This window comes from Emys orbicularis, chromosome 13 (assembly GCF_028017835.1).
Source record: "Emys orbicularis isolate rEmyOrb1 chromosome 13, rEmyOrb1.hap1, whole genome shotgun sequence".
Taxonomy (NCBI): Eukaryota; Metazoa; Chordata; order Testudines; family Emydidae; genus Emys; species Emys orbicularis.
The window spans coordinates 14,517,417-14,589,505 of NC_088695.1; the positions used below are offsets into that span (position 1 = coordinate 14,517,417).

The window sequence follows — 72,089 nt, forward strand, 5'->3', positions numbered from 1 at the left end:
TTTTCTAGATCTTTAATCATTTTTGTTGCTCTTCTCTGAACTTTCTCTTATTTGTCCACATCTTTCCTGAAATGTGGCGCCCCATATTGGACACAGCCTAAATACACACTTTTTTTTTTTTTTAGTGACTGTTGCTGAGATTGTGTACCTAAATCCAGTGACAATCCAAGTCCCATTACTCTCATTTTCAGGCACTACAGAGCATTTCTTGAGTGCTGACCCAGCCCAGTGTTACTGGTAGCTTGTTACAGAGAGTGAACTTCAGGGATCTTGTCCCAAGGGGAACAAAACAGCATTTAAACCATTCTCAAGAAATCAGCTTTTCGTCTTGGAGGCAGTTCAGGAAAGGCTTTTTGCTCCACTCTCACAGATAACCCTATACACCTTGAGTGGTTTCATTGCTCTGGGTAAAGGGTCCAAGGATCACAGCCATAGACCTATTGGATGTCTTGCGATGCTGTATTCCAGATGCAGATAGACAGACTAGGTAATCTACCTACTTATTGATTTGGCTAAGAATACAGAGAAAATCACAGGTAAGAATGATCTCACCATATTTATGATACACATTTAAAAGGCAGGTGAGTTGATTCATATTCCTATTCATTTTAATTTTCAATTTCAAAGGACCAGATTCTGCTCCACTTATCTAGGGGTGGGTCTCTCTGCAGAGTCCCATTGACTTCTGCCGGGATGGAACACTCTGCTCACACTGTCAGTTACAGCACAGGAGCCGTGGCTGGCAACCCAGCTACTATATGAATCACCCAGCTCTTGCTCTCTCTCTCTCTCTCTCTCTGAACAGCACTGAGACAAATTAGATCAGTTGGTGCATGTTAGCAGTAGTGTTTGTGTTTGGGGGTGGTGAGGTTGGGGGCAGGGCATTCTCTGGAGATGGCACTTAGCTTTGGAGTTCCCTTTGCACAGAATCTGCCTGTGACATTCAGGTTCTAGTACAAGATCTCTTCGCTTGGGCATTTGTCTGATGAGCTGATAATGGGGAAAAGATTTAGTTTCTCTCTGGCAGACATTTGGGTTTAAACATCAATTTGGCATTGGACAGAACACTGGCTTCATTCCCATTTCCACTGAAATCAATGTCAAAATAGCCATTCACTTTCAAGAGGGAAGGACAGATTGTCTTATGTAAGAGCAGCCTGATATTCAGAGTCAAAAAGAGGAAGCTGCTGTCTAAAATGTATCCCCATGTGTCACCTATAAATACTGACTGGATTGTGTAGGTTTGGGTTGTCAGGAGTCTTGTTAAACCCTCGACAGAATTCCTGTATTTCAGGTGCTCAAATTCATTCATTCTCCTTGGTCTTTCCTTCACATTCTCACAGTGCCGAAGAGCGGTGTGTGCTGGAAGTCACTGACCACGATGTCTTGCTGTCCTGTCATGTTTTACCCCTAGCTCCAATAAGTGCTAGGATTGTGTTTGTTCTAGTTTTCTATAATTGCTCAGCTTCAAGGCAGCATTCTTCATACTTCACCATCCTCTCTCCTTGTTTTTTTGATTGTCTACTGGCACAGCAACATCAATTAACATGAGCCTGTTTGCTGTCTTTTTCTACAACTATGTCTGGCCTGTCTGACTGCACCATTCGGTCTGTGACAATTGCCAGATCCCCAAAATCTTACCATCTTCATTCTCTAGAGCTTGGTGTTCGTAATAGCACAGTTTGTGGCAAGTATGGATTTGTACACAGGATCTAGTGCAGGCACAACATCTCTTCCTTTTTAGAACACATTCTGCGGCTTAGGGAGCAGTTGTTGGTGAATTTTACTTCTTACATAATTGAACCCCGTAAGGATTTTTCCTATCAGTTCATTATGAAGCTCTGACTCTTTTTTTCAGGGATCCTTCTAGAAGTCATGAGTTTGTCAATCTTCTATCACCAATAGGTTTGATCTCTCTCCATCACTGTCTGTGCATTGATCTCTGTGTAAACCTTTCAAATCTTTTTTGGCAGGTTGCTTTCTCCTTTCTTTCATGCTTTCTTGGGCTTGGATGCAGCTCAGTCATTGCTCGTTATCATGACCGGATGATCTTTATTCTGGTTAACTCCTCATATATTTTGATATTATAGTCTTCATTATCAATTGCTTCCTCCACAGATAGCAGAGGTTTTCTTTTATCACATCATGGGATGTACATTCTGTCCATGACTTGATTGCTAATACTCTATGTGTCACCGGTAGCTGTCTTCTTTGGAGGTCCATTATTTTTCTTCTCCTCTCAATTCCACTTGATCACTCCAGCAATATTCTGTACTACTGGCATCCCCCCACATATTAATGGCTCAGATCACATTCTTAGACTTCAGTTTTGTCCATAGAGTAGTTCTTGTACATCTGTAATATTCTTTCCTCACTTTTTCTTTCATTTTCGTATTTTGTAGCTCTGACAGTTCCCTGATTCCAAGATATTTGTAGGGGTCATGCTGAGATATCATGGATAGTTCTATCATTAACTTGTATGTCATCAGATTGTACCAGTCTGGCCATTTTTACAGATGCTGACACACAGTTAGCCAAGCCAACACATAGCTTTATATCTTCACCAAACTTTTCCACACATCATCAATCTCTGTAGCTCCTTTTTGTGACTGTTCATGTAGTTTCAGATTGCTAATGTCTAACAAATGGTTAACTGGTTGTTGGTCTTTGCTGATATGGTAAATTGTGGTTATCTCAACAAGCATCCATGTCAGTGGCAGCATGGTTTCCACAAACAGCACTGGTGCTAAGGAATCCCCTTGAAAGATTTCTCTTTTAATTTGAACCTCATCAATGAGTCCATTCCTGGTGGAGTCGAGTGTTCCAGTTAAACATAGATTGCTGCAGAAAGGAAATGATCTGTGTATGAACCTTGGACATTTTCAGTGTCTCAGTGATCCTTGATTGTGAGACACTGTTGGATGCTCTCTTGTAGAAAAAAAGTTAGTCATTGTGTGGGTAGACTTTCTTTGTTTTCAATCTTCTGTGACCCTCCTGTTTAGCCAAAAGTGGCCTTTTGTTCCTTTCATGTCTACTGTACTGCCTTTTTGCCAGATCATCTTTCCCGGAATTATTGTTAGAAGTTTCCTTATAGTTGGTGAACATGTGGTCAGTCTATAATTCATAGGATCACTACTTCTTTCTTTCTTTCTTTCTTTCTTTCTTTCTTTGTCCCTGTCACCATTCATCTTGGAAATCCATCCTTCGAACATTGATTAAGTTGTTCAAATAAACAATCATAGAGTGTTGTAAGGCATTTCTGCGAGAATCCAGGCATCCCATCTGGTCTGGGTGATTTCCAATTTTTCATTTATCTTAGTACCTCATTTCTTTCTTTGGTTTTTCTGTGTATTCCTCTGTGCTGTGTTTTGTAAACTTTTTCTTTCATTTCTAATCTGGTTCGCTCTCTGCTTATGTTGTACAGTCTCAGACCAGATTTCCTTCCAGAAGCAGTGAAACTCTTCAACGTCATTTATTGGCTCTCTATTTTTGCCTGTTCTGGGTTTTTTTTTTTTTTCATCAATCAGATGAAAGACTCTACTAGGGTCTCTGGTGAAGTGACTGTTCTCTCAATACTAATAACTTTGTGCTGAAATCTTTCAAGTCCATGACATTAAGCGATCAGTTTCTCTTTACATTGTTCCTTCACAACTCTCACATCCTTTCATTCAGCTGATATTTCATCTCCCAGGCTGTTTGCTGCTTTTTTCTCTTCAAATTATTTTACTGATATACATCCAGTAGGCTTGTATCTCAATGAAAAAGCGTACTTTTCTGTTTTAATCTTCATTTCCATGGAGGTTCTTGAAGATAGGAAGTTTTCCAAAGGTTCATATGTTCAGATGGCTTGATGTTAAACCAATGAGCTGCTACTGTTACTGGAGCATAAATTATATAATTGTACTGGCTAATCCTTGTAGGTTTTTTCTCCAGTTTCCTGGAGCACTTCATAAGTGCTTGCATTATATCATCTGTGCGTGATTGTCTACAAATGTCAGTTGGTAGTGCTGGTGCTCAATGTCTCTTAAACTCTGCATGATCTCGATCAACAAATCCTTCATATTTTCTTTACTTTCTTCAGGTGCTCTTTCACTCATATTTGTCCTCAAATTTTCTTCCATTTCTGGCTTCTGTTTATCCTATGTCACTGCTCCCACCAAAATGTTTGTACATAGTTCTATATGACTAATCTCCTTTTCAGGCTTTCAATCTTCATTTGTGTAAATTCTCCTCTTTGGAATAAAGCTCTCAGTTGTGCAGTGAGTTTATGCTTGGTCATTTCTTTCTCTGTGTTGTTGTTTCTCTCCTTCCAGTGTTGGAGCATTTTCTTTGCTCCAGGCTCTCTCTTCTGGTTTTGCCAAAAGACAACCTTGGATCACTTCTTGGTTTATAAGATGACTCCTTTTCACTCTGTTGTCACAAATGATCTCTGGTTGTTTGGACAGTTGCATGATACATAAGGTTGTCCACCTCCACACAAAACACTCCGCTGGGGAGGAGGCTGTCATCCAGATACGGTCTTCTGAGGCCCACTTTAGAGGTAATTGATAATTATTCTGAATGCCATATTCTCCATACTGGTTTTTGTTGACAGACTATACCCTGTTGGGTGAAAACCCAAAATTTCTAGGCCTCGGCGGTTTCTTTCTCTTCTAGAATTCTAGATATTTTAATAGGGACCAGCCCAATAAGATTCTATAGATATTATATTCTGTAGTTTTTGTAGAGTATTTATAGAACTGGCCAGATCCCATGCTGGTGTGCCTCAGCCATAGCTCCATAGGCATCAATGGGCCAAATCTCCAGCTGCTGTAAATCAGCCGTAGCTCTATTGAAGTGGAATGGGACAGATGAAAGAGATATTAGGAAAGAGAGAGACAGCAAGGGTGACTCTATATCCTGGTGGTTAGGGCACTCACCTCCAGATGCAGGAGGCCAAGAATCCAGTCCTTCTGCTCCAAAGCTTTTTTATTATTTAACCACAGTGCAACAGCTTCAACAGGAGAGAATGAGGGAGCCCTATGTCCAACTGTCCCAATATCACAGCTGAGCGGTGTTTCTGTGAGTACCACTGGGGCCTGATCCTGGGATTTAGAGAACTAAAAGAGTAGTTTGGCGCCAAAGTCCTTTTCTGCATATAGCCCATTTTTGTCTATTTTAAACACACATTTTATAGGATGTAGTAGGCCTCTCTTTACATTCATCCTACTGATCAGATGAGCTCCATAGGCCATTTCAATGTACTTGTGTGTTACTTTTATTTTTTCCAGTCTGACAGGTCAGTTTTCCTGAGTAAGGATCAATGGAAAATCAAACCGAAGTGACTGAATTTATTCTCCTGGGACTTTCCAATGACCCACAGATGCAGATTTTCCTCTTCCTGGTGTTTTTAGTTGTCTACCTAATCACACTTTTGGCAAACATGGTGATCATGGTGGTGATAAGGACTGATCCTCACCTTCACACCCCAATGTATTTCTTCCTGTCTCATTTATCCTTTGTTGATATCTGCTATTCCTCAGCCACTGTCCCTAATATGTTAGTGTATTTCCTGGCAGAGCACAAAACCATTTCTGTCAATAGCTGCATTGCACAGGTGTTCTTCATTTTCCTGCTGGCTGCTCCTGAAATTTTTATTCTCTCAGCAATGGCTTTTGACCGCTACACTGCCATCTGTGATCCATTGTGTTACATGAATACAATGAACAAAGGGATCTGTGTTCAGCTGGTGAGTGGTGCATGGGCAATAGGCTTCATTGATGCCCTGCTTAACACTGTTTTTGCCCTCAAGTTGCATTTCTGTGGGCCCAATCAAATCAGCCATTTCAGCTGTGAGCTCCCTTCTTTATTACATCTGTCCTGCACTGAGACCTTCACCAATGAAGTGGTGCTTCTTACTTCTATTGCGATATTTGGATCAAGCTCCTTTCTGTTCACTCTGGTCTCCTACATTCACATCATCTCCACTATCCGGAGGATACGCTCTGCGGAGGGCAGGCGTAAAGCCTTCTCCACCTGCAGCTCCCACCTTATTGTGGTTGGTTTGTTGTACTTGACAGCTTTTTTCCAGTACACAAAACCCAGATCAGTCTCCTCTGTGGTGCTGGATGAAATGTTTTCCATCCAGTACAGCATATTTACCCCCATGTTAAACCCCATTGTCTACTGCCTGAAAAACAAGGAGGTGAAAACAGCTGTAGGGAAAATGTTGGGGAAATTCAAATTTCTCAAGTAGTGTCAATGTTATTTAAAGAAAAAAAAAGAGCATAGAACTGTGGATAACTTGTGTTTGGGAGACTCTCAGCTCAGGTATCTGAAATTTTGGGCAAAAGCCTCAGCTGGTCTAAATCAGTGTGGCTCCATTGAACTCAGCAGGCCACATCCCCATTGGGTAGAAGAGACACTGGAGCAAAGGGGACGGGATCCACGTGTGATGTTGCACCCCATAAGACTTTATGGAAATATGCTTATGAATGTATATGACATAACTGGAATATGTTTTATGCTACATATGCCATGTAACATATCTATGTGAAGGTTATGATCTACTGAATATATTCATCCTATTTGTATTCATGTGTTATTGTTGTATTTGAAGTTATGAATATTGGCTGTATACTTGTTTGGTTTTTAAATAGCCTTAGTAAGGCATTTGTTCAGCTTCTTTAGAAAGGAATTTGCAAGTTAAGTGCCCAGTCAAGAAGCACTTAACGGAAAATGGATCTTGGAAGACTCCAATCCACATAAGTCTACATGAGAACATTCAAGGTAGCATGTGAATCATGGCTGCTACTTGTAAGTTCTGAGTAATGCATGGATATGTGACTTGCCCATGTGACTCCAAAACTCCATCTTGTAGCTTGAATTCTACACAGGGGGAGGGAGGGGTATCCACCCAGAAGAGAGAGTCTATTTAAACCCTTGGGAGACCCTTCATTTTGTCTTCAGCTGGCTCAAAAGAGAGCCTCTCCACCCCCAAGGATACCTGAAAGAAACTGGAACAAAGGACAGTAACTACAAGGGCGTGAGTGATTGCTGGACCCAGACTAGAAGGAGACTAGTCTGTAAAAGGAAGCTTACTGGAACTCCTCTGAGGGTGAGGTATTATCTGTATTCAGTTTTCTTACTGCATTAGGCATAGACTTGCAGGGTTTTATTTTATTTCACTTGGAACCTCTTAAATCCTACTTTCTGTATTTAATAAAATCACTTTTTACTTATTAACCCAGAATAGGTATTTATACCGGGGGGAAACAGCTGTGCATATCTCTCTATCAGTGTTACAGAGGGTGAACAATTTATGAATTTACCCTGTATAAAGCTATATGTCTATGTTTTGTGTAAAATTGATTTATTTGGGGTTTGGACCCCATTGGGAGTTGGGCATTTGAGTGTTGAAGACAGGAACACTTCTTAAGCTGCTTTCATTTCAAGCCTGTAGCTTTGGGGGATGTGGCTCAGACCTGGTTCTGGGTTTACAGCAGGCTAGCGGGTCTGGCTCAAACCAGGCAGGGAACTGAATTCCCAAGCGCCCAGGGCAGGAGAGCAAGGGCATAAGTAGTCTTGGCACATCAGTTGACAGCCCCAAGGGGGTTTCTGTGATCCAACCCGTCACACCTGGGTCTCCATCTTGGGTGAGTGCTAGAAGCACCAGGATCTAGAGCCATTCATGCGCACGCTCTCTCTCTCTAGGCCAATATTTCTTTCAATCTGACCCACTGACTGCAATGGAGCTATGGCTAATTCATACCACTTGAGGATCTGGCCAGTTCTATGAAAAGAACATCTTTGTCTATTGCAGTCTGTAGTTCTTCTAGAGTATTTTGTTGAAAACCCTATTTAATATCTGTAGTATCTTATAGGATTCATCACTATTAATGTCTCTGACTCCACTGATAATAACTAATAATGTGTGTGATCCCCAGCTGGGCCAAGATGCACAAAGGAATTAAGTCTCTGTTAGGAGAGATTGAGACACATATCAGGAATCCCATATCACAGTGGTTAGGGCACCTACATTATCAGGCACTTGAAAACGGTCTACTGCATCCCTAACTGCTAGGTGAAAAGTTGAGGGGTTTCTTCCACCTAACATCTTCTTGTTCTCTCCCCTCTCTAACCATGGTTTCTTGCCACCTGTTGCCAGATTTGCCCATTATTTTGGGGTATGCTCATTTATTAGGGTTACTTTTCTGTGGGGGAGGCAGGAGGGGTGTTTCTGTAATTCTATCAATGTACTGCTTGTGTCACTTGTGTCTTCATATCGAGCCCTACTTCTCCCTTCTGCAAGTCCCCTCCCAATGGAGCTATCCTGCAGGACCTGGGTTCCCCAGGGCTGGGTTCCTCCACCCCAGAAACAGCTGAACACACACTTGCGCGCGCACACACACACACATTAACAGAGCAAGTCTGAGTGGACCAGATCAATCAGCACTACCAAACTGCCACCCTTATATGCCCCTGGACTCAGTAGCCTGAGTCGAGCAGCACTTCCAAGCTGCCACCCTCATCTGTCACAGGTTCAGCATGTCCCTATCCCCACTTCTACGTTACAATTGTTCTGGTAGTAAACCTCTTGATGAGCAAACCCCACAGGATTTTTGGGCGCTACAGGGATCTTTAGCTTAGGTAAGAGAAGCGTTGCTGCAGATTAAATGGGAAGCCAGAAACACAGAAGAGTAAAGTTCAGAGAGATAGTGAGGGAAGCAACCAGCTTAACCATAATAGTTATTTATTGAATAATAGTGATAACCACACAAGGAGAGCCTAAACAAACATAACTGTTACATTATAAAAGATTACAGAAGTCATATATAGAAAACTATTCCTGATCAAACAAGTCAGGGTTAAAAAGTTATACCTGAGGTAGAAAAGAAAGCAGAGAGAGAGGGAGGGAGGGATCTCAGCACTCCATGAATCTTGAACTGGTCGGGGTTTCCAGGTGATGGTGGTAGCTCAGCGTCCTGAGTCCTGGAGACAGGGAGAGCCCCCAGCACGATCAATCAGGAGAAGATGAAGTCTTAGTGGAACTGATGCAGAGTTTGGATCCATTCATCAGAACACTTACTTGAGCTTGGGTAGGTTTTTTGTTTGTTTGATTGTTTGTAGGGAAAGAACAATGGTTCAAGGGAGAACACTTGTTATTGATTTGTTTATGGGTAAACTGATGACTGAAGGGCTTTCTTTAGGCTAGACAATAGGAGCTGATCACTTTTGGCTATGGGTGATGTTCCTTCCAGGGAGCTCACAATGCAATTAGGCAGCTTCAGTATTTTGGATACCAATCAAGGATTCATTACTATAATTGGTCTGGTAACTGCTGAGCTGTGTGTGTGCAGGCATAGGTTCATTAACATCTGGAGCAGAGATCCCCCAGGATGCAATACTTCCCTGCTTTTCTGGTCCCAGAGTTCAGTGTGGTTCTTGCCTTGGAATCTCTGTTCTCCATTCTATAAGCTAATGCCAATTTAGGTGATGTTAGAGGATTCACAGTTGATAATCCCAAGGCAAAGATGGTGCCTTCCCCCAGAGGAGATAGGGACTGAACTCCTGTGACAGCTGCGGGATTTAGAACACAACCCTCTGCTTGGCCTTTCCCATTGGCTAAGGAACCATCTATCATGTTGGCTTTTTTCTAATCCCATTCTTGGTACCTATGTCTGCCCGTTCACTGTGTAAGAAGCCTTGCTGCCCAAGTCAGGCTCTGGAAACCTAGTGATTGGGGGGGAAAATCACCTAAAAGTCATCCACTGGAATGCTCAGAATTAGAACAGCTATGTCCCTTTGTGAATCTAACTCTGGGTGTAAATCCACCTAGTTCCATTGATTTAATGGTGCTATGTGGATTTACATGAACTGGGAATCTGGCCCATAGTGTCCATATTCTAAAGTGATTTTATATTCCTCAAATTTCCCTCGCCGTTGAGTTGGAAAGACCTATGTATCATCGAGTCTCTACTTAAATCCTAAACATAATAGGAAGTGGTGCTGGCACTATGCACCCTAGTGAAATTCACCCTTAGATGCAGCACCGCAGATGGTGGAAAGCAACATAACTCCACTGAAAGAAACAGGGCTACACCGATATATGTCAGCTGAGGATCTTGCCTCAGCGAATAAAGTTATGATTCAATATCCACCTTTTGTCAAAGTTGTTATTACAGAAATATCATCTCAGGTAAATGAAGAGTCAACCAGCAGGCTGGGATTTTCAAAAGAGTTTAGGCAAGTTAGGTGCCCTACTCCTGTTGTATGGGGAAAATGTAGTCCCAGTGACATGCCCAAGGTCAGTAAGAAAGTCAGTGGCGAGCAAGATTGTCATAACTATAAAGGGAAGGGTGGCAGCTCTCCTGTGTACAGTGCTATGAAATCCCTCCTGACTAGAGACTCCAAATCCTTTTACCTGTAAAGGGTTAAGAAGGTCGGGTAACCTGGCTGACACCTGACCCAAAGGACCAATAAGGGGACAAAATACTTTCAAATCTGGGGGTGGGAAAGGCTTTTCTTTTGTGCCCTTTGTTTAAGGGGTTGTTCGCTCTTGGGACTGAGAAGGACCAGACATCAATCCAGGTTCTCCCCATCTTTCTAAACAAGTCTCTCTTATTTCAAACTTGTAAGTAAAAAAGCCAGGCAAGGCGTCTTAGTTTTACTTTGTTTTCTCAACTTGTAAATGTACCTTTTACCAGAGTGTTTATCTTTGTTTGCTGTACTTTGAACCTAAGACAGAGGGGGGGTCCTCTAAGCTCTTTAAGTTTGATTACCCTGTAAAGTTATTTTCCATACTGATTTTACAGAGATGATTTTTACCTTTTTCTTTAATTAAAAGCCTTCTTTTTAAGAACCAGATTGATTTCTCCTTGTTTTAAGATCCAAGGGGGTTTGGATCTATGTTCACCAGGAGTTGGTGAAAGGAAGGAGGGGGGAAGGGTCAATTTCTCCTTGTTTAAGATCCAAGGAGTTTGGATCTGTATTCACCAGGGAATTGGTGAGAGGTTTCTCAAGGCTTCCCAGGGAGGGAATCCAGTGGGAATGGTGGCAGCGGGACCAGTGCTAAGCTGGTAGTTAAGCTTAGAAGTTTTCATGCAGGCCCCTACATTTGTACCCTAAAGTTCAAAGTGGGGATACAGCCTTGACAAAGATATTGAAGCTTGATCCATGGGCCACTGGTAGTACTAGGCTGAGATGGGAAGAGATATGCACTCCCTGTCCCTGCTAAGAAAGATACCACCCTTTCCTCCTGGTTTCACAGGGAGAATTTCTTCTTTCACATTCTTCACAAAAAATGAATAGAGCTGGTTGAAAATGGGAATATTTTCATGAACAAAAAAATCATGGCCCTCTTTCTCATTAAAATTTACAACTTTTGCAACCAGCTCATTGAATAGAAAATAGCATGATTTAACTACTGTCCCCTCTTGCTTTTGCAGGGTGTCCTGCCCACTAAGTGTCACTCTGTTGGACTGTAATTTCTTTAGAACAGGAATGATGACCACTTCTATGTTTGTTAGTTCTGGTCAAATGTTTTCCCTATGTTTGGAAAACAAAATCTGAAAGTATTGTTACATCAAGATAGAAATTTTCTGTGGGAAAATCTGAATTTTGAATAAAAATATTTCTTTTTTTGTTGGGGGGGGCGGGAAGATTCCATTTCAATTTGACATTTCAAAATGAAATGAGAGGTTTTGTTTCAAAATGTCCAATTGAAATGAAAACTTTCATTTTGAATTGATATTGTCACTTAAATTGACAATAAAATGACTCCTCTCAAGCTCATTGTAAATAAAAATATTCATTCAATCAGAAGGATTTTGTTTGAAATAGACACTTAAAGAGGAAATGTTTTGTTACAATCAAATTTACAAATGAAATGTTTAGACATTTCTGCATCCAAACCTTTTAGAATTTTTAATCTTATGAAAATTTTGACATTTCATTTTTGTGGCCCCTGTTGGGATTAAATGAAATGTCAAAATACATAGCTTCCTGTGTGATGGAAATTTCTGTATCATCTCTAATATTTGTACACTGCCAAGTATAACAAGGAACTGATTTCATAGATTCAAAGGCCAGAAGGGACCACTGTGATCCCCTAGTCTGACCTCCTGTAGAACACAGGACAGATTATATATAATAAAGAAGGAGTTTCTCCAGTGTCTCAGTCTATTACATTTAAGCGCTCTGGGTCATAGACTCTCTTTAATTTCATTTTAAGTGCACAGACTGGTATTTTGTTGGTGCTTAACAGATTAGTGGTAATAACCTTCTGTAATTTGGGAAAAGAACCTCACAGATGGACTGCAGATTTCAATACACTTTGTAATAATTCAGCCTACAAACTTACTCTCATTGTGAGCTCAACTGTAAAAAAGTATGTGACAGTTCATCAGATGTCACAATAGCCTATAATAGCAAATGGTGATGGAAAAAGACACCAAAGGGAGGGAGAAAGAGAGACTGAAAAAGTCCAAAGGAAAACGTTTCCTGATAGAACTCACAAACTGTGCTAAGATCATGCCTCATAAATAAGACAGTGTGAGACTGAAAAATCAGTGAACCAAAATCAGTGTATCAAACTAGGCCTAATTGGTGAGCAAAGTAATGAGGGGATGGGCTACTGCATCCATCAGTCCCTTTTGGGGTTCTTAAAGAAAGAGACTTTGGGTAGAAAAGTTGGCTACTGGAGTGAGCGTCACCATCATGGCTAACACCCGCACTGTTTCCTGGGACCCCAGAACTTCTTCATCCTAATCCTGAGAGACGTCCTGACCAGACTGGTCCAGAGAGAGGGAGGAAGATGACTCCATCACTGCCTCCAGTTAAATTCCAAATACCGCCTAAGATGAGATACTTCCTTTAGCTCCATGTTCCTCCCTTTTGCCCTGCCTCCTTTTCCTTCGCAACTTTATTTCTTCTCTTTCCTATCCCTCCCCTTTTCCCTTCTGTCTAATGAGAGTCTGGCTTAGCAGGACAAGACTGTATACTTAGGAGCACTGCTGTCAGCCTGGGACCAGAAAGAGGCCATTGAAAGTAATGCCCTAAACAGCTGGATGCTGGTACAAGCTTGCCAGGTCTCTAAATGGCTAATAAGACAGTGAGCCATGCCTGTGTTTCTCCAGCTGTGAGGTTGCAAATGAGAGTCAACCCCAGAGACTGAAGCTGCATTTTCTATTTTTGCTGTCCCTTACTCTCCCCTTGTGTGTGTTTTTCTTTTGTTTTGTCTTCTAGCAAACAGGATCGGATTTGAACAAGAACAGCAAGGATAGCTCCCACACAGCTCTACTAACTTCTCCTCTTTTCCCCAAAAGAACAGTTATTACCATCTTTAATGCCATCTAAAAGTCTGTTGAACAAGGGTGTGTTTTTTTTCCTTCCAAAAACTTCCTTCAGCTAAAGCGGAGGGGAATAACGGAAGTTGTTAAAATAAAAGCTTTATTTAACACTTTCCTTTTCAAAGACTTAAATTGTTTGTCCTCCTTTTCTGTGTCTTTAATAAAAGCCATAAAGGATGTTTAATGGTGTGTTTGACATGGTAACAAGTAGGCTGAGCTCTCTGTATACCAAATTCTGAAGCTTGTTTAATACTGTTTAATGCTGGACAGTGACTGGGATATGTTAACACCTTTGGGGCCATATATTCCATCTAAATTAATAGAACATACAGTGATACACATAAAGTCCTTTGAGATCTTCGGATAAAGGAAGCTGCTGAAGAAAATTGATCGCCTCTTTTACTGCCACTGTCTGTATCATGGGAACATACGTTATTGAGTCTTCCTCTGAACAGCTGGTTCTGGTCACTGCCAGAAAGAGGATTCTAGACTACATGGCAGGTCTGACTCAATATGGCAATTCTTGACAGTACACAGATGTGGGATAATCTGCCCCTATAGCAGAGTCTTTAATTGTTAGAGTTTGGTTTAAGCCCTGAACCTTAAAGTTTAATTATGTGTCTTATTTGTGCATAGAACACCCTCCCAACAGTGGTTCACCAAAACAGACAGCCGCCCCTAAAGCAAATCCTAAAGAAACAAAGTCTAACTTGGTTGAATGGGCTTTTTCATGCATCTCTTCTTCTCTATAGACATGATATTGCATGCACTTGAGTGTTTAGACTAAATGGTTGTCAAGTATCAGTTGGTAGCCGTGTTAGTCTGTATCCACAAAAACAACAAGGAGTCCGGTGGCACCTTAAAGCCTAACAGATTTATTTGGGCATAAGCTTTCATGGGTAAAAAACCTCATTTCTTCAGATGCAGCAATAGACTAAATTCAGATGTAGCAATAGACTAAATGGTTGTATCCCTACAGCCTGTCTGCTTTCGGAACTCCAACGGAGGCTAACAGGACTTCCTTTTTTAGACTTCCTGATGGACTGAGCCCAATCAAGATTGTGTGTGATCCAAGTCCTGCAGACAAATTCAGAATCTTGGTAGTGGTCCATAGCCACACTTAATTGGAGTATGATTATTCATGTGTTCATCCTATGCACTGGAGTAGCCCTTTTGCAGGATTGGTCACTATATGAATATTTATATGAGCATTTGAGTTTTCACTAAGCCAAAGTAACATCTACAAGATAGTAATTAGATCTGCATTTTTCAAGGACTCTGAATTCTGGCACCGAGGAAGAGAAAGGAGGAAATCTTGAATACAGTGGAAACGAATATTTTAAGATCAGTGGTTGGAGTTACAAGGATGGACCATGTTCAGAACAAAGTAGGGGAAGTGTGAAGGTGATAAAATTTTATATATATATATATATATATATATATATATATATATATATATATATATATATATATTGTGACAGACCCAGAGAAGTGAGGTACAGGAGTCTGGTAGAGGGCCAATATACTTGTCACTGGATGAGTAGTTTTCTGTTCCCTGAGTGACCAGAGAAGGGGCTGCACTAGAGTAATCAGGAACCTGCTAGAACCAGTTAAGGCAGGCAGGCTAATTAAGACACCTGGAGCCAATTAAGAAGAAGCTGCTAGAATCAATTAAGGCAGGCTAATCAGGGCACCTGGGTTTTAAAAGGAGCTCACTTCAGTTTGTGGTGGTGAGTGTGAGGAGCTGGGAGCAAGAGGCGCAAGGAGCTGAGAGTGAGAGGGTGTGCTGCTGGAGGACTGAGGAGCACAAGCGTTATCAGACACCAGGAGGAAGGTCCTGTGGTGAGAATAAGGAAGGTGTTTGGAGGAGGCCATGGGGAAGTAGCCCAGGGAGTTGTAGCTGTCATGCAGCTGTTACAGGAGGCACTATAGAGAGCTGCAGTCCACAGGGCCCTGGGCTGGAACCGGGAGTAGAGGGCGGGCCTGGGTTCCCCCCAAACCTCCCAATTGACCTGGACTGTGGGTTCTTCCAGAGGGGAAGGTCTCTGGGCTGTTCCCCAACCCACATGGTGAATCTATGAGGCAAGAAAATTCACCAATAAGCGCAGGAGCCACCAAGATAGAGGAGGAACTTTGTCACAATGTATAAAAGCTGAGGGAATCCAGGTTTAGATGGTTTGGCTATGCAAAAATAAAATAGGGAGAACATATAGGAAAGAGGGAGTTAAATTTAGTAGTGAAGGGTAAGAGAATTGTTGGAAGACCCCAAATTAGATGGATGGATGTCATAGTAAAGGATTTGGTTAGCTTCTGGGTTTCAGAGGAAATATATACAAGACAGACTAGAATGGATAAGAAGAACTTGAAGACCCAACCGCATATAGATGGGAGTAAGCCTAGAGGATTTGAGTGCAGCCAGGGATTCAGACACTATATTGCAAGATTGTAATTATGACAGAAATGACAATATCCTGTAATATCTTGGAAAAACCTTACTGAATTAAGTTTAACATCTTTGGAGTTTTTGTATTAAAAATGCAAATATTTATGTACTGTTGTGAGATTGCATGAAGATTCTTTAGGAGGAATCAATGAATAATGCAATTTCTGGGAGCTATTAGGAGCTTCAAAGGACAGTTGGGGACAATACGAGTGAAGTGGATGTCCTAGGACATTTTGTGGGGGAGAAGGGAATGCAAATGCAGACCCGGATTTAGGGGCAGGCAACCCAGGGCTTGGGGGGTGCTGTTTTTGTTGTCAGCGACAAAATACTGATTTACAGATTCCAGTGTGGAAATTTAACTTCTTCTATGACAGGGATAAATCATGCATGCAAATCATGCACCAAAGTCCTGAAATGTGGTACAAATGCAATAAAAAATAAGGTATTCAAAAGTTTAACATTTGGAGGGGGGGCGGCAAAGACATTTCTTGCCTTGGGCACCATTTGGTCTAGGGCCGGCCCTGTGCAAATGACTCACCTGGAAACCCTTCTTTTGAAGCTGCACTTTGGGCAGAGATTGTCTGTCTGACTACATATGCAAGGTCTCTTCAAAGAGACAAGCTCTATAAATGAGTCACTCACAGAGTCAGGCATTGTTCTTGTTCTGAGGTGAGGATGTGAAGAACATGAATCCATAGGAAAATCCCTGAGTGGGGGTTGAAGGACAGCACTTACCAAAGCCCATGTTGCAGTTCGGGTGATCTCTGGTAAGCTTATTGTATAGGGTTTTTTTATTCTTTTTTATATTTTTCTCAGTAGTGACTTACCTTAAGCCTAAAATACCCTTGCTTAGAAAGAGCCGTGTGGTAACTTACAAGCATAGCAATTACACTGTGTACTGTCTCTGAGGAGAGAAGTGAAGATGGTCTGTTAGGAATAACACAGTGAAGGCAGGTAACTGGTCAGCCTGGGATTACCCTTGTCAGAAGGAAGAGTGATGCAATTCTCCACCCAAGAGAGGTAATGACTGGGGAGCAGGACGCCTGAGATTGGGTGCCCTCACTGGACCATACAGGAGGAACACAGGTGCAGTTGTTCTGAACTTTACCATTCATTCCACAGTCAGCCCCATGTAAGGAGCAAACCCCTCTCAGCAGAACCTGAGAATCTCCATCCGGTTCATGGCTCCCAGCCCCATGCTCCCTTTCCTTGGGAAAACAATGTCCGTCTGATGCAGGTTTATTTTCCATATGGTGCTGGCTCACTTCATGTCCACAAGTTATGGAGTCCCTGCCCCACAGAGGATGTTCTACTCATTGAACAGTGACCTGGAAAAGAACTCTGGGTTGCTCGAAAGCTTGTCTTTTTCAGTAATAAAAGTGGTCCAACTTGTCAAAGAGAGAGAGAGAGAGAGAGAGAGAGATGCTGATGGAACAATAAACAACACACAGAAAGGTATAAAGAGAAATAATACTGATAGTCTATGATGATGTAACACATTATGCAATTAATAAAAATGTATACTGTTCATATCAGGAAATGTTCAAAATGTAGGGGGCAGTTTCTGATCTCTTGAAAAAGGCATAGACCAATGTCAGTGGTTTTATTAGTCAGTCAAACTTTAGTTGTGAATGTTGGCCTTGTTTTGTGCCCTTAAGTTATTTCTGAACTCATCCTGATTTCACGGAATGCTTTGAAAATAATTTGGATGGGCAATTTCTTTTGCCCAGAGTTAATCATGACCTGCCGACAGAGCATGTAAATGGCAACAACATTGAATGGGTGAATAATTTTATGTAACTGGGTAATCAGATGATGGCATGAGGTCTATATCTGAAGAAGTCACAGGTCTGATGGATCTTATGTCAATGGCATTTGAGCATCATTCAAAGGCCCCTGCTTGGGTTGCAGGATGTCTCTGTGACATATAAGAAACAAGTGTTACATGTTGTTGTGATGACATCTCTCATATATGGAGAAGAAACATATCCATTAAACACATGGAGGAACACTCTGAGGAGAGGAAACTAAACAGTTTTCAGTGTCAAAAGTTACAGTGTATTCTTAACTTCAATTTGTTTGATTTTTCACAAATGAGGAGATACTTAGATGATCCCAGCAAGTTGCAGTCTGGCATCAGTTGAGAAGATGACTGCAATAGTGGAGTCATGTTCAACTCGCAGAAGAAGTTATGCTTTTACTGAAGCTTTATATATCTGGGGTCAAAGGAAATAGAGCACGAGGCTGACTAAGAAGAAGATTGGAAGATGCAATTTTGTGGGATTTAAGAAACCTTAATCCTCCCATACTGACTCTTGTGGAAGGGAGAAGACTTGCAAGGAACCATTTAAGATGGAAACCAGTTGTATACGCTGCCATGGTTGCATTATAGCCATGTGTATCTGCTGATGCTGATGTGCTGCTGATTTATACAAAGCAAACAGATTCAAAAGGAGACACTGAGAAAGCCCTGCCTCAAACTAGCCTAGAGATTAAAGCACTTTCCTGAGAGATGGGAAACCAAACTTCAAATCTCTGCTCCACAACAGACAGAGGTGGGTCATGAATGAGTGTCTCCCACGTGTCAGGTGATGAGTCACCTAACCAATGTGTTAAAGGTACTGCAAATCAATGAGATTCCCTGTGCCTCTTTGTGAATTTAGCCTTTTTTTTCCCTTTGGCTCGGATGAAACTATTTGGTAAACTTGTTTCAAATTTACAAATGTATCAGGTCAATCAAAACAGCATTTTTTGGTGATTCAGCTGTTTGTCTGAAAAATTTTGCCCAGCTCTATACAATATAGCTTTTCCTTTGTCTCATCTCCTATTCTTTCCTGCCATCTTATAGTCCATTTGCTCCTTTCTCATTCCTTAACCTGTGTATCCATCTATTGGTGATGTTTAAGGATGGCTGCCCTATTCCCATGCTTTCCCCTCCACTGCCCTCTTGTGGAATTATACATTAAGGCTATCATCTTCAAAGGAGTCTAGGGAGATTAAATCATTTGCTATTTGGATGTCTAACTCCTTAGCCTACTTTAGAGAATCTGAGCCTAAATACATTCCTTTTTAATTGACTGTCCCTGAGATTGGAAACCTCAATCACTTGGGCTCTTTTTATAATCTAAGCCTCAGTACCCTCATTCTTATGAACCATACACCGTTGTTTAAGGGCTGACCCAACACAGTGTTCTCGGTAGCTTGTCACAGAGAGTGAACTTCAGGGATCTTGCTCCAGGGGGAACAAGACAGCATTTAAATAGCTGTCAAGAAATCAGCTCTTAGTCTTGGAGTCTGCTAAGGAAAGGGTCTTTGTGCCACTCCCACTGATAACACTTGAAGGGTCTCACTGCTCCTCGTAAAAAAAATATTTGATGTCAAAAAATGCTGTTTTCCAGAGGCAGTGAGAGAGAGATTAGACAGACAAATCAGTAAGTTAGTAGATAGACTAAGAAAACAAAAAGAGAAAATCACAGGTCAGAATGATCTCACCATCTTTATGATCTACATTAAAAGGCAGGTGAGTTGATTCATGTTTTTATTCATTGTAATCTTTTATTTTCCTTTTAATTTCAAAGGACCAAGTTCTGCCCCTACCCCTTATCTAGGGGTGGGTCTCTCTGCAGAGTCCCTTTGATTTCTGCCTGAATGCAGCAGTCAGCTCACACAGAGTCAGTAGCAGCATAGGGGTCATGGCTGGCAATCCAGCCATCTCTCTCTCTCTGTGTGTTTCTCAAGGCAGCACTGAGAAAACTGAGATCAGCTGGTGCAGGATAACAGTAGTTTCTACTTTTGGAGTCTGTGTGTTGGGGGGTGAGTAGATTGGGGCAGGGCATTCTCTAGAGAAGACACTTAGCTTTTGGTTTCACTGTGCACAGAAGCCTTTGTTACCACTTAGGCAAGGTCCATCACTTTGCTCAGGCATTTGTCTGATTAGCTGATAGTTGGGAAAAGATTTATTTTCTCTCTGGGATACATATGGGAGAAACATAGATTTGACATTGGACAAAACATTGGCTTCATTCCCATTTCCACTACAAATCAATGTCAATTCCATGAGGGTAGGAGAGATTCTCTTATGTAGGAAAAGCCTGATATTCAGATGTGCAGGGTCCTGAGTCAAAAGTCACATTGGGTTGAGTTTAAGTGACTTAGGAAAAACTCCCATTAACTTACAATCAGATCCCTCCTTTTAAAATCATGTCAGCGTTCCTAGAGAGTGTTCATTTATTATGATCATTATTACTGTCCCTCAGTATTACAGAGGGGGATTTTTTTTAACAAATAGCTTTCACAATATACAAGATCTTTAAGCATAAAAAGGGAAAAGTTACTGTCTAAAATGTATCCCCATAAGTCACCAATAAAACCTTTGTGCACTGAGTCTATAGGTTTGGGTAGTCAGGAGTTTTATTAAACGCTCTGCACAATTCCTACATTTTAGATGATCAATGCTCTCATTTTCCTTTGACTTTCCATAACGTTCTCTCAGTGTCTAAGAGCTCTGTCTGCTGGAAGTCACTGACCATGATGTCTTGCACGTGTTCTTCAGCTGCTCATTCAGACCCTTAGAGATCACTCTAAGTATTCCAATAATCGCTGGGATCATCTGTGTTCTATTTTTCCATAATCAATGTACTGTGTGCAAGTGTTCTTCATACTTTGCTATCTTGTTGTTTTGTTTCTTTTTTATGACACTATCTGCTAGTATGGTGATATATATTAATATTTGGCCTGTTTTTCTGCACTGCTCAGTCTGTGAAAATTGCCAGATCCCATAAAATCTTAGCCTCTTCATTCTCTAGAGCGCTTCTGGTTTGGTGGTTGTAATAACACACAATTCGTTTAAATATGTACTTCCACAGAGACTCCAGTGCAGGAACTTGGTGGCATCGTGTGTGTTCTCTCCAAGCCAGGCTCAGCAGGCGTTCCACAGTCTCTTCCTTTTCAGAACAAATTGTGCATTTCAATTATTTTTGTTGCTTGATCTTTCTTCTATGTAAATAACCCTTAAGGACTCCTCTTGTGCACTCATATTGAGGTTCTCTGTCTCTTTTCCGATATCCTTCTAGAAACCATGAGTTTATGCATCTTCTACCCCTAACAGGTTTGATCTCTCTCCACCACTGTCCATGCACTCATTTCTGTGTAAAACTTTGGAGATTTTCTGTGGGGATTTCTTTTCTACTATCTTTCATGATTTCTTGGGCTGGAATGCATTCTCGGTCATTGCTTTTTATCACCACCAGATGATCTTTTTCTCTGTCTCACTTTTAATATGTTTTGATGTAGTACTCTTGATTATCAACTTCTTCCTCCACGGATAGCAGATATTTTTCCTGTATCACACTGTTGGATGTCTTCTCTGTGTTTTTATTGCTATTCAATCCTCATTGTATCACTAGCAGCTTTCTTGTTTGGATGTCAAATTTTTACTTATCCCCTTGATTCCACTTGATCACCCTGGCACTGTGCTGTACTACTGTTTATCCTGTGTCATTGCTCTACCAAAATGTTTGCATGTGGGTCAACATGACTAATCTCCCTTTTCAGGCTTTCAGTCTCCATTTGCATGAATAACTCCTCTTTGCTCTTAACCTCTCAGTTGTCCAGTGAGTCTATGCTCAGTCATTTCTTTCTCAGTGTTGTTGTTTCTCTTCTTCAAGTCTTGGCGCATTCAAGTCCTCCAGCCTCTCTCTTCTGGTTTTGCCAAAATCCAACCTTAGTGCAAACCAATAAGGGATCTAAGAGTCCTTTTCACTCTTTGGCTGAAAATTATCTCTGGTTTTCTTGAATTGTTTGGACAGTTGCATGATATCAGCCTGGGGTTACCCACTTCCACGCACACACCTTGGCAGTGGAGGAGCCTGTCATAAAGCTAAGATCTTGTGAGGCCCTCTTTATGGCATTTGTAATATTTATCGATTTGCCTGTGTTCTCTGTATTGGGTTGCCAGCCTATGCCCAAACCAGTATTTCTAGGTCTCAGGGGTTTATTATTATTATTATTATTTTATTACTGTTGAAATCCTAGATATTTTAATAGGGTGGAATCGAATAATATACTATAGATATCAAATACTCTACAACAGTGGTTTTGAACTTGTGGTCCACAGACCCCTGGTGGTCCATAGACCATGTTTAAGATTTTCAAAGGGGTCTGCACCTACATTTTTAGGGGTCCACAAATGAAAAAAGGCCAAAAACTACTGCTCTACAAAAATTACATAATGTAGTAGACAAAGAGGTACTTATAGAATTGGCCAGATCCCAGATTCAGTGGGTGTGAATCAGCCATAGCTCCACTGGCATAAAGGGGCCAGATACCCAACTGGAGTAAAAACAGCTGTATCTCTGCTGATGTTAGAGAGACAGATTAAAGAGTTATTAGGCCAGAGAGAAACCGTAAACAAGCGAATGTCTGGTGGTTAGGGCTCTCACCCTGGATGCAGGAGATCCAGTATCCAGTCCCCTTTCTCCAATGCTTCCTTCATTATTTAACCACAGTGGAACAGATTCAACAGGAGAGCCTAAGCAAGGCCCGCATCAGACTGTCCCATAGCCCCAGCTGGGTGGGGATTTTGTGAATACCTGTGGGGCCCGATTCTGTGATTTAGTTGCTTAAAGTGGCAGTTAGGGATCTAAGTCCTGTTGTGTATCTGGCCCATTTTGTCATTGTAGAACACACAAATTCCAGCCAGATTATGGCTGTTGGTTTTCTAAATCTTGTCTATTTAAAATATATATATATATATATATATATATATATATATATATATATATATATATATATATATATATATATATATATTGCATGATAGAATAGGGCTCTCTTTATATTCATCCTACTGAAGAGATGACCTCTAGATGACAGTTCAATTCACTTTTATGATCTGAGTTAATTTTATTTATTTATTTGTCTTATAGGTCCTAGTTTTGCTGAAAAAATATCAATGCAAAATCAAACCACAGTGACCGAATTTATTCTCCTGGGACTTTCCAGTGACCCACAGATGCAGATTTTCCTCTTCTCGGTGTTTTTAGTTATTTACCTAATCACTCTGGGTGGTAACATAGTGATCATGGTGGTCATAAGAGCTGATTCTCACCTTCACACCCCTATGTACTTCTTCCTCTTCCATTTATCCTTTGTTGATATCTGCTATTCTTCGATCACGGTGCCAAACACGCTGATGAACTTCGTAGCAGCACACAAAACTATTTCTGTCAATGGCTGCATTACTCAGATGTTCTTCTTTATCCTCTAAGCTGGTACTGAAGCTTTCATTCTCTCAGCCATGGCTTATGACCGCTACTCTGCCATCTGTGACCCATTGCATTACGTGGAGCCATTTCAGCTGTGAGCTTCCTCCTCTGTTACAACTGTCCTGCACTGAGACACGCACAAGTCAAGTGCTGCTTCTTACTTCTGCTGTGATATTTGGGTTGAGCTCCATCCTCCTCACCATGGTCTCCTACATTCACATCATCTCCACCATCCAGAGGATATGCTCTGTGGAGGGCAGGCGTAAAGCCTTCTCCACCTGTAGCTCCCAATTTATTGTGATTGTGTACCGGACAAAACCTGTCAGGAAGAATAAGCCAAAGCCCAGCTCCGTCTCTATGATTCTGGATGAAATGTTCTCCATCCAGTAGAGCATTTTGACCCCCATGTTAAACCCCATCATCTACAGCCTGAAAAACAAGGAGGTGAAAACAGCTGTAGGGAAAATGTTGGAGGAAATTCAAAACAAGGAGGTGAAAACAGCTGTAGGGAAAATGTTGGAGGAAATTCAACCCTCTCAAGTAGTGTCAATGTTCTTAAATCTCTTCTCCTCATCAGGCCATTGAACCGGGGTCTACTTCTCTTGGGTGACTACCAGAACCACTGAGCTAAAACTAAGGAGGGACTTCTTCCTCCTAATTCCCTCTCAGTCTTCTCTGCCCCACCACACTCCGGCTTATTGAAAAATACACCTTAGTTGGGGTTAGAGGGTTCCCAGATGAGAATCCCAAGCAGAAAAAGTGTTTCCCTCCTGGGGTTAAGGTAATGCATGCCTTGAAAGATTGGGGTGGTTAGGGCACACCCATCTCCTCAGCATCTCCCATTGGCTAATTTAGGATGTGACCCACCAATCAAGATGGCTTTTTCAAATCCCATTCGTAGGCACCTATCTCTCCTCTTCCATTGTGAAGGGAGCCAGGGTGACAAATTCTGGCTTTGAGAATCTCTATGATTTTCCAGGCACTTCAAAGTTAGGCACTGCAATGCTCAGCATCACAACACCTATGTCCCTTTGTGAACCTACCCCATGGTGTAAATTGACATGGTGCCATTAAGTCAATGTAGGTACATGAATTTACATCACATGAGGCTGTGACCATAGTTTTCGTATTCTAAAGTGATTTTGTTTTCCTCAAATTTCACTCACTGTCGAGCTGGAAAGCCCTGTGTATTGCTGAATGTCCACTGACATCACAAACATAGTGGAAAGTGGTGCTGCTGGTCTGCACCCAAGTGCAATTCACCTTTAGATGCAGAACCCCAGCTGGTGAAAAGCAGCGTAGCTCCACTGAAATAAACAGGGCTACTCTGATACCTGCCAACTGAGGATCTCAGATATGACTTTGAATTCAACCGTTGCCAGTGTTTGACTTCTAGAGATACGGTCTGGGGTAAATGAACAGTCAACCAATAGGTTGAGCTATTCAAAAGAGTCTAAGGGAGTCAGGTGCCCAACTCCTATTGGATGGGAATAACTTAGTCCCAGCCTCCTGCCCAAGGTCAGCCAGAAAGTCTGTGGAGAGCAAGACATGGAAGCCTGATCTCTTCCTTCCCTGTCCAGTGTGTTCAGCCAAAATTCCATACATGTGCCCACTTCCATCACTCTTCCCATCCCATCCTAGTACTGATGGCATGCACTTTTTGTCCCATTTAAGAAAGACACCACCCTCTGCTCCATTTTCACAGGGAGAATTTCTTCTTTCAGATTCTTCACACAAAATAAATATAACTAGTTGAACAATGGAACTATTTTCATGGAGAAAACTATGTCCGTCTTTGTTATCCAAATTCAAAACTTTTGCAACCTGCTTACTAAATAAATAATAGCTCTATTTAGCTACTCTTTTTTTTTTTCAGGGTGTCCTGCTTACTGCGCATCACTCTGTTGTACTGTCAATTCTTCATGGCAGCAATCATGGGTACTTGTAAGTTTGTTAGTTCTGGTGAACATTTTTACCATCATTGTTTTTCCAATTTCAAAGTGTGGTTACATCATGATAGATTTTTTTTTTTTTTTTTTTTTGCTGGAAAATCTGAATTTTGAAGTAAAATATTTGATTTTTGCATTGGGAAAATCTAAACAAAAATTGCATTTCAATTTGACCTCTCAAAATTAAATCATAGATTTTCTTTCAAAATGTCAAGCTGAAAAAAAAATATTTTGAGTTGACATTTCGATTTAAAATGACAAAATTACTCATCTGAATGTAATTTAGATCAAAATATTGATTGAGAATGAAATTGACACTTCAAAAGGATGGTTTGTTTCAATCAAAATGGACAAAATGAAATGTTTAGATATTTCTGCATTCAAATATTTTATGATTTTTCCTTTCACAAACATGTTGACATTTCAACTTTCTGACCTATTTTGGGTTTAAAACAAATGTTGAAATATGGAATTTACTGAGTGATGGAAATTTCTTTTTCTGACCATCTCTAACATTTGTACAGAACCAAACAAGACAAGGTATTAATCTCACCTAATTGTAATATAAAATAAAGAACCTGGAAATACCACTTCTTCTTTTATTATTATGTATTTGTTATATTTAGGTCCTTTGGGTCAAGGACTTCCTTGACTTTTATCTTAAGCACAAAGACTGGAAGTTGGTTGGTGTTTAATAGATGCTTGATAGTAAAAATCTTCTGTAATTTGAGGGAAATAAACGGGCAGATGTATTGCAGATGTTTATATATTAATGCACATAAAGTATTTTGAGATCTCAGGGACAAGGATGCTACTGAAGAACACTGCTCTCTTCTTGTAATGCCAGTGTCTGTGTCACAGAGCCATAAAAATAGCCATTCTGAGACAGACCTGCCATCTAAATCTACTATCCCATTTCTGACAGTGACCAGGAACAGATGTTCAGAGGAAGATTCAAGAACCTCACAATAGACATGATATTTAGTATCCCTTCCAGTAATGTTATCATAATTAATCATAAGAACTCTGGATATTTTTATTACCCAATCTCTTTTTGAATCTTGCTACATTTATGGTCTCAGTGTATACCTGTGGCAAGGAGTTCCACAGTCTAATCATGTGTCTCCTTCATACCATCTGGACATGCATGGAAAACCATCCCAACATTGCTGCACCAAATCACCCCCATCATCTTATGCAGATTCTATAGAAAGAAAGAAAGAAAGAAAGAAAGAAAGAAAGAAAGAAAGAAAGAAAGAAAGAAAGAAAGAAAGAAAGAAAGAAAGAAAGAAAGAAAGAAAGAAAGAATGACCTGACTGAATGGGCTTTTTCCATTCAGCTATTCTGGTTTTTGTGCATTTCTTCTTCTCTAAAGACATGATACTGCATGCACTTGAGTGTTTAGACTAAATGGACAGGTCCCCATAGCCTTTGTCCATGTAGATATCCAGTTGAGGATAGCAGGACTTTCACTTTTAGACCACCTGCAGGCTTGAGCCCAAACAACACTGTGTATGACCCCAATCCTGCAGACAGATTCACAGTGATGGCAGTGGTCCATACTCACACTAAATTTCAATTACTCATTTGTTCTACCTGTTCACTGGAGTGAGCCTTTTGCAAGACTGGGCACTATGTGAATATTTATATGAACATTTGAGGTTTCACGAAGCCTATTGAAGTGAAGAGTGAGATCTACAAGTCGGTAATTAGGCCTGCACTTTGGTAGGGCTCTGAATGCTGGGTACTGAGCAAGAGACAGGAGCAGATCTTGAAGACACTGGAAAGAAAACCATTAAGATGGGTGCTTGGAGTTACAAGGATTGACCATGTTTGGAATGAACAAAGTAGGGGAAGTGTGAAGGTGGTACCAGTTATAGAAATGCTGAGGGATTCCAGGCTTAGAGGGTTTGGCCATGTGAAAAGAAGATCAGATAACAGGGGGTTAAATTTAGAAGAGGAGGGTAAGAGAAGGGTAGGTAGACCCAGAACTAGGTGGATGGATGTCACAGTAAAGGATTTGATTAGCTGCAGAGTTTCCGAGGAATAGCATTCAAGACAGACTGGAATGGATTAGAAGGACACAAAAAGCCAATCCCATATAGATGGGAGTAAGGCTAGAAGAAGAATTGAGTCCAGTAAGTGCAGTAAAAGATTGAGACACTATATTTCAAGATTGTCACTGTGACAGATATGAAAGTGTCCTTAATTCATTAAGGTTTGTGCAGGATGTTAAAGTTAAACGTTATTGAATTAAGGTAAATATCTTTGAAGTTGGTTGTATTAAAATGCAAATATTTATGTACTATTACAGTATTTTATGGAGCTCATTTAGGAGGAAGTTCTGATTAGTGCAATCTCTGGGAGACATTAGGAACATCAAAGGACATTTGGGGACAAGTCATGTGAAGTGGATTTTCAAGGAAATTCTAGGGGAGGGAGGAAGGGAATGTGACTGACTCCTCTGGAATCCCTCATTTTGAAGCTGCACTTTGAGCAGAGACCTACTGTCTTGTTGGGGTTACTAGGCCTGCCTAAGCCAGAGTTCTTCCATGTTTAAACTCTGTCCTTCCATGTTTAACTCTAATCGGCCTCAAAAGCCAAGGACAGGAATTGGAATGTGTAAATAGCCAGTTACCAATTACAACCCCCCCCCTCATACCAGGTACCAAGCGATAATGATGAGGTTTGCATATTTTTAGCTGGAGAAGGGGTAATAAACTAAGGGTAAACAGAACCAAATAACTGTTTAGAGGAATGTTACTAACAAGCTAGATTTATAGCCTTAGAATGATTTAACGGCTTAAATGTATAAACATGCCTTCGGTAGAGAGGGGAGGGGGAGTAGGGGGGGTGGTAGAGGGAGAGAGGGGGGGCTTAGTTGTGAAAAGTATATGAGGAGAGAAACTGTTTTTGCTGGTGTGCTTGATTTGCCTGTCTCCTTGCACCACTTTGAGATCTCAAATAAACTTTGATTGTTTCTCCACCCCGGTATGTTTATTGACGTGAAGCACGCCGGGCAACGAACCCCGCTGTTGCTGTCCTCGGGCCTCTGTGCCTGCAACAGTCTGGCTGATTATATTTTCAAGGTCTCTTCAAAGAGCCAAAGTGGATAAATGAGTCACTCACAGAGTCAGGAGTTGTTCTTGTTCTGAGCTGAGGATGTGATTTACTTGAAACAGCAGGAAAAATCCTGGGAGGGGATTGAAGGAGAGCTTCTACCAGAGCCCAGGCTGCAGTTGGGGTGATCACTGGTAAGCTTATTAGCATATGTGTAGGTTCTTTTATTATTTTTAATATGTTTTCTCTGTAGTAAGAAATAATGAATAAAAACATGCTTGCTTAGAAAGAGCTGTGTGGTAACTTAAAAACATAGCAATTATCCTCTTTAGCGTCTGTAAGGAGAAAAGTGAAGCTGGTCTGTTAGGCAGGCTATCTTTTGCTGGAAATAACAAATTGAAGGCTGGGAACTGGTCATCCTCAAAATACCCACCCCAGCTGGGAGAGACATGTGGGTCTCCTCTTAAGATAGGCAACGGCTGGGGAGTGGGAAGCCTGAGAGTGGGTGCTCTGGCTGGACCATAGAGGGAGAATACAAGTGCAGTTGGTCTGAACTGTGACAGTCATTTTACAATGTGCCCCATGTAAGGAGCAAACCACATTCAGCACACCCTGAGAGTCGCTATCCAGTTGCTGGTTCCCAGCCCCATGATCCTTTTCCTAGGGAAAACAATGTCCTCCCAATGCAGGTTTAGCTCCCTTGAGGTGCTGTCTGACTTCATGTCCACAAGATATGGAGTATCTGTCTCATAGAGTATGTCCTACCCATTGCACAATGACCTGAAGAAAAATTCTGCGTAGTTCGAAAGGTTGCCTCTTTCACCAACACAAGTGGCTCAATAAAAGATATTAGCTCACCTATCTTGTCACTCAGATAGATAGGTTAGGTAGATGCTGATGGAGGGATGGATGCCACACAGAGAGGAACAAAGAGAAATAATGCTGATAGTGTACTGTGACATAACATATTATACAATCCAAAATTATGTATAGCAATCATATGAGGAAATGTTCAGAAATGTATGGGGTAGTTTCTGATCTCTTAAAAAAGGCATAGACACATGTTGTTCATTAGTCAGTCAAATGTTAGTGGTGAATGTTGGCCTTGAGTTATTTGTGAAGTCCTCCTGATTTCTCTGAATGCTTTGACAAATAATTTGGATGGGCAATTTCTTTTGCCATGACCTGCTGATGGTGCATATAGATGGCAACCACATTGAATGGGGGAATAGGTTTTTGTATCTGGGTAGTTGTTTGACAGCATGAGTTTCTATATCTGAAGAAGTCACACATCTGATGGGTCTTGTGCCAATGACATTTCGGCACCTTCAAAAGCCTCTGTTTGGGAGGCAGAATGTCGATGTGAAAACTAAGAGACAAGTATTCAATATGGTAGTGATGGCAACCCTGTTAAATGGAGCAGAAACACATTCATTAGAAACAGCTGAGAAGAGGAAATTAAACAGTTTTCAGTGTCAAAAGTTATGCCATATTCTTGACATCCATAGATTTGATTTTGTCACAAACAGGGAGATACTTAAATGATCCCAGCAAGTTGCAGTCTTGCATTAGTTAAGAAGAAGACGACTGCAATGGTGGGGGTATGCACAATGTTCAGAAGACCGTATGCTTTTACAGAAGGTTTATGCTGAGGTAGAAGGAAGTAGAGCACGAGTGCAACCATGAATGAGATTGAAAGATGCAATTTTGTGGGATTTCAGAAACCTAAATCATTCCATCCTGACTCTTGTGAAATGAAGAAGACTTGCAAAGGACCATTCAAGATGGAAACCCATTCTACGTGCCACCATGGCTGCGTTAGAGCCAGGTGTTTCTGCTGCTGTTGTTTTGCTTTTTAAATTCAGCAGCACAACAACTTAAGAGAGACTGAGAAAGCCCTGCCCCAAAATACCTTATAGATCAAGTTATTAGTGCTGTGGAGAGTTGTTAAGGCTGCTCAGTGCTGCTCTTCTTGGATCTCCGGTGTCAGCTGCACGAGCAGGGAATGCAGCTTACCGATTCAGCAGAACTCTATGTTATTCATAAAGAACAACCACAGGCTTGTTTTTGTAGTGAAGGCCCTCAGCCAGGTTTATTGTCAGCAAAGCACAGTACAAGCGCCCTGTCCAAGGTGTCACAGGGACACTAACACATTTATTTCTGTGACAAGATAGGACACCAGGGTCCTGTCCCCTCAGCCAATACAAAGATGCCGTTCATAGGACTTCTCCTTTTATACATTGATACAAACAAGTGCCGTATTACACTCCGGATGTTGTTACTTACCACCCTTATACTCGTACCTGCTAGTTAGAACAAAACATCCTCACCCATTATTCTGTCATCCCCTCCTTATCTTTATGAAGGGTAAGTGTGTTCTTGTACCATCTCTTAGGAATGTGTTTACGTTGTTACTCGAGAGAGCTATGTGTTTTTGTACCATCCTCTCTGGTCAGGAATGGGCTTACCTGGTGCATTGCTATTCTGTCAAAGACAGGCCTACTCTGGTTCCAAGCGTTTGGTTAATACAGTTACTTAGGCTTAGGTTTCCAGCAAGGCCTATGGCACAGAGATTAAAGCACTTTCCTGAGAGATAGGAGACCTAACTTCAAATCTCTTCTGTACATCAGACCGAGAAGGAATTGCATGAGGATCTCCCATGACCCAGGTGAGTTCCCTAACCACGAGGTTAAAGGTACTGGGGAGGCACTAAGGTGCCCTGTGTTGCTTTGTGAATTTAGTTGTTTTTTTTGTTTGTTTGTTTGGCCCTGGATGAAACAATTTGGCTTTTATTTTTCTAATTCACAAATAGTATAGGGTCAACCAAACTGCATTTTTCAGTGAATAAACTACTTGTCTGAAAAAATTTATCCAGTTGTATTCAGAAAAGCTCCTCCTTTGTCTCATCTCCTGTTCTTTCCTGCCATTTTATACAGTCTATTTGATCCTTTCTCATCCCTTAACCTGTGTATCCAGCTATTGGTGATTTTTTAAGGATGTCTGGTCATTCCCCATTCTTTCTCCTCTGCTGCACTCTTGTGGTAATTATACATTAAGACTAGGACCTTCAAAGGAGTCTTAGGGAGAGGAAATGTGCTGCTGTTTGCACATCTAAGTCCTTCAGCTCCTTTGAGAATCTGAGCCTAAATACATGCCTTTTTAATTGACTGTCACTGAGATTGGGTACCTAAATCACTTGGATCCTATGATAACCCAATCCTCAATGTTCTCATTCTTAGGTACCATATACCATTGCTTAAGGGCTGACCCAGCACAATGTCACTGGGAGCTTGTTACAGAGAGTGAACTCCAGGGATTGTCCCTGGGGGAACAAGACAGCATTTAAACAACTCTCAAGAATCAGCACCTAGTCTTAGAGTCAGCTAAGGAAAATCTCTTTGCTTCACTCCCACTGATTACCCGGAGCAGTGAAACCCCTCAAGGTGTGTAGGGTTAAGAATATTGGATCTCCTTGGATGCTGTATTCCAGAGACAGACAGATTAGATAGACAAAGCAATAAGGAGGTAGATAGACGAAGAAAAGAGAAAATCACAGGTCAGAATGAACTCACCATATTTATGATCTGCACTTAAAAGGCAGGTGAGTTGATTCATATTTTTAATCCTTTTTATTTTTTGTTTCCTTTTCATTTCAAAGGGCCAGATTCTGCCCCTCTTATCTAGGGGTGGGTCTCTGCATAGTCCCATTGACGTCTTCCTGGCTTACAGCAGTCTGCTCACACAGACTTAGCTACGGCACAGGGGCCATGGCTGGCAAAACTGATTTTCTTCAATCACCCAGCTCTCTCTTTCTCTCTCTTTCTCAAGGCAGCACTGAGATAGGTGAGATCAGTTGGTGCAGTAGTTTGTATTGATTGTGTGTGTGTGTGTGGGGGGGGGGCATTCTCTGGGAAATGCACTTGGAATTGAATTTTCCTGTGCACAGAATCTGCCTGTGTTGGCATTCAGATTCAATTAAAGGTCCATCTCTTTTCTTAGGCATTTGTCTCATGAGCTGATAATGGAAGAAAGCTTTAATTTCTATCTAGGGTCGTATGGGGACAAACATAATTTTGACATTGGACAGAACATTGATTTCATTCCCTTTTCCATTAATAACTGAGGTCAAATTAGCCTTTCACTTCCAGGAGGGCAAGATAAGTTCTCTACTGTATATACAGGCTGATATTCAGATGTGCAGAAAGCTGAGTCAAGAATCCCACTGAGTCGGAGTTTAAGTGACTTAGGAGGAAAAGTCCAATTAATTTTCTATCAGGCCCCTCTTTTCAAAATTATGTCACTGTGTCAAGATAATGTTTTCTGGTCACATTCATTTCTTCTTGATACTGACTTGCATTACCTTCTCATAAACAAACTAGAGAAATACAACCTAGATGCAGCTACTATAAGGTGGGTGCATAGCTGATTGGAAAACAGTTCCCAGAGTTTAGTTATCAGTGTTTCACAGTCATGTTGGAAGAGCATAACTAGTGGGGTCCCGCAGGGATTGGTTCTTGGTCCGGTTCTGTTCAATATCTTCATCAATGATTAGATAATGGCACAGAGAATACACTTATAAAGTTTGCGGATGATACCAAGCTGGGAGCGGTTGCAAGTGCATTGGAGGATAGGATTATAATTCAAAGTGATCGGGACAAACTGGAGAAATGGTCTGAAGTAAATAGAATAAAATTCAGTAAGGACAAATGCTAAGTACTCCACTTAGGAAGGAACGATCAGTTGCACACATACAAAAAGGGAAAGGACTGCCTAGGAAGGAGTACTGCGGAAAGGGATCTGGGGGTCATAGTAGACCACAAGCTAAATATGAGTCAACAGTGTAACGCTGTTGCAAAAAAAGCATCATTCTGTGATGTATTAGGAGGAGTGTTGTAAGCAGCACACGAGAAGTAATTCTTCTGCTCTACAGTGCGCTGATTAGGCCTCAACTGGAGCATTGTGTCTAGTTCTGGGCACCACATTTCAGGAAAGATGTAGACAAATTGGAGAAAGTCCAGAGAGGAGCAACAAAAATGATTAAAGGTCTAGAAAACATGACCTATGAGGGAAGATTGAAAAAATTGGGTTTCTTTAGTCTGGAGAAGAGAAGACTGAGAGGGGACATGATAACAGTTTTCAAGTACAGAAAAGGTTATTATGAGGAGCATGGAGAAAAATTGTTCTTCTTAACCTCTGAGGATAGGACAAGAAGCAATGGGCTTAAATTGCAGCAAGGGAGGTTTAGGTTGGACATTAGGAAAACTTCTTAACTGTCAGAGTGGTTCAGCACTGGAATAAAATGCCTAGGAAGGTTGTGGAATCACCATCATTGGAGATTTTTAAAAGCAGATTGGACAAACACCTGTCAGGAATGGTCTAGATAATACTTAGTCCTGCCATGAGTGCAGGGGACTGGACTAGATGACCTCTTGAGGTCCCTTCCTGTTCTATGATTATTATTATTTTTGAAAAATCCTAATGATTTTAATAGATAAGAATCCAATTATATACTACAGATATTAAATAGTGTTTTCAACATAATAGTCTAGAACAACTGTCAGACTGTAATGGAGAAGGAGATTATTTACATAGATTTGGCCAGATGTCCAGCTATTGTAAATTGGCCATAGTTTGATTGCAGCCAAGCTGGCAGTTCCCATGCTGGTGTAACACAGCTGTAACTCTATTGAAGTCATAAGGCCAGATTGCAGAGAGAGAGAGAGAGAGAGAGAGAGAGAGAGAGAATAAATTCCTCTATAGCCTGGTGGCTAGAATACTCACCCCGGATGCAGAAGACCAAGTATACAGTAACCTTGCACTGCCTCTTTTATGATGTATCCATATTGGAACAGCTTCAAGAGGAGAGACTGAGGGAGCCCTACATCATACTATCCCTTAGTCAGAGCTGAGCAGGGTATTTGTGAATACCAGTAGGACCTGATTCTGGGACTTTGGCACCTAACTTCCACTTTAGACGCCTAAGTCCTTTTGTGTATGCAGCCTATTTTGTCTATTTAAAACACACAAATGCCATCTGCCATCTCTCTTTCTCTAAATTCAGTCTATAAATTTTACAGAATTGAATAGGACTCTCTTTACGCTCATCTTATGGAACAGATGATCTCCACATACTCTTGCCGTTTATTTTTATGATAAGTGTTAATTTCATTTTTTTCTGGTCTTCCAGGTCACAGATTTCCTGAATAAATGACAATGAAAAATCAAACCACGGTGACCGAATTTATCCTCCTGGGACTTTCCAGTGACCCACAGATGCAGATTTTCCTCTTCTTGGTTTTCTTAGTTATTTACCTAATCACTCTGGGTGGTAACATAGTGATCATGGTGGTGATAAGAGCTGATTCTCACCTTCACACCCCTATGTACTTCTTCCTCTTCCATTTATCCTTTGTTGATATCTGCTATTCCTCAGTCACGGTGCCTAATATGCTGATGAACTTCCTAGCAGAGCACAAAACTATTTCTGTCAATGGCTGCATTGCCCAGATGTTCCTTTTTATCCTCTCAGCTGGTACTGAAGCTTTCATTCTCTCAGCCATGGCTTATGACCGCTATGCTGCCATCTGTGACCCATTGCGTTACGTGGAGACAATGAAGAAAGGGATCTGTGTTCAGCTGGTTAGTGGTGCATGGACCATGGGCTTCTTCTATGCCCTTCTTAATACAATTTTTGCCCTCAAGTTGCATTTCTGTGGGCCCAATCAAATCAGCCATTTCAGCTGTGAGCTCCCTCCTCTGTTACAACTGTCCTGCAGTGAAGCCCTCACCAATCAAGTGGTGCTACTTATTTCTGCTTTGGTATTTGGTTTGAGCTCCTTCCTCCTCACCCTAATCTCCTACATTCACATCATCTCCACCATCCTGAGGATACGCTCTGCGGAGGGCAGGCGTAAAGCCTTCTCCACCTGCAGCTCCCACCTGATTGTGGTTGGCTTGTTGTACGTGACAGGTTTTCTCCAGTACACAAAACCCAGCTCAGTCTCCTCTGTGGTTCTGGATGAAATGTTCTCCATCCAGTACAGCATCTTGACCCCCTTGTTAAACCCCATTGTCTATAGCCTGAAAAACAAGGAGGTGAAAACAGCTCTAAGGAATATATTGTGGAAATTCAGGTTTCTCAATTAGTGTTGATTCTCTCTTTTTCAACAAAACAAGGAAGAACAAAGTCTTGCCTGAGAGAGCACCATGGACATTTCTCCTTTATAACAAACTACAACATTTTTCTTCATGAAATGGAAAATGCAGGTGGCATTTCTAGAAGTGCCTAAATGATGTAGAGCACAAGTCAATGGGACTTGTTTGACCAAGTTACCTGAAAGAGGAAGTGGTGCCCCTTCTTCCAACCGTTAGCCCAGTGTTAATTACTGGTGTTCAGGAAGACCTGGGTTCAATTCCCCATTCTACCTCCTGTAGAGCAGGGACTGAAACTTTGACCTCCCAGCTGAAGGCCCTAACCACCACTATATAAATACATGGGGGTGGAGTTTTCTCAAGTTTTTCTATTGAAGACTATTCCACTTATATAAAATACTTGGCTAGTCATTGGGCTAAAATTACACTGTAGCTCAGTGTTAGGGGACTCCTTTGGTAGGTTAAACTCATTGGTCCATTGAGTTTTTTTTTTTTTTAGTTATTTATACATTGTAGAACAGCTTCGATATTCCAGAATACCTTATAGCCCAGATATTAAGGCACTTTCCTCAGAGATGGGAGATCTCACTTCAAATCTCTGCCCTTCCCCCCACCCAGGTAGAGAAGGGAAGAGAACCATGGTCCCCCACATGCAAGGAGAGTGACCTAACCAATGGACTGAAGTTACAAGAAAAGCAACAGCAGAGGGTCTCCTGTACCTCTTGTTGTTTGTGAATTTAGCCCAATATTTTTTTCTGCTGAAACAATTCAGTAAAATTTGTTTTAAAATCATGAATAATTTTGCGTTGCCCCAAACTTCCTTTTTCATGAAAAACAACAAGGAGTCCAATGGCACCTTAAAGGCTAACAGATTTATGAACAGGAGGCTGCCAGGCAACTCTCCAGCACCACATTCTACAGGCCACTATCCTCTGATCCCACGGAGGAATACCAAAAGAAACTACATCATCTGCTCAAGAAACTCCTGGCTACAGCATGGGAACAAATCTACACGGACACCCCCCAGAGCCCTGACCACGGGTATTCTATCTGCTACCTAAGATCCATAAACCTAGAAACCCTGGACGCCCCATCATCTCAGGCATTGGCACTTTTTCAGCAGGATTATCTGGCTATTTGGACTCTCTCCTCAGACCCTACACTCCCAGCACTCCCAGCTATCTTCTAGACACCACCGACTTCCTGAGGAAACTACAATCCATTGGTGATCTTCTTGAAAACACCAGCCTGGCCACCATGGATGAAGAAGCACTTTACACCAATATTCCACATGAGGATGAACTACAAGCTGTCAAGAACAGTATCTCTGATGAGGCCACAGCAAGCCTGGTGGCTGAGTTTTGTGACTTTGTCCTCACCCACAACCATTTCAGATTTGGGGACAACTTATACCGTCAAGTCAGTGGCACTGCTATGGGTACCTGCATGGCCACACAGTATGCCAACATTTTTATGGCTGACTTAGAACAACGCTTCCTCAGCTCTCGTCCCCTTGTGCCCCTCCTCTACTTGCGCTACATTGATGATATCTTCATCATATTGACCCATGGAAAGGAGGCCCTTGAAGAATTCCACTATGATTTCAACAATTTCCACCCCACCATCAACCTCAGCCTGGACAGTCCACACAAGAGATCCACTTCCTGGACACTACAGTGGAAATAAGTGATGGTCAGATAAACATTACCCTATACCAGAAACCTACTGACCACTATACTTACCTACATGCCTCCAGCTTCCATCCAGGACACATCACATGATCCATTGTCTACAGCCAAGCCCTAAGATACAACCGAATTTCCTCCAGTCCCTCAGACAGAGACAAACACCTACAAGATCTTTACCAAGCATTCTTAAAACTACAGTACCCACCTGGGGAAGTGAGGAAACAGATTGACAGAGCGAGACGGGTACCCAGAAATCACCTACTACAGGACAGGCCCAACAAGGAAAATAACAGAACACCACTGACCATCACGTACAGCCCCCAGCTAAAACCTATCCAGCGCATTATCAATGATCTACAACCTATCCTGGAAAATGATCCCTCACTCTCACAGACCTTGGGAGGCAGGCCAGTCCTCGTTTACAGACAACCCCCCAACCTGAAGCAAATACTCACCAGCAACTACACACCACACCACACCAGGAACCAATCCCTGTAGCAAAACCCATTGCCTACTCTGTCCCCATATCTACTCTGGCGACACCATCAGAGGACCCAACCACATCGGCCACACCATCAAGGGCTCATTCACCTGCAAGTCTACTAATGTTATATATGCCATCATCTGCCAGCAATGCCCCTCTGCCATGTACATTGGCCAAACCAGATAGTCCCTATGTAAAAGAATTAATGGACACAAATCGGACATCAGGAATGGTAACATACAAAAGCCAGTAGGTGAACACTTCAATCTCCCTGGACATTCTATAACTGAAGTGTGTTTCTGAAGTTTTTTTTGTTCAAGAATAGTGACTTTTAAATCTAAGAGAGAGAGCAAAACTAAAATTCATTTCCAAATTCAACACCAATAATTCGGGCTTTAATAGGGACTGCGAGTGGCTGGCTCATTGCAGAAGCAGCTTTGCCTCTCTTGGAATTGACACCTCCTCATCTATTATTGGGAATGGACTACATCCACCCTGAATGAATTGGCCCTGTCAGCACTGGTTCTTCACTTGTGAGGTACTCCCTTCTCTTCACGTGTCATTATGTAATGCCTGCATCTGTAACTTTCACTCCATGTATCTGAAGAAGTGCGTTTTTTTTACCCATGAAAGCTTATGCCCAAATAAACCTGTTAGTCTTTAAGGTCCACTGGACTCCTTGTTCTTTTTGTTGAATAAACTTACAATTTATCTCCTCCTTTGTCTCAATGGCTATTTATTGCCATCATAGAATCATAGAACTGGAAGGGACCTCGATATGTCATCGAGTCCAGTCCCCTGCACTCAAGGCAGGATTAAGTATTATCCAGACCATCCCTTGTTGCACTTCTCTGGACCAGAGGGTCCAGAGAAGAGCAACAAGAATGATTAAAGGTCTTGAGAACATGACCTATGAAGGAAGGCTGAAAGAATTGGGTTTGTTTAGTTTGGAAAAGAGAAGACTGAGAGGGGACATGATAGCAGTTTTCAGGTATCTAAAAGGGTGTCATAAGGAGGAGGGAGAAAACTTGTTCACCTTAGCCTCTAAGGATAGAACAAGAAGCAATGGGCTTAAACTGCAGGAAGGGAGGTCTAGGTTGGACATTAGGAAAAAGTTCCTAACTGTCAGGGTGGTTAAACTCTGGAATAAATTGCCTAGGGAGGTTGTGGAATCTCAATCTCTGGAGTATTTAAGAGTAGGTTAGATAAATGTCTATCAGGGATGGTCTAGACAGTATTTGGTCCTGCCATGCGGGCAGGGGACTGGACTCGATGACCTCTCGAGGTCCCTTCCAGTCCTAGAATCTACTAATCTATGAATCTATGACAGGTGTTTGTCCAACCTGCTCTTAAAAAACTCCAAAGATGGAGATTCCACAAACTCCCTAGGGACTTTTTCCCCACTTCTTAATCACGCTGATAGTTAGGAACTTTTTCTTAATGTCCAACCTAAACCACCCTTGCTGCAATTTAAACCCATTGCTACTTGTCCTATCCTCAGATGTTAAGAAGAACAATTTTTCTCCCTCCTCCGTGTAACAACCTTTTATGTACTTGAAAACTGTTATCCTGTCCCCTCTCAGTCTTCTCTTCTCCAGACTAAACAAACCCATTTTTTTTCAAACTTCCTTCATGTTTTCTAGACCTTTAATCATTTTTGTTGCTCTTCTCTGTACTTTCTCCAACTTGTCCACATCTTTCCTGAAATGTGGCACCCAGAACTGGACACAATACTCGAGTTGAGGCCGAATCAGTGCGGAATAGAGTGGAAGAATTACTTCTCGTGTCTTGCTTATAACAGTCCTGCTAATACATCCCAGAATGATGTTTGATTTTTTTTAAACAGTGTTACACTATTGATCATATTATTTTGTGATCTACTATGACCCCCAGATCCCTTTCTGCAGTACTCCTTCCTAGGCAGTCATTTCCCATTTTGTATGTGTGCAACTGATCATTCCTTCCTAAATGGAGTACTTTGTATTTGTTCTTATTGAATTTCATCCTATGTCAGATCATTTCTCCAGTTTGTCCAGATCATTTTGAATTATAAAGTTTGTGCATGATAACAAGCAGGGAAGGGTTGCAAGTGCATTGGAGGATAGGATTATAAGTGTACTCTCTATGCCATTATCTAAATCATTGACGAAGATATTGAGCAGAACTGAACTCACAACCGATCCCTGCGGAACTCCACTTGTTATGCCTTTCCAGCATTACTGTGAACCACTGATAACTACTCTCTGGGAATGGTTTTCCAACCAGTTATTCACCCACCTTATAGTAGCTCCATCTAGGTTGCATTTCCCTAATTTGTTTATGAAAAGGTCATGCGAGACAGTATCAAAATCATATATAGTCTATTTACTCCTTTTTCCCATTAATGAAGTTTAAGGCTATCTGGCCGTGTTGTCGTCTTGTGGTAATTATATATTATGGCTAGGAGCTTCAAAGAAGTGTGGGGGAGATGAAATTATTTGCTATTAGGGTGTCTAGCTCCTTTGGCTGTTTTGAAAATAGGAGCCTAAATACACACTTTTTTTTTTAGTGACGGTTGCAGAGATTTTGTACCTAAATCCTGTGATAAGCCAAGTCTCATTGCTCTTATTTTCAGGCACTACAGAGGATTGCTTGAGTGCTGACCCAGCCCAGTGTTACTGGTAGCTTGTTACAGAGAGTGAACTTCAGGGATCTTGTCCCAAGGGGAACAAAACAGCATTTAAACCATTCTCAAGAAATCAGCTTTTAATCTTGGAGGCAGTTCAGGGAAGGCTTTTTGCTCCACTCCCACAGATAACCCTACACACCTTGAGTGGTTTCATTGCTCTGGGTAAAGGGTCCAAGGATCACATCCATAGACCTATTGGATGTCTTGAGATGCTGTATTCCAGATGCAGATAGACAGACTAGGTAGTCTACCTACTTATTGATTTGGCTAAGAATACAGAGAAAATCACAGGTAAGAATGATCTCACCATATTTATGATCCACATTTAAAAGGCAGGTGAGTTGATTCATATTCCTATTCATTTTAATCTTTCAATTACAAAGGACCAGAATCTGCTCCACTTATCTAAGGGTGGGTCTCTCTGCAGAGTCCCATAGACTTCTGCCTGGATGCAACACTCTGCTCCCACTGTCAGTTACAGCACAGAAGCCATGGCTGGCAACCCAGTTACTCTATGAATCACCCAGATCTTGCTCTCTCTCTCACTTGTTCACTCTCAACAGCACTGAGACAAATGAAATCAGTTGGTGCATGTTAGCAGTAATGTGTGTGTGTGTGTTATTGGGTCGTGAAGTTAGGGGCAGGGCGTTCTCTGGAGAAGGCATTTAGCTTTGGAGTTCCCTTTGCACAGAATCTGCCTGTGACATTCAGGCTGTAGTACAAGATCTCTTCAGTTGTCTGATGAGCTGATAATGGGAAAAAGATTTAGTTTCTCTCTGGTGGACATTTGTGTTTAAACATCAATTTGGTGTTGGACAGAACACTGGCTTCATTCCCATTTCCATTTAGAAATCAATGTCAAAATAGCCACTCACTTCCAAGAGGGCAGTAAAGATTCTCTTATGTATGAGCAGTTTGATATTCAGACTTGCAGGACACTGAGTCAAAAGTCCCATGGGGTCAGATTTTCAAAGGAACTTAAGTAATTTTTAGGCACGAAAGTCCCATTAATTTTCAGTCAGACCCTTCTCTTTCAAATTATGTCAGTGTACCTAGAGAGTGTTTGCTGGGCACATTCCTTTCATATGATCATTATTAATGTCTCTCAGTATTACATAAGGCAGATTTTTAAAAAAAGAAATAGCTTTCCCAACGTATTCAATCTTTAAGCTTTAAAAGAAGAAAGCTGCTGTTTAACATGTATCCCCATGAGTCACCGAAAAATCCTGGCTGAACGGACTCTGTAGGTTTGTGTGCTCAGGAGTTTTTTTAAAACACCTACAGAATTCCTACATTTTAGGTGCTCAAGTACATTCATTGTCATTTGACTTTCCTGCATATTCTCGCAGTGCCTAAGAGCGCTGTCGGCTGCAAGTCACTGACCAAGATGTCTTGGAATTCTAACATGTTTTACCCCTAGTGCTTGCACCTTGTGCTCCAATAACTGCTGGGATTGTCTTTGTTCTAGTTTCTATAATTGCGTGCCTTCAATGCTGTGTTCTTCATACTTTGCCATCCTCTCGACTTGTTTTTTTTATGTTTCTGTCTGCTGGCACGGCAACATCAATTAACATGGGCTTGTTTGTTGTCTTTTCTACAACTATGTGTGGCCTGTTTTATCACACCATTCGGTCTGTGACAATTGCCAGATCCCATAAATCTTCGTTCTCTAGAACGCTTTCAGTTTGGTGTTCGTAATAGCACATAGTTTGTGGCAAGCATGGATTTGCACAGAGTCTCCAGTGCAGACACTTAGCAACCTCACTGTGTCTGTTCATATATTCTCTCCCAGATAGGCTCTAGCAGTTGCTCAACACAGGCTACACAATATCTTCCTTTTAAAAACACATTCTGCGGCTCGGGGAGCAGTTGTCAGTCAATTTTACTTCTTAAATAATTAAGGATTTTTCTTGTCCACTCATAATGAGGCTTTGTCTCTTTTTTGAGGGATGCTTCTACAATCATCAATTTGTTAATCTTCTATCACCAATAGGTTTGATCTCTCTCCACCACTGTCCGTGCAATGATCTCTATATAAATCTTTCAAATCTTTTTTGGCAGTTTGCTTTCTCCTTTCTTTCATGCTTTCTTGGGCTTGGATGCAGCTCAGTCATTGCTTGTTATCGTGACCAGATGATCTTTATTCTGGTTAACGCCTCATATATTTTGCTATTATAGTCTTCATTGTCAATTGCTTCTTCCACAGATAGCAGAGGTTTTCCTTCATCACATCATGGGATGTACATCCTGTCCATGACCTGGTTGCTATCTAATATCCTATGCATTACCGGCAGCTGTCTTCTTTGGATGTTAATTTTTTCTTCTCCTCTTGATTCCACGTGATCACTCCAGCAATGTTCTGTACTACTGGCATCCCCCCACATATTAAGTCTAAGAATTTGATCTGAGCCATTGAGTTTTCTCTGTAGGATAGTTCTTATACATCTGTAATATTCTTTCCTCACTTTTTCTTATGCTGTAGCTCCAACAGTTCCCTGATTCCAAGATATTTGTAGGGGTCATACTGAGATATCATAGATAGTTCCTTAATTAACCTGTATGTCATGAGGTTGTACCAGTCTGGCCATCTTTACAGATGCTGACACACAGTTAGCCAACCCACCCGTAGTTTTATATCTTCACCAAACTTTTCCACACATCATCAATCTCTGTAGCTCCTTTTTGTGACTGTTCATGTAGTTTCAGATTGCTCATGTCTAACAAATTGTTAACTGGTTTTTGGTCTTTGCTGATATGGTAAATTGTGGTTATCTCAACAAGCATCCATGTCAGTGGCAGCATGGCTACCACAAACAGCACTGGTGCTGAGGAATCCCCTTGAAATATTTCTCTTTTAATTTGAACCTCATCAATCGAGTGCTCCAGTTAAACATAGATTGCTGCAGAAAGGAAATGATGTCTGGATGAACCTTGGACATTTTCAGTGTCTCAATGACCCTTGATTGTGAGACACTGTTGGGTGCTCTCTGGTAGTCTACCCACAAAATCGCTAACTTTTTCCTTTCTTTGTTTTGCATCTTGTGATCTTCCTGTTTAGCCAGAGGTGGCCTTTTGTTCCTTTCATGTTTACTGTGCTGCCTTTTTGCTCAGGAACCAGCATTCCATTGTGAACTAGCACTATCCAGATCTTCTTTCCCAGAATTATTGTTAGAAGTTTCCATATAGCTGGTAAACACGTGGTCAGTCTATAATTCATAGGATCAATACAACCTTCTTTCTTTCTTTCTTTCTTTTTCCTGTATGAGAAGAGTTCTCCCTGTCACCATCCATCAGATTTCCTTCCAGAAGCAGTGAAACTCTTCAGTGTCATTTATTGGCTCTCTATGTTTGCCTATTCTGTTTTTTAACATCAATCAGATGAAAGAATCTTCTCCGGTCTCTGGTGAAGTGACTGTTCTCTTTATACTAATAAGTCTGTGCTGAAATCTTTCAAGTCCATGACTCTAAGTCAGAGGTGGGCAAACTATGGCCCACGGGCCACATCCGGCCCACAGGACTGTGCTGCCTGGACCCCAAGCTCCTGGTCCGGGAGGCTCACCCCCGGCCCCTGCCCTGCTGTTCCCCCTCCCCCAAAACCTCAGCTCGCTTTCTCCGCTACCAGCACAATGCTCTAAGCGGCGGGGTTGTGAACTCCTGGGGAAGCTCCGCTGCAGAGCCGGGCCTGACATGGTGCAGTGGTGGCGTGGCCTGGTTCCAGCCGGGCGGCATGGCTGTAGGGCCGTCAGCCACCGGTGCGCCAGGCAGCACAGGAAGGGGGCACAGAGCACGGGGCAGGGGAGTTCAGGGAGGTGTTCAGGGGTCAGGAGTGTGGCTAGGAGTCGGGGTGGTTGGAACAGGGGGTTGAATGGGGCAGGGGTCCTGGGGGGGCAGTCAGGAAGGAGCGGGGGTTGGATGGGGCGGCAGGGGGCAGTCAGGGGCAGGGGTTCTGGGAGCAGTCAGGGGACATGGAGAAGGGGTGGTTGGATGGGGCAGGGGTCCCAGGGAGGCCATCAGGAATGAGAGGAGGGGTTGGCTGGGTCAGCGGGGATCCAGGGGTGGTCAGGGGACAGGGAGCGGGAGGAGGTGGCTGGGATAGGGATCCCAGGGGTCTGTCAGGGAACAGAGGGGGTTTGGATGACGCAGGAATCCCAGGGGGGGCAGATAGGAGGTGGGGGCCGGGCCACGACCTCCTCCCCTAACCGGCCCTCTGTACAATTTACAAAACCTGTTGCGGCCCTCAGGCCAAAAAGTTTGCCCTCCCCTGCTCTAAATGATCAGCTTCTCTTTACATTATTCCTTCATAACTCTCATATCCTTTCACTCAACTGATATTTCATCTCCAAGGCTGTTTGCTGCTCTTTTCTCTTAAACGATTTTTCTCATATTCATCCAGTAGGCTGGTATCTCAACAAAAAAGCATACTCTTCTCTTTTAACCTTAATTTCCATGGAGGTTCTTGAAGATAGGAAGTTTTCCAATGATTCATATGTTCAGATGACTTGACGTTAAACAATGATCTGCTACTGTTACTGTAGCATAAATTATATAATTGTACTGGCTAATCCTTGTTGTTTTTTTCTCCAGTTTCCTTGAACACTTCATTAAGTGCTTGCATTATGTCATCCAGTGTGTGATGGTCTGCACATTTTACAGTTGGTAGCGCTGCATGATCAATCTGCATGATCAGTCTGCATGATCTTGCTTAAGAAATCCTTCATATTTTCTCTACTTTCTTCAGGTGCTCTTTCACTCTTATTTGTCCTCAAATTTTCTTCCATTTCTGGCTTCTGTTTTAATGTATGTCACTGCTCCCACCAAAATGTTTGTATGTAGTTCTACCTGACTAATCTCCCTTTTCAGGCTTTCAATCTCCTTTGTGTAAATTCTCCTCTTTGGAATAAAGCTCTCATTTCTGCAGTGAGTCTATGCTCAGTCATTTCTTTCTCGGTGTTGTCGTTTGATTATTTCCAGTGTTGGAGCATTCATTTGCTCCAGGCTCTCTCTCCTAGTTTTGCCAAAAGACAAGCTCAGATCACTTCTTGGTTTATAAAATGAGTCCTTTTCACTCTGTTGTCACAAATGATCTGTGGTTGTTGGAACAGTTTCCTGATACATGAGGTTGCCCACCTCCACATGAAACACTCCCCTGGGGAGGAAGCTGTGATTCAGATAAGGTCTTCTGAGGCCCACTTTAGAGGTAATTGATAATTATTATGAATGTCATATTCTACATACTGGTTTGGGTTGACAGGCTATATATCCCATTGGGTTGGAAACCAGAAGTTCTAGGCCTCGGAGGTTTCTTCCTCTTCTTCTAGAGATTTTAATAGTGTCATAAACAGATAGTTAAGGGTTAATGTCTCTTTTACCTGTAAAGGGGTAAGAAGTTCACCTAGGCCTGGTCTACACTAGGAGTTTATATCGAATTTAGCGCCGTTACATCGAATTAACCCCGCACCCGTCCACACCACGAAGCTATTTAATTCAACATACAGCTGTCTTAAATTCGACTTCTGTACTCCTCGAAAACGAGAGGAGTAGCGCTAAATTCGAAATGGCAATATCGAATTAGGCTAAGTGTGGATGGAAATCGATGGTAATAGCTCCGGGAGCTATCCCACAGTGCACCACTCTGTTGACGCTCTGGACAGCACTTCGAGCTCGGATGCTCTGACCAGCCACACAGGAAAAGCCCCGGGAAAATTTGAATTCCTTTTCCTGTCTGGGCAGTTTGAATCTCATTTTCTGTTTGGACAGCATGGAGAGCTCAGCAGCACTGGCAACGATGCAGAGCTCTCCAGCAGAGATGGCCGTGCAATCTAATAGAAAGAGGGCCCCAGCATGGACTGATCGGGAAGTCTTGGATCTCATCGCTGTGTGGGGCGATGAGTCCGTGCTTTCAGAGCTGCGCTCCAAAAGAAGGAATGCAAAGATCTACGAGAAGATCTCTAAAGCCATGGCAGAGAGAGGATACAGCCGGGATGCAACGCAGTGCCGCGTGAAAATCAAGGAGCTGAGACAAGGCTACCAAAAACCAAAGAGGCAAACGGACGCTCCGGATCCCAGCCCCACACATCACGTTTCTACGAGGCACTGCATTCCATCCTAGGTGCGGCCGCCACCACTACCCCACCAGTGACCGTGGACTCAGAGGATGGGATACTGTCCACGGCCGGTTCCTCATCGGAAATGTTAGTGGACGGGAAAGATGAGGAAGGAGATGAGGAGGACGAGGCAGTCGACAGCGCTTGCACCGCTGATTTCCCCGACAGCCAGGAGCTCTTCATCACCCTTACCGAGATCCCCTACCAACCGTCCACAGCCGTTACCCCGGACACCGAATCAGGGGAAGGATCAAGCAGTGAGTGCTTTAAACATCTAAACATGTAATTTTAACATAACTGGTCCACCGTGGTAACACACGTTCCCACGCCATGAGTCCAGTAAGTAGTCCGGGATCATGGCACGGCACAGCATGGCGGCATACGGCCCTGGCCTCTGCATGGTCTCCCGAAGCATTCTTCCCCTCTCGCTCTCCGAGATCCTCATTAGAGTTATATCGCACATGACGCCCTGCTTTAAATTAGGGAGGGGAATGTTAGTATTGGGACTGCTTTACAGCCACGCGGTGGAGGCGGCAGAGGGGCAGCATACAGTGATCTTTCCCGGGGACAGCCGCGAGGTGGTGGGACAGGGGCAGAGCTCATGCTTCCCTGATTCCTGCCAGCAGAGAGTGGCCTTGCATTCAGTGCGAAAGGAGCCCAGTGCTACTATTACATTTTTAAGCTGCCACAAGTCTACGGCTTACTAAGTTTTCCTGCAACAAAAGTAGAGGTGTCCTGCCACGCTTCTCTGATCGCAACTGCAAGACCCCAGGCACTGAAGGCGAGGGCCGAAAATTCGACCTTGTCCTGAGTGCGCATGTGAAAGGTCCAGTGCATGGTGTTGTTCACAGAGAAAGACTATGTTCTTTGTTAGCAACTTCATTTATCTGTCTCAGGAATTTACTCCCTTTTTCCCATTCCCACAGACACATCTGCGACTGTCTCCCAACCCAGCCTGGCATCACACTCCCAGAGGCTAGCGCAGATTAGGAGAAGGAAGAGAAAGACGCGTGAAGACATGTTTTATGAACTTATGGAGTGCTCACGAGAGCAGGCAGCCCAGACGACACAGTGGAGGGAGAACTTGTCACAAATGCACAGAGCAGTCATGGAACGGGAGGAGAGGTGGCGCCAGGAGGACCAGCAGGCTACACGAACCCTGCTTGGACTAATGAGGGAGCAAACGGAGACGCTCCGGCGCCTAGTGGATGTTCTGCAAGACCGGAGGCAGGAGGACAGAGCCCTGCTGCTGTCTATCTCTAACCGCCCTCCCCCGCCACCAAGTCCCACACCCCCCTCACCAAAAGTCCAAAGAAGGAGGGGCGGCAAGAGCCGTTAAAACTTTCAGTTGGCCCCTGCACACTGCTGCAGCAATTGAAGGCTCTCGTTCCAAAGTTTGAAAAGCCCTTTCCTACCCATCTCACAATAGCCCACGTCCAAGTTTCCTCCCCCCCTTTTCATGTGCGGTTCATAATAAAACATCTGTTTCTGTTAAGTACTGTTTCCGAGAGTGTCTTTTAGAGGGGATTCTGTCTGAAGGGGGGGAAGGGGTTTGTTACTTGGACAGGACAGTCACCTGTAGCAGGCTACAGAGGCGGGGGCAGGTCCAGCATCAGGACACATACACAGTACAGTCACCAGTTACCCTGGTCAGTCTGGGAGGCGGTTTTCATGTTCTGGGGTGCGAGGGGGTTGATCTGTGACTTTGTGGCGGGGGAGGGCAGTCACAGATCTTCTGCCGCGGTCCTTATCCTGGATCACAGAGCCACGCAGCAGGGGATCTGTTACCCTCCGCCCCCTGCCAGAAAGTCACTTGGCCGACACATACATGCAGTCCCGCCCAGGACTGCTGGCAGGCTGCGTTGAAACAACCAATCCAGCACTGCGGAGCCTGTCATTCCCGGAGTTTAGAAGCATCATTTGCATCAAAACAATAAACCAGCCCCCCGCCACAGTCTGCGTCCCCGGTTTAAAAAATTCCCGCGAAAACAGTAAGAAAGAGAACCTTGTTCAGTAACAAAACGGAACAGATTTTATTTGTTGGGAAGGTGGGGAAGGGGGTATGTAACTTGGAAGGATAGTCAACAGTAACTGGGTAAAGAAACGGGGGCAGGTTCAGTATCTGTGTCCACAAAGTGAACAGTCACTGGAGATCCTGCTCAGTCAGGAACCTGGCTTTCAAAGCCTCCCTGATGCACAGCGCATCCCGCTGGGATCTTCTAATCGCCCGGCTGTCTGGCTGGACGTAATCAGAAGCCAGGCTATTTGCCTCAAGCTCCCACCCCGCCATAAAGGTCTCCCCCTTGCTCTCACACAAATTGTGGAGCACACAGCAAGCAGCTATCACAATGGGGATATTGGTCTCGCTGAGATCACAGCGAGTGAGTAGGCTTCTCCATCTCCCCTTGAGACGGCCAAAAGCACACTCCACCACCATTCTGCACTTGCTGAGCCGGTAGTTGAATAGTTCTTTCCCTGAGTCCAGTGCGCCAGTGTAGGGCTTCATGAGCCAGGGCATTAGCGGGTATGCAGGGTCCCCGAGGATGACTGTAGGCATCTCCACATCCCCAACAGTTACTTTGTGGTCGGGGAAGTAAAGACATTCCTGCAGCCGTCTACACAGACCAGAGTTCCTGAACACCCTAGCGTCATGAACCTTGCCAGGCCATCCAACGTAGATATTGGTAAAACGTCCCCGATGGTCCACCAGTGCTTGCAGCACCAGGAAAAGTACCCCTTTCTGTTGATGTACTGGCTGGCCTGTTGGTCCGGTGCCAGGATAGGGATGTGAGTCCCATCTATAGCCCCACCGCAGTTTGGGAATCCCATCTCGGCAAAGCCATCTCTGATGAGCTCCACGTTTCCCAGGGTCACTACCTTAGATAGCAGTAGCTTGACGATTGCCCTGGCTACTTGCATAACAGCAACCCCCACGGTAGACTTGCCCACACCAAAGTGGTTAGCGACGGACAGGTAGCTGTCTGGCGTTGCGAGCTTCCAGAGGGCTATGGCCACTCGCTTCTGGACAGTCAGGGCTGCCCGCATCCGGGTGTCCTTTCGCTTCAGGGCAGGGGACAGCAACTCACACAGTTCGAGGAAAGTCCCCTTCCGCATGCGAAAGTTGCGCAGCCACTGGGATTCATCCCAGACCTGCAGCACTATGTGGTCCCACCATTCCGTGCTTGTTTCACGGGCCCAGAATCTCCGTTCAACAGTATCAACAAGACCCAGTGACATCGAGATGTCCTGGGCGCTGGGTCTCATGTTCTCAGAGAGGTCGGAGCTAGTGTCCGACTTCATGCCGTCACGGTGGTGCCGTAGCCTCCTCTCATGATTGATCTGCAGCTGCCTCTGGTACAGGTGGAGGAGAAGCTGCGAGGCGTTGAGAACTGCCACAACTGCAGCGATGGTCGCAGCGGGATCCATGCTCGCACTGCTGTGGCGTCCGCGCTGTCAGTAATCAGAAAAGCGCGCGAACTGATTTCCCGCCGGCGCTTTCAGGGAGGGAGGGAGGGAGGGAGGGCGGGAGTGACGGACGGATGACGACAGGCGCCCAAAAGCACCCTCGACACATTTTTTTACCCAGAAGGCATTTGGGGCTCGACCCAGAATTCCAATGGGCAGCGGGGACTGCGGGAACTGTGGGATAGCTGCCCACAGTGCACCGCTTCCAATGTCGACGCTTGCCCCGTTAGTGTGGACTCACAAAGTCTCAGAAAGTCGAATTACTGTCCTTAGTGTGGACACACACGTTCGACTTAGTAATATCGATTCCACATAGTCGAATTAACTAAAATCGAAGTACTCTCGTAGTGTAGACAAGGCCCTAGACTAGCTGACACCTGACCAGAGGAACCAATGGGGGGATAAGATGTTTCAGAAGGAAGGAGGGAAGTTTCCTTTGTTTGGCCAAACTGAAACTGACTCTAGAGTGGAAAAGATCAAGGAATCAGCCTCTTAACAGAGTAGTGTGTATTAGAAAAGGAATAAATAGGTTAATGTTTATTTTCTTTTTGTAACTTGTCTTGGCATTAGGTAGTTAATCAAATTGCTTTATTCTTTTGTGTAACTAAGTTTTTGCCCAGGGGAACATCCTTTGTGTTTTGAATCTGTTGTCTGTGAGAGTAGCTGGTATGCTAATCTCTCCCAGATTTTTTTTTTTTTTTTTTTTTTTTACCTTTCTTTTCTTTAATTAAAAGCCTTTTTTTAAAAAGAACCTGATTGATTTTTTCCTTGTTTTTAGATCCAAGGGGATTGGATCTGGACTCAACAGGGATTGGTGGGCGGAAAAGGGGGTGGGGGGAATGAGTAATTCTTCCTTGTTTTAAGATCCAAGGGGTTTGGATCGGTGTTCACCAGGGAATTGGTGGAGGAGTCTCTCAAGGCTACCCAGGGAGGGAAAGGTTTTGGCGGGGAAGACAGAGTTTCCCAAATGACTCAAACTATTTGGGTGGTGGCAGCTAGACCAGATCTAAGCTGGTAATTCAGCTTAGGGGTTCACATGCAGGTCCCCACATCTGTACTCTAAAGTTCAGAGTGGGGGTGAAACCTATGACAAATAGGGATCAATCCAATAAGATACTACAGATATTACATTCTGTAGTTTTTGTAGAGTATTTATAGAATTGGCCAGATCCCATGCTGGTGTGCATCAGTCATAGCTCCATAGGCATAAATGGGCCAAATTGCCAGCTGCTGTAAATCAGACGTAGCTCTATTGAAGTTAATAGGACAGATGAAAGAGATATTAGGAAAGAGAGAGACAACAAGTGTGACTCTATATCCTGATGGTTAGGGCACTCACCTCCAGATGCAGGAGGCTGAGTATCCAGTCCCTCTGCTCCAAAGCTTTTTTATTATTTAACCACAGTGGAACAGCTTCAACAGGAGAGAATGAGGGAGCCCTATGTCCAACTGTCCCAATGTCACAGTTGAGCAGAGTTTCTGTGAATACCAGTGGGGCATGATCCTGGGATTTAGGCAACTAAAGGAGTAGTTTGGTGCCAAAGTCCTTTTCTGCATCTAGCCCATTTTTGTCTATTTTAAATACACATTTAATAGGACGTAGTAGGCCTCTCTTTACATTCATCCTACTGATCAGATGATGTCCACAGGCCATTTCAATTTACTTGTGTGTTAATTTTATTTTTTCCAGTCTGACAGGTCAGCTTTCCTGAGTAAGGATCAATGGGAAATCAAACCAAGGTGACTGAATTTATTATCCTGGGACTTTCCAATAACCTGCAGATGCAGATTTTTCTCTTCCTGGGGTTTTTAGTTGTCTACCTAGTGACGCTTTTGGCAAACATGGTGATCATGCTGGTGATAAGGGCTGATCCTCACCTTCACACCCCAATGTACTTCTTCCTGTCTCATTTATCCTTTGTTGATATCTGCTATTTCTCAGCCATTGTCCCTAATATGTTGGTGCATTTCCTAGCAGAGCACAAAACCATTTCTGTCAATAGCTGCATTGAACAGATGTTCTTCTTTTTTCTATTAGCTGCTACTGAAATTTGTATTCTCTCATCGATGGCTTATGATCACTACGCTGCCATCTGTGACCCACTGCGTTACATGGACACAATGAGCACAAGGATCTGTGTTCAGCTGGCGAGTGGTGCATGGGCGATAGGCTTCTTCCATGCCCTTCTTAACACTGTTTCTGCCCTCATGTTTCTCAAGTACTGTCAATCTTATTTAAAAAAAAGAGCATAGAATGTGGATAGCTTGTGTCTCAGCTCAGGTATCTGACACTTTGGGCCAAAGCCTCAGCTAGTCTAAATCAGTGTGGTTCCATTGAACTCAGCAGGACACATCCCCATTTGGTAGAAGAGACACTGGAGCAAATGGGACGGGATCCTGGGTCTCCATCTAGGGTGAGTGCTAGAAGCACCAAGATCTAGAGCCATTCATGCTCTCTCTCGACCAATATCTCTTTCAATCTGACCCACTGACTTGAATGGAGCTATGGCCAATTTATACCACTTGAGGATCTGGCCAGTTCTATGAAAAGAACATCTTTGTCTATTGCAGTCTGTAGTTCTTCTAGAGTATTTTGTTGAAAACCCTATTTAATATCTGTAGTATCTTATAGGATTCATCCCTTTTAATGTCCATCTCTAAGAATAATAAATAGTGTGATCCCCAGCTGGGCCACGGTGCACATAGGAATTAAGACTCTATTAGGAGAGATTGAGAGAGACACATATCAAGTATCCCATATCGCAGTGGTTAGGACACCCACATAGGAGGGAGCAGATCCCTTTTTAAAATGTTTCTCCTTATCAGGCACTCAAAAAGGGTCTGCTACATCCCTGACTACTAGGATAAAAGCTGAGGGGTTTCCTCCCCCTAATTCCTTCTTCTTTTCTCCCCTCTCTCACCATGGTTTCTTGCCATCTTAGGTGGGATAAGAAGTTTTCCAGCTGATAATTCCAAGGTGAAGGAGGTGCCTTCCCCCAGAGGAGATAGGGACAGAACTCCTGTGATAGCTGCGGGATTTAGAACACAACCCTCTGCTTGGCCTTTCCCATTGGCTAAGGAACCATCTGTCATGTTGGCTTTTTAAAATCCCATTCTTAGGTGCCTATGTCTCCACTTTCTCTGTGTAGGGAGCCTGGCCGCCCAACTCAGGCTCTGGAAACTAAGTGATTAGAAAAAATCACCTAAAAGTTATCCACTAAAATGCTCAGCATTAGAACAGCTATGTCTCTTTGTGAACTCTGGATGTAAATTGACATAGCGCCATTAAATCAATGGAACTAGGTGGATTTACATGAACTGGGAATCTGGCCCATAGTGTCCATATTCTAAAGTGATTTTACATTCCTCACATTTCACTCACCATTGAGTTGGGAAGACCCATGTGTCATCAAGTTTCCACTTAAATCCTAAACATAATAGGAAGTGGTGCTGGCACTATGCACCCAGTGAAATTCCCCCTTAGATGCAGCACCACAGCTGGTGGAAAGCAACATGACTCCACTGAAAGAAACAGGGCTACACCGATATATGTCAGCTGAGGATCTTGCCTCAGTGAATAAAGTTATGATTCAGAATCCACCTTTTGTCAAAGTTGCATTGCAGAGATATCGTCTCAGGTAAATGAAGAGTCAGCCAGCAGGCTGGGATTTTCAAAAGAATTTGGCAAGTTAGGTGCCCTACTCCTATTGGATGGGGAAAATGTAGTCCCAGTGACATGCCCAAGGTCAGTCAGAAAGTCAGTGGAGAGGAAGATATTGAAGCCTGATCTATTCCATTCCTGTCTCTGACTTGAATCACACAATCATCCATGTTCCCACTGGTAGTCCCATATCTCTTCCCATCTCAGCCTTGTACTAAAAGTGAGGTTCTTACCCACGAAAGCTTATGCTCCCAATACTTCTGTTAGTCTTAAAGGTGCCACAGGACCCTCTGTTGCTTTTTACTAAAAGAATGAACTCCCTTCCCAGTTAAGAAAGACACCACCCTCTCCTCCCAGTTTCACAGGGAGAATTTCTTCTTTCACATTCTTCACAACAAATGAATAGAGCTGGTTGAAAATGGGAATATTTTCATGACGAAAATCATGCCCCTCTTTCTCATCAAAATTCACAACTTTTGCAACCAGCTCATTGAATAGAAAATATCATTATTTAGCTACTCTCACCTCCTGCTTTTGCAGGGTGTCCTGCCTATTAAGCATCACTCTGTTGGACTGTAATTTCTTTAGAACAGGAATGATGACCAATTCTATGTTTGTTAGTTCTGGTTAAAAACTTTTCCCATGTTTGGAAAGCAAAGTCTGAAAGTGTTGTTTCTTCAAGATAGAAATTTTCTGTGGGAAAATCTGAATTTTGAAGAAAAATATTTCTTTTTTTTGGGGGGGGGGGAAGATTCCTTTTCAGTTTTACATCTAAAATGAAATGAAAGTTTTATTTCAAAATGTCCAATTAAAATGAGAACTTACATTTTGAATTGATATTTTCACTTAAATTGACAACAAAATGACTCATCTCAAGCTCATTGTAAATAAAAATGTTCATTTAACATGAAAGATTTCATTTGAAATGGACACTTCAAGAGGAAATGTTTTGTTACAATCAAATTTAAAAATGAAATATTTAGTCATTTCCTCATCCTAGGCTCTTGAAATGTCAACATTTTCATGAGATGAAAAATTCTCTCTCTTTGGCCCTGTTGGGATTAAACAAAATGTCAAAATATGGAGCTTCCTGTGTGATGAAAATTTCTGTATCATATCTAATATTTGTACACTGCCAAGTATAACAAGGAACTGATTTCATAGTTTCAAAAGCCAGAAGGGACCTGTGTGATCCCCTAGTCTGACCTCCTATATAACACAGGACAGATTAGATAGATAGACTGAGACACTGAAGAGACCACTTCTTTATTATCTATTATATTTAAGCTCTCTGGGTCATAGACTCTCTTTAATTTCATTTTAAGCACAGAGACTAGTATTTTGTTGGTGCTTAATGGAGATTGATGGTAATAACCTTCTGTAATTTGGGGGAAAGAACCTCACAGATGGACTGCAGAGTTTAATACATGTTGTAATAATTCAGCCTAGTTTACCTTCACTGTGAGCTCAACTGCAGAATGTATGTGACAGTTCATCAGATGTCACAGTAGCCTATAATAGCAAATGGTGATGGAAAAAGACAATAAAGGGAGTGAGAAAGAGAGACTGAATTAGTCCAAAGGAAAAGGTCTCCTGATAGAACTCACAAACTGTGCTAAGATCATGCCTCATAAATAAGACACTGATTTTTCAGTCTCACATGGTATCAAATGAGGCCTAATTAGTGAGCAAAGTGATGAGGGGATGGGCTATTGCACCCATCAGTCCCTTTTGGAGTTCTTAAAGAAAGAGACTTTGAGTAGAAAAGTTGGCTACTGGAGTGAGCGTCACCATCATGGCTAACACCCGCACTGTTTCCTGGGACCCCAGAACTTCTTCATCCTAATCCTGAGAGACGTCCTGACCAGACTGGTCCAGAGAGAGGGAGGAAGATGACACCACCACTGGCTCCAGCTAAATCCCAAATACCGCCTGAGATGTGAGACTTTCTCTTGCTGTGTCTTCCTCTTCTTCTCCCCGCCTCCTTTTCCTTCGCCACTTTATTTCTTCTCTTTCCTATCCCTCCCCTTTTCCCTTCTGTCTAATGAGAGTTTGGCCACTCAGTCCCTACTCTGTAGCAATGCATGGGATTCTTCCATCCTAAGTGCAGGACTCTGCACTTGTCCTTATGGAACCTCATCAGATTTCTTTTGGCCCAATCCCATAATTCGTCTAGGTCTCACTGTGTCCTATCCCTACCCTCCAGCATATCTACCACTTCTCCCAGTTTAGTGTCATCTGCAAACCTGCTGAGGGTGCAATCCACACCATCCTCCAGATCATTAATAAAGATATTGAACAAAGTCGGCCCCAGGACCAGGGCTGGCTCCAGGCACCAGCGAAGGAAGCAGGTGCCTGAGGAGGGCAATAGAAAGGGGTGGCAGACAATCCGTTTTGGGGCGGCGGCAATTCGGCGGCAGCTGAATCGTTCCGCTTCAGTCTTCAGCAGCAATTCGGCGGCAGGTCCTTCACTCCGTCTTCCTCTTCGGCGGCACTTTGGCATCAGCTCAATCGGGTTTTTCTATTTTTTTTTCTTTTTTCGCCACTTTGGGTGGCAAAAAAGCTGGAGTCGGCCCTGCCCGGGACAGACCCTTGGGTACTTTGCTTGATACCGGCTGCCAACTAGACCTGGAGCCATTGATCACTACCCGTTGAGCCCGATGATCTAGGCAGCTTTCTATCCACCTTACAATCCATACATCCAGCCCATACTTCTTTAACTTGCTGGCAAGAATGCTGTGGGAGACCGTATCAAAAGCTGTGCTAAAGTCAAGGAATAATTCTGGGATGTATTAACAGGAGTGTTGTTAGGAAGACACGAGAAGTAATTCTTCCACTCTACTCCACACTTATTAAGCCTCAACTGCAGTATTGTGTCCTGTACTGGGCGCCACATTTTAGGAAAGGTGTGGGCAAACTGGAAAAAGTCCAGAGAAGAGCAACAAAAATTATTAAAGGTCTAGAAAACATGACCTATGAGGGAAGATTGAAAAAAAATTGGATTTCTTTAATCTGGAAAAGAGAAGACTGAGAGGAGACATGATAACAGTTTTCAAGTACATAAAAGGTTGTTAAAAGGAGAAGGGAGAAAAATTGTTTTTCTTAACCTCTGAGGATAAGACAAGAAGCAATGGGCTTAAATTGCAGCAAGGGTGGTTTAGTTAGACATTAGGAAAAACATCCTAACTGTCAGAGTTGTTAAGTACTGCAATAAATTGCCTTGGGAGGTTATGCAATCTCCTTCATTGAAGATTTTTAAGAGCAGGTTGGACAAACACCTTCCAGGGATGGTCTAGATAATACTTAGTCCTGCCATGAGTGCAGGGGACTGGAGTAGATGACTTCTCGAGGTCCCTTCCAGTTCTATGATTCTTATTCTTCTTGAAAAATCCTAATGATTTTAATAGGTAAGAATCCAATTATATACTACAGATATCAAATAGGGTTTTCAACAAAATAGTCTAGAACAACTGACAGACTGTAATGGAGAAGGAGCTTATTTTTTATAGATTTGGCCAGATGTCCAGCTATTGTAAATTGGCCATAGTTTCATTGCAGCCAATCAGAGAGAGAGAGAGAGAAATTCCTCTATAGCCTGGTGGTTTGAACACTCACCCTGGATGCAGAAGACCAAGTATCCAGTAACCCTGCACTGCCTCTTTTTGTGATTTATCCACAGAGGAACAGCTTCAAGAGGAGAGCCTGAGGGAGTCCCACATCAGACTATCCCTTAGTCAGAGCTGAGCAGGGTATTTGTGAATACCAGTAGGACCTGATTCTGGGATTTAGGCGTCTAAAGTGGCAGGTGCCCAAGTCCTTTTGTGTAGCCAGCCTATTTTGTCTATTTAAAACACATAAATACCATCTGACATCTCTCTCTCTCTCTCTCTAAATTTAGTCTACTTAAAACACGTATTTTACAGAATGGAATAGGACGCTCTTTACATTCATCCTATGGAACAGATGATCTCCACATACTCTTTCAGTTTATTTTTATGATAAGTGTAAATTTCATTTTTTTCCCTTGTCTTCCAGGTCACAGATTTCCTGAAAAAAATGAAAAATCAAACCGCAGTGACCGAATTTATCCTCCTGGGTTTTTCCAGTGACCCACAGATGCAGATTTTCCTCTTCCTGGTGTTTTTAGTTATTTACCTAATAACTCTGGGTGGTAACATAGTAATCATGTTGGTGATAAGAACTGATTCTCACCTTCACACCCCTATGTACTTCTTCCTCTTCCATTTATCCTATGTTGATATCTGCTATTCCTCGGTCACGGTGCCTAATATGCTGATTAACTTACTCGCAGACCACAAAACTATTTCTGTCAATGGCTGCATTACTCAGATGTTCTTCATCCTCCTCTCAGCTGGTGCTGAAGTTTTCATTCTCTCAGCCATGGCTTATGACCGCTACGCTGCCATCTCTGACCCATTGCGTTACATGGAGAGAATGAGCAAAGGAATCTGTGTTCTGCTGGTGAGTGGGACATGGACCACGGGCTTCTTTTATGCCCTTCTTAACACTGTTTTTACTCTGAAGTTGCATTTCTGTGGGTACAACCAAATCCATCATTTCAGCTGTGAGCTCCATCCTCTATTACATCTGTCCTGCACTGAGACCTTCACCAGTCAAGTGGTGCTTCTTACTTCTATTGCGATATTTGGATCAAGCTCCTTTCTCTTCACCCTAATCTCCTACATTCACATAATCTCCACTATCCTGAGGATACGCTCTGCGGAGGGCAGGCGTAAAGCCTTCTCCACCTGCAGCTCCCACCTTATTGTGGTTGGTTTGTTGTACTTGACAGCTTTTTTCCAGTACACAAAACCCAGCTCAGTCTCCTCTGTGGCTCTGGATGAAATTTTCTCCGTCCAGTACTGCATCCTAACCCCCATGTTAAACCCCATCATCTACAGCCTGAAAAATAAGGAGGTGAAAACAGCTGTAGGGAAAATGTTGGGGAAAATCAAATTTCTCAAGTAGTGTCAATGTTATTATTATTTTTTTAAATGAGCATAGAACTGTGGGTAACTTGTGTTTGGGAGATTCTCAGCTCAGGTATCTGACATTTTGGGCCAAAGCCTCAGCTGTGGCTCCATTGAACTCAGCAGGCCATATCCCCATTGGGTAGAAGAGACACTGGAGCAAAGGGGACGGGATCCTGTTGTGATGTTGCACCCCATAAGACTTTATGGAAATATGCTTATGAATGTATATGACATAACTGGAATATGTTTTATGCTACATATGCCATGTAACATATCTATGTGAAGGTTATGATCTACTGAATATATTCATCCTATTTGTATTCATGTGTTATTGTTGTATTTGAAGTTATGAATATTGGCTGTATACATGTTTGGTTTTTAAATAGCCTTAGGAAGGCATTTGGTCAGCTTCTTTAGAAAGGAATTTGCAAGTTAAGTGCCCAATCAAGAAGCACTTAATGGAAAATGGATCTTGGAAGGCTCCAATCCACATAAGTCTACATGAGGACGTTCAATGTAGCGTGTGAAACATGGCTGCTACCTGTAAGTTCTGAGTCATGCATGGACATGTGACTTGCCCATGTGACTCCAAAACTCCATCTTGTAGCTGGAATTCTACACAGGGGGAGTGAGGGGTATCCACCCAGAAGAGAGAGTCTATTTAAACCCCTGGGAGACCCCTCCATTTTGTCTTCAGCTAGCTCAAAAGAGAGCCTCTCCACCCCCAAGGATACCTGAAAGAATCTGGAACAAAGGACAGTAACTACAAGGGTGTGAGTGATTGCTGGACCCAGACTAGAAGGAGACTAGTCTGTAAAAGGAAGCTTACTGGAACTCCTCTGAGGGTGAGGTATTATCTGTATTCAGTTTTCTTACTGTATTAGGCATAGACTTGAAGGTTTTTATTTTATTTTACTTGGAACCTCTTAAATCCTACTTTCTGTATTTAATAAAATCACTTTTTACTTATTAATCCAGAGTAGGTATTTATACCGGGGGGCAAACAGCTGTGCATATCTCTCTATCAGTGTGTTAGAGGGCGAACAATTTATGAATTTACCCTGTATAAAGCTTTATGTTTATGTTTTGTGTAAAATGGATTTATTTGGGGTTTGGACCCCATTGGGAGTTGGGCATCTGAGTGTTGAAGACAGAAACACTTCTTAAGCTGCTTTCAGTTCAAGCCTGCAGCTGTTGAGGGACGTGGCTCAGACCTGGTTCTGGGTTTGCAGCAGGCTAGTGGGTCTGGCTCAAACCAGGCAGGAGACTGAAGTCCCAAGCTCCCAGGGCAGGAGAGCAGGGGCAGAAGTAGTCTTGGCACATCAATTGACAGCCCCAAGGGGGTTTCTGTGATCCAACCCATCACACCTGGGTCTCCATCTTGGGTGAGTGCTAGAAGCACCAGGATCTAGAGCCATTCATGCGCACGCTCTCTCTCTCTAGGCCAATATTTCTTTCAATCTGACCCGCTGACTGCAATGGAGCTATGGCTAATTCATACCACTTGAGGATCTGGCCAGTTCTATGAAAAGAACATCTTTGTCTATTGCAGTCTGTAGTTCTTCTAGAGTATTTTGTTGAAAACCCTATTTAATATCTGTAGTATCTTATAGGATTCATCACTATTAATGTCTCTGTCTCCACTAATAATAACTAATAATGAGTGTGATCCCCAGCTGGGCCAAGATGCACAAAGGAATTAAGTCTCTGTTAGGAGAGATTGAGACACATATCAGGAATCCCATATCACAGTGGTTAGGGCACCTACATTATCAGGCACTTGAAAACGGTCTACTGCATCCCTAACTGCTAGGTGAAAAGTTGAGGGGTTTCTTCCACCTAACATCTTCTTGTTCTCTCCCCTCTCTAACCATGGTTTCTTGCCACCTGTTGCCAGATTTGCCCATTATTTTGGGGTATGCTCATTTATTAGGGTTACTTTTCTGTGGGGGAGGCAGAAGGGGTGTTTATGTAATTCTATCAATGTACTGCTTGTGTCACTTGTGTCTTCATATCGAGCCCTACTTCTCCCTTCTGCAAGTCCCCTCCCAATGGAGCTATCCTGCAGGACCTGGGTTCCCCAGGGCTGGTTTCCTCCACCCCAGAAACAGCTGAGCACACGCTTGCGCGCACACACACACACATTAACAGAGCAAGTCTGAGTGGACCAGATCAATCAGCACTACCAAAATGCCACCCTTATATGCCCCTGGACTCAGTAGCCTGGGTCGAGCAGCACTTCCAAGCTGCCACCCTCATCTGTCACAGGTTCAGCATGTCCCTATCCCCACTTCCACGTTACAATTGTTCTGGTAGTAAACCTCTTGATGAGCAAACCCCACCGGATTTTTGGGCACTACAGGGATCTTTAGCTTAGGTAAGAGAAGCGTTGCTGCAGAGTAAATGGGAAGCCAGAAAAACAGAAGAGTAAAGTTCAGATAGATAGTGAGGGAAGCAACCAGCTTAACCACAAAAGTTATTTATTGAATATATTCAGTAGATCATAACCTTCACATAGATATGTTACATGGCATAGGTAGCATAAAACATATTCTAGTTATGTCATATACATTCATAATGAGTGTGATCCCCAGCTGGGCCAAGATGCACAAAGGAATTAAGTCTCTGGGTATGTCTACACTACGAGGGTAGTTCGATTTCTCTTAAATCAAAAATGTAGAATCGATATTGCAAAGTCGAACGTGTGTGTCCACACTAAGGACAGTAATTCGACTTTGTGAGTCCACACTAACGGGGAAAGCGTCGACATTGGAAGCAGTGCACTGTGGGCAGCTATCCCACAGTTCCCGCAGTCCCCGCTGCCCATTGGAATTCTGGGTCGAGCCGCCAATGCCTTCTGGGTAAAAAAAAAGGGTCGAGGGTGCATTTGGGTAATTGTCGTCATCCGTCCGTCACTACCGCCCTCCCTCCCTCCCTGAAAGCGCCGGCGGAAAATCAGTTCGCGCAATTTTCCGGTCAGTGCCAGCACGGACGCCACAGCACTGCGAGCATGGATCCCGCTGCGACCATCGCTGCAGTTGTGGCCGTTGTCAACGCCTCGCAGGTTATCATCCACCTTTACCAGAGGCAGATGCAGGTAAACCAGGCGAGGAGGCTACGGCACTGCGGTGAGGACCTGAAGTCTGAGAGTAGCACAGGCCTGTCAGAAAGCACGGGACCCAGCGCCGAGGACATCACGGTGACAATGGGTCATGTGGATGTTGTGGAACGGCGATTCTGGGACCGCATAGTGCTGCAGGTCTGGGACGAATCCCAGTGGCTGCGAAACTTTCACATGCGGAAGGGGACGTTCCTTGAACTTTGTGAGTTGCTGTCCCCTGCCCTGAAGCGCAAGGACAGCGATAAGGAAAGGATGCTTCAGGAAAGCCTGCAAAGACCAGGGCCCTATGCCGCCATGCTGTGCAAGGCAATGATCCCGGAGTACTTGAGGATCTCCTGGCACGGGAACGTCACCTACTTCGGAGGACCCAGTAAGGCCGCTCTCCCCAGGAACCTGATGAACAGGCTTTCCCATTACCTCCAGGAGAGCTTCCTCGAGATGTCCGTCGAGGATTTCAGCTCTATCCCCGGACATATAGACCGCATTTTAATATAGCTGCAGTGGCAGGGACTATAGAGTGGAGCAGCTTGGGCAGCAGAATCATGCACAACCGGACACTGTTAGATTTTTTTTAAATAGTTGGAACTGAATACTTAAGCACCCAGGGTAAAGAAATCATGAATAACACATTGTTCTTATTCTTAATATTCCAGTTTTGTTAAAAATAAATGTTTAGATGTTTAAAACACTTACCGCTTGATCCTACCCCTGAATCTGTGTCCGGGTTAAATGCTGGGGAGGGTTGGTAGGGGATCTCTGTAAGGGTGATGAAGAGCTCCTGGCTGTCGGGGAAATCAGCTTCGTAAGCGCTGTCGACTGCCTCATCCTCCTCATCTCCTTCCTCATCTTCCCCGTCCACTACCATGTCCGAGGAACCGGCCGTGGACAATATCCCATCCTCAGAGTCCACGGTCAGTGGTGGGGTAGTGGTGGCGGCCGCACCTAGGATGGAATGCAGTGCCTCGTAGAAACGGGATGCGTGGGGCTGGGATCCGGAGGGTCCGTTTGCCTCTTTGGTCTTCTGGTAGCCTTGTCTCAGCTCCTTGATTTTGGAGTCTGGTCCTGGTCCTGGTCCACATGTGCCAGCAATGCCCCTCTGCTATGTACATTGGCCAAACTGGACAGTCACTACGCAAGAGGATAAATGGACACAAGTCAGATATCAGGAATGGCAATATACAAAAACCTGTATGAGAACACTTCAACCTCCCTGGACACACAATAGCAGATGTAAAGGTAGCCATCTTACAGCAAAAAAACTTCAGGACCAGACTCCAAAGAGAAACTGCTGAGCTCCACTTCATTTGCAAATTTGACACCATCAGATCAGGATTAAACAAAGACTGTGAATGGCTATCCAAGTACAGAAGCAGTTTCTCCTCCCTTGGTGTTCACACCTCAACTGCTAGCAGAGCACCTCACCCTCCCTGACTGAACTAACCTCGTTATCTCCATACTGATTTATACCTGCCTCTGGAGATTTCCATTACTTGCATCTGAAGAAGTGAGGTTCTTACCCACGAAAGCTTATGCTCCCAATACTTCTGTTAGTCTTAAAGGTGCCACAGGACCCTCTGTTGCTTTTTACAGATTCAGACTAACATGGCTACCCCTCTGATACAGATTTACAGTTCCTAGTGTGCAATTTTAACTTCTTCTCTGACAGGGATAAATCATGCATGCAAATCATGCACCAAAGTCATGAAATGTGGTACAAATGCAATAAAAAATAAGGTATTCAAAAGTTTAACATTTGGAGGGGGGGCGGCAAAGACGTTTCTTGCCTTGGGCACCATTTGGTCTAGGGCCAGCCCTGTGCAAATGACTCACCTGGAAACCCTTCTTTTCAAGCTGCACTTTGGGCAGAGATTGTCTGGCTGACTACATATGCAAGGTCTCTTCAAAGAGACAAACTCTATAAATGAGTCACTCACAGAGTCAGGCATTGTTCTTGTTCTGAGGTGAGGATGTGAAGAACATGAATCCATAGGAAAATCCCTGAGTGGGGGTTGAAGGACAGCTCTTACCAAAGCCCATGTTGCAGTTCGGGTGATCTCTGGAAAGCTTGTTGTATAGGTTTCTTTTATTCTTTTTTATATATTTTTCTCGGTAGTGACTTACCTTAAGCCTAAAATACGCTTGCTTAGAAAGAGCTGTGTGGTAACTTACAAGCATAGCAATTACACTGTGTACTGTCTCTGAGGAGAGAAGTGAAGATGGTCTGTTAGGAATAACAGAGTGAAGGCAGGTAACTGGTCAGCCTGTCAGAAGGAAGAGTGATGCAAGTCTCCATCCAAGAGAGGTAATGACTGGGGAGCAGGACGCCTGAGACTGGGTGCCCTCAGTGGACCATAGAGGAGAAACACTGGTGCAGTTGTTCTGAACTTTACCAATCATTCCACAGTCAGCCCCATGTAAGGAGCAAACCCCACTCAGGAGACCCTGAGAATCTCCATCTGGTTCATGGCTCCCAGCCCCATGCTCCCTTTCCTAGGGAAAACAATGTCCTTCTGATGCAGGTTTATTTTCCATATGGTGCTGGCTCAGTTCATGTCCACAAGATATGGAATCACTGACCCACAGAGGATGTTCTACCCATTGAACAGTGATGAAAAAGAACTCTGTGTCGCTCGAAAGCTTGTCTTTTTCACTAATAAAAGTGGTCCAACTTGTCACAGAGAGAGAAATGATGATGGAACAATAAATGACACACAGAGAAGTAGAAAGAGAAATAATACTGATAGTGTATCATGATATAACACATTATACAATTAATAAAAATGTATACTATTCACATCGGGAAATGTTCAGAAATATAGGGGGCAGTTTCTGATCTCTTGAAAAAGTCAGAGACCCATGTCAGTGGTTTTCATTAGTCAGTCAAACATTAGCTGCGAATGTTGGCCTTGTTTTGTGCCCTTGAGTTATTTGTGAACTCATCCTGATTTCACTGAATGATTTGACAAATAATTTGGATGGGCAATTTCATTTGCCCGGGGTTATTCACGACCTGCCGACAGAGCAGGTAAATGGCAACAACATTGAATGGGTGAATACTTTTATGCTCTTATGGTCCGCAAATGAAAAAAGGTTGAAAACCACTGGCTTACAAAAATTACAAAATGTAATAGAATTCTTATAGAATTAGCCAAATTTCCCTTTGCACACAATCCGCCTGTGTTGACATTCAGATTCTAGAACAAGGTCCACCTCTTCACTTAGGTATTTGTCTCATGAGTTAATAATGAAAGAGAGGTTATTTTTTGTCTGAGATTATATGGGGACAAATATAGATTGGACATTGGAGAGAACATTGGCTTCATTCCCATTCCCCGTGAAAACCGATGTCAAAATAACCACTGACTTCCATGGGGGCAGAATAGATTCTCTACTATATATAAAGACTGATATTCAGATGTGCAGAATGATGAATCAAAAGTCTCATTGAGTTGCACTTTAAATGACTTAGGAACAAAAGTCCCATTAGTTTTCTACCAGGTCCCCCTTTTCAAAATTATGTCACTGTGCTGAGGGAATGTTTACTTGTAACATTCATTTCTTCTTCTAGAAAAATCCAAATGATTTTAATAGGTAAGAATGTAATTATATACTACAGATATTAAATTGTGTTTTCAACTAGATTTTTTTATACATTTGGCCACATGCCAAGCTATTGTAAATCAGCCATAGTTTCATTGGAGGCAATCTGCCAGTTCCCATGCTGGTGTACCACATTTGTAGCTCTGTTGAAGTCATAAGGCCGGATTAAAGAAACATTAGGACAGAGAGAGAGAGAGAGAGAGAGAGAGAGAGAGAGACTATATAGCCTGGTGGTTAGAGACTTATCCCGGATGCAGAAGACCAAATACCCAGTAACCCTGCTGTGCTTCCTATGTAATATTTGAGCTAGATTGGATCAGCTTCAAGAGGAGAGATTTAGGGAGCCCCACATCAGCCTGTCTGCTAGTCCCAGCTGAGCAGGGTTTTTGTGAACACCACTGGGGCCAGATTCTGTGATTTAGGCATCTAAAGTGGCAGTTAGGTGCCCCAAACAAGCCCGTGTTGTCTACTTAAAACACACAAAATCCATCCAGCATCTCTGTTTCTCTCTCTCTGAATTTAGTATTTTTCAAACAGACATTGCACAGCCTGGAATAGGGCTCTCTTTACATTCATGCTACTGATCAGATTAACTTCACATGCTAGAACACTCACCGCAGATGCAGAAGACCAAGCATCCAGTAACCCTGCACTGCCTCTTTTTATGATTTATCCACAGAGGAACAGCTTGAAGAGGAGAGACTGAGGGAGCCCCACATCAGACTATCCCTTAGTCAGAGCTGAGCAGGGTATTTGTGAATACCAGTAGGACCTGATTCTGGGATTTAGGCGTCTAAAGTGGCAGGTGCCCAAGGCCTTTTGTGTAGCCAGCCTATTTTGTCTATTTAAAACACACAGATACGATCTGACATCCCTCTCTCTCTCTCTCTAAATTTAGTCTACTTAAAAAACGTATTTTACAGAATGGAATAGGACGCTCTTTACATTCATCCTATGGAACAGATGTTCTCCACATACTATTTCAGTTTATTTTTATGATAAGTGTTAATTTCATTTGTTTTCACTTGTCTTCCAGGTCATAGTTTTCCTGAATAAATGCCAAAGAAAAATCAAACCACAGTGACTGAATTTATTCTCCTGGGACTTTCCAGTGACCCACAGATGCAGATTTTCCTCTTCTCAGTGTTTTTAGTTATTTACCTAATCACTCTGGGTGGTAACATAGTGATCATGGTGGTGATAAGAGCAGAGTCTCACCTTAACACCCCTATGTACTTCTTCCTCTTCCATTTATCCTTTATTGATATCTGCTATTTCTCGGTCACGGTGCCTAACACACTGAGGAACTTCCTAGCAGTGCACAAAATTATTTCTGTCAATGGCTGCATTGTCCAGATGTTCTTCATCCTCCTCTCAGGTGGTGCTGAAGTTTTCATTCTCTCAGTCATGGCTTATGACCACTACGCTGCCATCTGTGACCCATTGCGTTACATGGAGAGAATGAGCAAAGGAATCTGTGTTCTGCTGGTGAGTGGGACATGGATCACGGGCTTCTTTTATGCCCTTCTTAACACTGTTTTTATTCTGAAGTTGCATTTCTGTGGGTACAACCAAATCCATCATTTCAGCTGTGAGCTCCCTCCTCTATTACATCTGTCCTGCACTGAGACCTTCACCAGTCAAGTGGTGCTTCTTACTTCTGTTCTGATATTTGGATCAAGCTCCTTTCTCGTCACCCTGATCTCCTACATTCACATCATCTCTACCATCCTGAGGATACGCTCTGCGGAGGGCAGGCGTAAAGCCTTCTCCACCTGCAGCTCCCACCTGATTGTGGTTGTCTTATTCTACCTGACAGGTTTTCTCCAGTACACAAAATCCAGCTCGGTCTCCTCTGTCATGCTGGATGAAATGTTCTCCATCCAGTACAGCGTCTTGACCTCCATCTTAAACCCCATCATCTACAGCCTGAAAAACAAGGAGGTGAAAACGGCTGTAGGGAAAATGTTGAGGAAATTGAAGTTTCTCAAGTAATGTTGATGATCTTAAATAAATTAAATTACATCTTTTTACATCAGATCATAGAACTATGCATAACTTGTATTTGAGACATTCTCAGCTCAGGTAACTGATGGAAACGTTGGGACAAAACTTCAGTTGGTCTAAATCAGTGTAGTGCCATTGAGGTCAGCGGGCCAGATTCCCAGTTGTACAAGAGTCACTGGAGCATGGGGAACTGGACCTTGGGTCTCCTAAATCCAGAGCGAGTGCTCTGAGCACCAGGCTTATAGTCATTCACACATTTCTCCCTTTCCCCTCTCTCCATATCTCTTTGATCTGTCCCTCTGACTTCAGGGGAGCTATGGCCAATTTATACCAGCTGAGGATCTGGCCAATTCTATAAAAAGAATCTCTTCATCTATTAATTTCTTTCTTTCTTTTTGAGTAATTTGTTGAAACTCTATTTAATATCAATTACCTTATTCTACCCTATAATAATAATAAGGATAATATAATAATCATTGGAGCCAATAGGTTTACTCCCCAGGGAGGGCTAGAGCCACAAATAAACTTAGGATTTTAACAGGGGATGTGGGTGACATAACCACCAGGATACACTCATGTGGGTCTCTCTCTAACTCTTGTGTTCAAGCCTGTCTCTATCAAGCACTTGAAGCGGGGCCCTCCCACATTCCAGGTGACTACCCTGACCATTGGGATAAAAGTTATAACCGGTCTCCTCCTTCTAATTCCATCTTCTTCCTCCTCCCGACCCAGCTTCATGTAAAAAACCCTTAAGTGGGTTACAGCGTTCCCAGCTGAGAATTACAAGCAGAAGGAGGTGTTATGGAGATAGAAGAAGGGGATATGGGGACTGAACTCTTTGGCAGCAGCAGGGTTTAGAACACACCCCTCGCCTCGGCATCTCCCATTGACTAGGGAAACACCTATCATCATGTTAGAACACAAGAACAAATGAAAGACCATCCCAGATGACACCAATGGACCATCTAGGATGGTCTCATGTTTCTGCCAGTGGCCAGTGCCAGATTTTTCAGATGGAATGAACAGAACAGACAATTATTGAGTGATACATCCCCTGTCGCCCATTCCCAGCTTCTGGCAGTAAGAGTTTTAGGGACACCCAAAACATGGGGTTGCCTCTCTGGACTGGACTAATAGCCATTGATGGACCTAACCTCCATGAATTTATCTAATTCTTTTTTTTTAAACCGTCTCCAGCTCAAGAGAAAGGCAATAAAGGATGTTGTTAATATGAAAATGAAAGTCTGATTTAATATTTACATTTCAAATGCTTTTTTTTAACTTGTCTTTAATATAAAAGTTATAAAGGGAGATTTTTAATGGTGTGTTTGCCAAGGAACGAAGCAGACTGAGGTCTCTGCAACTGAACTCTGAACCTTGTTTAAAACTCTTTAATGTGGGACAGTGACTGGGTTATGTGGCTTAATCCCTGAAACATGTTGTTTAATATCCCTTCAAAATATGTTGTCAAAATTAATTATAATAAACCTGAATATTTGTCTTATCTAAACCTTATATGAATATTGCTACATTTTTGGTCTTCAAAGTCTAAATGTGTCAAGAAGTTCCACTGTCTAATTATGTTTCTTCTTCATGCCATCAGCACATGCATGGAACACCCTCCGAACAGAGGTTCACCAAACCATCAATCTCACCTTATGAAAATCCTACAGAAGGAAGGGAGGAGGTCTCCACTGAGTGGGCTTCTTCATTTCTCTATTATGTTTTTGTGAATCTCTTCTTCTCTATAGACATGATACTGCAAGCACTTGAATGTTTAGACTAAATGGACATACCCCTACAGCCTGTCTTCATTCAGAACTCTAACTGAGGCTTACAAGACTTCCACATATAGACCACCTGCAGGACTGAATCTAATCAACATTATACACGATCCCCATCCTGCAGATAGAATCACACTCGTGCTAATAGTCGGTACTCACACATAACTTCAATAAAATTATTCATGTGTACAACATCTTCACAGGAGTAAAGTTCTTGCTGGATTGGGCATTATAAGCCTATTTATATGAGCATTTGTATTTTCACTAAACTTACCAAATTGAAAAGTGAGATCTGCAAGATGTTATTTAGGCCTGCACTTTCACAGGGCTCTGAATTCTGGGCACTGAGGAACAGACAGGAGCAGATCTTGAATACAGTGGAAATGAAAATGTAAAGATGGATACTTGGAGTTCCGTTGTTGGGCCATATTTGGAACGAATGAAGTAGGGGAAATGTGAAGTTGGTACCAGTTATAGAAAAGCTGAGGGAATCGAGGCATAGATGGTTTGTCCATGTGAAAAGAAAATCGGAAAAATATATAGGAAACAGGGAGTTAAACTTAGAAGTGTAGGGTAAGAGAAGAGTTGGCAGAAAACTAAAACTAGATGGGTGGATGTCATAATAAAGGATAGGATTAGCTGCAGAGTTTCTAAGGAATGGCATTCAAGACACACTGCAATGGATAAGAAGGAGGTGAAGAACCAACCCCGTATAGATGGGAGTAAGGCTAGAAGAAGATTTGAGTTAAGTAAGTGCAGCAAGAGGTTCAGACACTGTATTGCAAGAGTTCAATATAGAGTGCAAGAGTGCAAAACACTATATTGCAGATAGGACAACATCCTGTAACATCCTGAACAAACCTTATTGAATTAAGTTTCACATCATTGGAGTTCATTGTATTAAAATTCAAATGTTTATGTACTTCTGTAGGATTGCATGGTGCTTCTCTAGGAGGAAGATGTGAATAAAGGACTTGCTGGGAGATATTGGGGAATTTTTGGGGATAATACATGTGAAGTGGATTATCAAGAAAATTGTTGAGGGTGAAGATTATGCAAATTACCCACCTAAAGTCCAATCTTTTGAAGCTACACTTTGAGCGGATACCCATTGTCTGTCTGATTACGTAGTCCAAGTCTCTTTAAAGAGCCCAACTAGAGACATCAATGATTGACAGAGGCAGGAGATATTCTTGGTCTGAGCTGAGATATGATGAACTTGAAACCACAGGAAAACCCCTGGTAGGCATTGAAGGACAGCTCCTGCCAGAGCCATGCACACCTACTTAATCTCATACTACACTAAAAGCTAAATTAATTTGGCTTCGCTCTTAAATTACAGGAACTCAACCTGTCTGATTTGCATTCTCTTGGCCTGCCCAGATTCTCCTCTGTGTTCGTATAACTCTCAGTGTGGTTCCCCCAGTGTGATCCAGCCTGTTCAAACTGGTTCCAGTGCTCCACAAGGGCAGCAGACCTCAGCCTTTAAGGAACTGTTTCTTAATGACAAATAAGGCTACGTCTACGCTATGAGATAGAGGTGTGTTTCCCAGTTCATTGAGCTAGCATTCCAAAATTAGCACTAGTAGCGTGGGCAGCTGTGAGCAGTGGCATTGGCTCATTTCACAGAGTAATAATTTCAACTGAACCCCGTGGGTATGTATTTGGCAAAGCTAGCCATACCGCCACACACCACTGCCCATACGGTTTTATTACAGACTGGTTTTCAGTAGAATCAGGGGTACGCCAGGGATGTGATCTCTCACTTATGTTATTTAATATTCTGATAGGCTTCAATAAGCCTTGTCATTGGATAGTCTAAGTAGGAGGTATAATATTTAAATATTCATCTTTAGTGGATCTTGAATATGTGGATGATATTTCCTTACTTAGAGAGACTATTGACCAGCTACAGCTGCTGCTGTAAAAGCTGAGGAAAACTGCAGAATCTATGATGATAAAACCAAAGCCATGCATGCCCCCTATAAAATGGAAATGAATGACTTATGATGCTGCATGTAGATGGCAATGACATTGAATGGGTGAATATCTAACTGGGTAGTCAGTTGACAGCAGGAGGTCCTATATGAGAAGAAGTCATACGTCTGATTGGTCTTGCATCAATAGCATATCGGCATCTTCAAAGGCCTCTGTTTGGGTGGCAGGCAGTCTATGTGACAACTAAGAGAAGAGTGTTCAGCATGCTAGTGATGACAACTCTGTTATATGGAGCAGAAACATATTCATTAAAAATAGCTGAGGAGAGGAAACTAGACAGTTTTCAGGGTCAAAAGTTAAGAGTATTCTTAACATCCATTGGTTTGATTTTGTCACAAATGAGGAGCTACAGAGATAAACCCAGCAAGTTGCAGTCTTGTACCAGTTGAGAGGAAGATGACTGCAATGGTGGAGTCTTGTCTAATGTGCATAAGAAGGTGTACTTTTAATGAAGGTTTATAAATCTGAGGTCAAAGAGTGTAGAGTATGAGGCCAATCATGAATGAGATTGGAAGATGCAATTATGAGGAATTTAAGAAACCGAAATCCTCCCATACGGATTCTTATGGAAGCAAGAAGAGTTGCAAGGGACAATCCAAGATGGAAATCCATTCTATGTCCCACCATGGCTGCATTATAGTGATGTGTATCTGCTGCTGCTGCTGTGCCGCTAATATATATGCAATGTGAACAGCTTCAAGAGGAGAGCCTGAGGAAGCCCCGCCCTAACTACCTTACACCCCAGAGATTAAACACTTTCCTCAGAGATGGGAGACCTAGCTTCAAACCTCTGCTCCACGTCAGACAGAGCGGGAACTGAACGAGGATATCCCATGGCTGAGTGCCCTAACCACTAGGTTAGAGGTATGGGGGGATGCCAGGGTTCCACATGCTGAGTTTGTCAGTTTAGCCTTTTTTTCCCCACGGATGAAAATATTTGGCAAATAGGTTTCACATTTGCAAATTGTATGGGGGTCAATCAAAACTTTTGTTTGTTTGTTTAGTTTTTTGGTAAATAAACGATTTACCTCAAAATTTTGCCCAGCTCTATACAATACATCTCCTCCTTTGTCTCATCTCTTATTCTTTCCTGCCATCTTATCCAGTCTATTTGCTCATTTCTCATTCCTTAACCTATGTGTTTGCCTATTGATGATGTTCAATGATGGCTGGCTATTTTCCATGCTTTTTTCTCTTCCGCCTTCCTGTGGTAATGATACATTATAGCTAGGATCTTCAAAGGATTGAATGGGTGATAAAAATATTTGCTATTTGGGAGTCTAACTCCTTTGGCTGCTTTGAGAATCTGAACTTAAAT

General features: G+C 42.8%; 4 protein-coding genes across 4 annotated transcripts; all 4 read left to right on the top strand.

The window, feature by feature from the left end:
- The first annotated feature begins 5,302 nt into the window (after positions 1 to 5,302).
- Positions 5,303 to 6,235, top strand: LOC135887781 (olfactory receptor 5V1-like). The gene has a single exon (XM_065415537.1). It carries the CDS (start codon positions 5,303 to 5,305, stop codon positions 6,233 to 6,235), a length of 933 nt encoding a protein of 310 aa, XP_065271609.1.
- A 28,017-nt stretch (positions 6,236 to 34,252) lies between these two features.
- On the top strand, positions 34,253 to 35,191 carry LOC135887812 (olfactory receptor 8S1-like). The gene has a single exon (XM_065415581.1). The coding sequence runs from the start codon at positions 34,253 to 34,255 to the stop codon at positions 35,189 to 35,191; it is 939 nt and encodes a 312-aa protein (XP_065271653.1).
- A 22,132-nt stretch (positions 35,192 to 57,323) lies between these two features.
- Positions 57,324 to 58,256, top strand: LOC135888049 (olfactory receptor 5V1-like). Its single transcript, XM_065415863.1, has one exon. The coding sequence runs from the start codon at positions 57,324 to 57,326 to the stop codon at positions 58,254 to 58,256; it is 933 nt and encodes a 310-aa protein (XP_065271935.1).
- Positions 58,257 to 66,038: 7,782 nt separating this feature from the next.
- Positions 66,039 to 66,977, top strand: LOC135887846 (olfactory receptor 5V1-like). The gene has a single exon (XM_065415618.1). It carries the CDS (start codon positions 66,039 to 66,041, stop codon positions 66,975 to 66,977), a length of 939 nt encoding a protein of 312 aa, XP_065271690.1.
- The last annotated feature ends 5,112 nt before the right edge of the window (positions 66,978 to 72,089 follow it).

Excerpts from the sequence above, each read along its gene's own strand:
- LOC135887781 (XM_065415537.1), top strand. The coding sequence starts at position 5,303 with ATGGAAAATCAAACCGAAGTGACTGAATTTATTCTCCTGGGACTTTCC.
- LOC135887846 (XM_065415618.1), top strand. The coding sequence starts at position 66,039 with ATGCCAAAGAAAAATCAAACCACAGTGACTGAATTTATTCTCCTGGGA.
- LOC135888049 (XM_065415863.1), top strand. The coding sequence starts at position 57,324 with ATGAAAAATCAAACCGCAGTGACCGAATTTATCCTCCTGGGTTTTTCC.
- LOC135887812 (XM_065415581.1), top strand. The coding sequence starts at position 34,253 with ATGACAATGAAAAATCAAACCACGGTGACCGAATTTATCCTCCTGGGA.